Consider the following 72,089-nt stretch of genomic DNA (forward strand, 5'->3'; position numbering starts at 1 on the left):
AAACTTCTATGATGGCGAGGCAGAGTTGGAATGCAAAGAAGAAGCCACAGCAACCCAAAAAAGCTGGTGGCTGGGCTCTGTAACTTAGAGAGGTTTCCCATAGTTTAGAAAACTGGGAGCTGGCTGTAAAGCTTGAAGAAATTTCTAGAGTCTTGCAGGCTCTAGGATTGCAAGACACACTGAAAGAAAAGTCCTGATCCCACTCTCAAAACTCACCAAACCAGTCATAAACTGAATTTAAATACTTGCAACAAAGCTTGGAACCTGACCAACTGCAGATCAGGTTGACCAGCCCCTCAACCAGAGGACTGACAGAGTAGGGTCCATGCTGTATGATAGGAGTAAATATTATTTACTTCCATCCCTATTGACCAGAACCCAACAACAAAAGCATGAGCTACTAACAGTAATAGGACAACGTGACCAGTAGTCAAGAAAAAATAACGTTATTAGAAGTAGATCCACAGATGGCTCAGATTTTAACAATAGAGGAAACTGGCTGTGGAGTATCTGGGAACTATGTTATCTTTGCACTTTTTTTTTTTTTGTAATCTAAAACTATTCTCTTAAGAAAGCTTGTTTTAAAACACCTGCAAGATATTTGCAAATGACATATCTGATAAAGGGTTAGTATACAAAATATATAAAGAACTTATCAAACTCAACATCCAAAAGACAATCCAGTTAAGAAATGGGCAGAAGACATGTATAGACATTTTTCCAAAGAAGACATACAGATGGGCTTACAGACACATGAAAAGACGTTCAATATCACTCATCATCAGGGAAATACAAATCAAAACCACAATGAGGTATCACCTCATACCTGTCACAATGGCTAAACTCAACAACACAGGAAACAACAGATATTGACAAGGATGTGGAGAAAGGGGAACACTCTTACACTGTTGGTGGGAATGCAAACTGGTATAGCCACTGTGGAAAATAGTATGGAGGTTCCTCAAAAATTTAAAAGGAGAACTACTCTATGAACCAGTAATTGCACTACTAGGTATTTACCCAAAGGGTACAAAAATACTGATTCGAAGCACCCTGATGTTTATAACAGCATTATCAATAAAAGCCAAATTATGGAAATAACCCAATTGTTCATTGTCTGATGAATGGATAAAGAAGATGTGGTATATCTAAGTATATATAATGGAATATATAATGGAATATTATTCAGCCATAAGAAGAATGAAATCTTGCCATTTGCAACAACATGGATGGAGCTAGAGAGTATACTGCTAAGTGAAATAAGTCGGTCAGAGAAAGACAAATACCATATGATTTCACTCATATATGGAATTTAAAAAACAAAACAGAAAAACACAGGGGAAAAAAAAGACAGGCAAACCAGGAAACAGACTCTTAACTACAGAGAACAGAGGCTTGATGGAGGGGAGGTGGGTGGGGAATGGGTTAAAGAGGTGATGGGAATTAAAGAGGGCACTTTTGAGGAGCACTGGGTGATGTATGTGATGAATCACTAAATTCTACACCTGAAACTAATATCACACTGTATGTTAACTAACTGGAATTTAAATAAAAACATGAAACTAAAACAAACAAACAAACAAAAAAACATGTAATCAGTGGTCCACAAAGAGAGGTAAGAGGAAATGGAGCAGAAGAAATTTTTTTTAAATGGTCAAGAATTATCAAAATTGTTAAAAAAAAAAAAAAAACCAAAAACCCACCAAGCCACACTTTTAATAGTTCAGTGCATACCAAGCAGGATTAATACAAAAGACACATCCAGGCATATCATAGTCAAACTGTTGAAAACCAAAAGTAAAAAGGAAATCCTAAAGATATCCCAAGAAAAAAATACATGTTACATTTAGAATATCAATAAGAATGATGACTGCTTTTTTTTTAAATTTTATTTATTTATTTGACAGAGAGAGACAGAAAGAGAGGGAGAGGGAACACAAGCAGGGGGAGTGTGAGAGGGAGAAGCAGACTTCCCGCGGAGCAGGGAGCCTGATGTGGGGCTCGATCCCAGAACCCTGGGATCATGACCTGAGCCGAAGGCAGACGCTTAATGGCTGAGCCACCCAGGCGCCCCAATGACTTCTCTTCTTTAGAAAGAAAAATGGAGGACAGAAAACAATCGAATAACATTTTTAAAAAGTGGAAAGAAAAGAAAAACATCAACATAAAATTTGCTATATATCTCAGCAGTGTCTAGTAGTTTTAACAATGTGTGTGTACCCCCTGCTGATATATACATATAAATTTATCTATATATTATTTACATATTAGGTATTTGTATATTTATCATATCATATATATATTTATGTTTATCGATAAATCATATATAAAATTTATTATATATATTTCTCTATGTAGATATATATTACATATCATTATTTGATAGTTTTAACAAAGTTTAAGATAGACATATACTGAGACCATGTTCACAGATGAAAGATTTACTATTAAGATGCCATTGTCTCCTAAAGGGGATCCCTCCTACATTGTTGGTGGGAATGCAAGTTGGTACAGCCACTCTGGAAAACAGTGTGGAGGTCCCTTAAAAAGTTAAAAATTGAACTACCCTATGACCCAGCCATTGCACTACTGGGTGTTTACCCCAAAGATACAGACGTAGTAAAGAGAAGGGCCATATGCACCCCAATGTTCATAGCTGCATTGTCCACAATAGCCAAATCATGGAAGGAGCCGAGATGCCCTTCAACAGATGACTGGATTAAGAAGCTGTGGTCCATATATACAATGGAATATTACTCAGCTATCAGAAAGAACGAATTCTCAACATTTGCTGCAACATGGACGGCACTGGAGGAGATAATGCTAAGTGAAATAAGTCAAGCAGAGAAAGACAATTATCATATGATTTCTCTCATCTATGGAACATAAGAACTAGGATGATCGGTAGGGGAAGAAAGGGATAAAGAAAAGGGGGGTAATCAGAAGGGGGAATGAAACATGAGAGACTATGGACTATGAGAAACAAACTGAAGACTTCAGAGGGGAGGGGGTGGGGGAATGGGATAGACTGGTGATGGGTAGTAAGGAGGGCACGTATTGCATGGTGCACTGGGTGTTATACGCAACTAATGAAGCATCGAACTTTACATCGGAATCCGGGGATGTACTGTATGGTGATTAACATAATATAATAAAAAAATCATTAATAAAAAAAAAAGATGCCATTGTCTCCAAACCGATCTATAGATGCATCACAATTCCAATTGAAATCCCAAAAGGCTCTTTTGTAGGAAATCACAAGCCAATTCTAAAGTGCGTATAGGAAAAAAAATAATAAAGTGCATATAGGAATGCAAAAAGGCTAAAATAGCCAAATTAACGTTGAAAAAGAAGAAAAAGTTGGAGAATTAGCACTACTTTATTTCAAAGCTGAGTATGAAGCTGCATTAATCAAGACAGTAGTTCTGGCATAAAGATAGACAAAGAGATAACAACACAGATCACTTTATTATGTATTATATGTACACAAATTATGTATATATGTATTATACATATATACATGTTATGTATTATACCTATATGTATGTGTATATGTATAATGTATGTGTAATACATATATGTATATATGATAAGAGATAAATAAATTCATCCATAGAAGTATCTATCTATTGAGGTATCTAGCTAACCAATTGTTTCCTTTTTCTCTGGAGAACTCAGACTAATACATACTCCTGGGTGTGTACCCAAGGGAAATAAAAACATAGGTCTACACAAATACACACAAATGATAATAGCAGAGCTTTTCATATTGGTCAAAAACTAGAAATAACCCCAATATTCAGCAGGTGAATATATAAACAGAATGAAGTGTATCTACGTGATTAGATACCACTCAGCAATAAAAAAGCACTGCTTATATTTACAACCACACAGATGAATCTTGAAACCATAATGACGAATAAAATCAACTAAATGAGAAGAACTATATACTGTATAGTTTCTTTTATATAAAGTTCTAGAAAAAGAAAATTAATCTATGGTAACAAAAAAATTATTAGTGGATGGACCATTGGGTCGCAAAGGGACATGAACAAACCTTTGGGTATGATAGGAATGTTTTATGTTTCGACGACGGTGCCAGTTTAATAGGGATACACATCTGTCACATTCATTAAACTGTACAGTTCAAATAGATGCAGTTTATTGTATGTAACTTACACCTCAACGAAGTCATTTTTTAAACATGGATAGACACCTTTATTTGCAGTACACATGTACAAGTACACAGAAAATGGTTTGGATAGTCACCTCTGCAGGGGTACATAGGGTGGAAACTTTAACTTTTTACTGTTTATTGTTCCGGGTTTTTAAAATGTACTGTAAAATGTATAGATTCATAACAAAGATTGGTGAAGTATAGAAATTTATAAGAAAAATTACAGATTACCCATAATCTCATCACTCAGAAAAAGCCTTCTTAACATTTTGGTTCAATTTAAAATAGTATCATGTGTGTATATTCCTTGGGAACATGATTGCACAGATGCACATAAAATTGAGATCATTCTGTATGTGATTTTTGCATCCTGCTTTTTTATTGAATATTATATCCTAAGCATTTCCAAATGTCTTTAGCTGTTGTTTGAAAACATGATTTTTATGGAAGTGTAGCATTCCACTATATGGAAGCAGCATAATTTATCTAACCAATTCCTTATTGTTAGATTATTGTGGATTATTTCCCATTTTTTTATTATAAATACTGCCTCAATAAATGTACTTATAATTAACTTGCCATGCATCCCCATTTAATATCTCAAAATGGATTGTTGGGAGTTGGGACTTTTGTATCTAAAGCAATACAGACACTCTTTATATGGTTCTCATAGGATTGAGTTTCAGTTAAGCATGACAACATGAAAAAGAGAGGCCATCTGCATCTGTACGGCTAGATACATAGGCCACATTGCCCCTCAAAAACTGTACCACTTTATGTTCCACCAGCAGCCTACGGTACATCCCAGCAAATCCGGATAATGTCACTTTTTAAAATGTGATAATTTGAGAGGCAAAGACACAGTATCTAATTTACAATTTATTTTTCTCTTATTATTAGAATACTTTAACTTCCATCGTATGTTTATTAGTCCTTTGTATTTCTTCTTTTGGGAACTGCTTTAAATGTTGAAGCAAAATGCTTTGCAAGGGCAAAATGGAATTTTTAAGTAAACTTTATATCTCTATAATAATCCCTCTAGTCTCTATCAAATTTTCAAATCTTTACAATCACCGCAATATAATTTTAAAAACCTCTTGGATGGTATCAGCAAGGGTGGGAGCTGTAAGTAAATAATCTATGGCAGACAACTTGCTGGAGTAAAAATAGGCGAAAAGGGAATATAAATCTCATTATCTTTCTTCACTTTAACCTCAAAGCTTTCAAACCCATGAGGTTTGGTTGGACTCAGAATTCTAAATCAAATCCTTTCTCAGATACACAATTTCTATTTCCCATGAAAATAAACTGCATCTTGTTTCATACTGTAGTTGTTGGGAAATACAAATGCTTCAGGTTAATAGTATATTAATAACATGTAACTTCCCACTATTGATGTAATAAAGACCTGTTTGAAATTATAAAATTTGTCATTAAGGAAAGGAATATGTCTGGTTTGAAGCACATCTGTCAGGTAACAGGACAGAGAATATCAAAACAAAATGGTCTTCCAGTGTGAAGGCTCAGCATAGGGCTGGACAAATAGTAGGTACTCAGTGAATTACATTGAGAGTAACTGCTGACTAAATAAATACTATCCCTGCTTCCTTAGGATTTTTTTTTTCATTTTTAATGAGATACAATTGCCATATAATATAATGCACAGAACTTAAGTACCCAGTCTAATAATTCTGGTGGTGTTATTCATTTCAGCATGGTTAACACACAATGTTACATTAGTTTCAGGTGCACAATTTAGTGATTTGACAAGTTTATACATTATGCTATTAGTCTAATAATTGCTAATTACTTACTCCTGTGTCATCATCACCCAAAACAAAATATAGAATACTTCTATCACCCAGACGTTTCTTCCTGGTCCTTTCCAATTCATTACCCATCTCCCAAACCCAGAGGCAACCATTCTCTGATTTTTATCACCATAGCTAGTCTTTACTGCTTGTGGACTTCAAAAAAATTGAATCAACCATATTCATTCTTTTGTGCAGAAATTATTTTGCTCAATCTATCATTTTAAAGATTCATCCATGTTGCCATATCACTCTTTTTTTTTTTTTTTTTTTTTGCTGCTGAGTATACATTGTATTCACAGTATGGGTATGCCACCGTTTGTTTTTCCATTGTCCCACGAGTGAACATGAGGTACTTTTTTCAATTTGGGGCCATTATGAATAAGACTGCTTTGAACACTGTTACACAAGCCTTTTTGTGGACATAGCTTTCAATTTTCTTCGATAAATTCCTGTGAGTGGAATTGCTGGGTTATGGGGAGAATGTATCTTTAACTTTATGAGATGTTGCCAAACATTCTCCAAATTGGTTGTACCATTTTATACTCTCGCCAGCAATGCTCTGCATTCTTGTCAACACAAGATTTTTGTTTGTTTGTTTGTTTGTTTTAGCCATTCTAATGGGCATTCATTATGTTTCTTTGTTGTTGATGGAGATATAAAGTTTAATGAGTTTTGATGACTTAATTACATGCAATCACCATGGAAAACAACATATAGAACATTTCTATTACCCCAGAAATTTGCCTTGTGCCCCTTTGAGTCTTCCCTCTCTTTTAACGGGCAACTATTTTGTGACTTTTATTATTGTAGATTAGTTTTGCTGTTCTAGTAATAAAATAAATGAAATCATACAATGTGTATTAGTTACCTATTTCTGCATAAAACTTTGCCACAAACTTAGCAGCCTAAAGCAGCAGACATCTATCATCTCACAGTTTCTATAGGTAAGAAATCTGTCACTGCATGGCTCAATTCTCTGCTCAGGGTCTCACAAGGCCAAAATCAAGGTGTTGGCTAAGGGGAGTTCTCATCTGGGGTCAGGGTCCTCTTCCAAGCACTGGTTGTTGGCAGAATCCATTTCCTTCTCACACTTTCCACATGGACTCCTCCACCTTTAATCCAGTCTGAGTTCCTCTCTAGATTTAAATCGGTCTGACATCCCCTTCGGCCTCTATTTCTATGGGCTCATGTGATTAACTGGGCCTCCCAGGATAATCCTGAATAATCTCCCTATTTTAAAGTCAACTGATGAGTGACCTCAATTGCACCTGCAAAATCCCTTTGCCAACTCATGTAACATATTCACAAGCATAACAATATGACCAAAGTCATGGAGCAAAAATTTTCTCACCTATAGTAAGTGTTCTTTTTTTGTTCATTTGCTGCAATCAGATTAATATCTGTAAGATTTAGGCATATTTTGCAATTATCAATAGTTTCAAACTTTTTTTTTTCTTGAGAAGTATTCCGTTCCATGAATACACCATAGTTTGTTTATCCACTCTCCTAATTGATTGACATGTGTGTTTTATTAGTTTTTGGCTATTGTGAATAAGAATGCTGTGAATATTCTTTTACAAGTCCTTTAGTTAACATGTGTTTGCATTTCTCTTGGTAAGTACCTAGGAATGTAACTGCTGAGTCATAGGGGACGTGTATGTTTAATTTTATAAGAAGCTGCCAAACAGTTCTCCAAGTTGCTTGTACAATTTTTTACACTTCCACTAGCAATGTATGAGAGTTTCAGCTGCTCCATATGCTCCCTACATTTGTTATTGCCAGTCTTTCTTTTTTTTTTTTTAAGGCATTCTAGTGAGTGTGAAATTGTAGCACGTTGTGGTTTTAATTTGCCTTTTCCAGATGACTAACGATGTTCAGCTACTTTTCTTGTGGTTGTCAGCTATTAATGTCTTCTTTTGTGAAATGTCTGTTCAAATTTTGTGTCGATTTTCAAAACAGGATTTTCTCAATTGTTCATATGTGTATATCAGGATACAAGTCCTTTGTCAGATATTAATTGTAAATATTTTCTCCAGTCTGTGACTTGCCTATTCATTTTCTCAATAATATCTCTTAAATAGCAGAAAATTTAATTTTCATGAAGTCTGACTTATCAATATTTTTGCTATTATTGTTGGTGCTTTTGTAGCCCTCTCAAAGAATATCTATTTTTTTCTAGAAGCTGTATAATTATATATTGTTTATATTTAAGGCTATGATTCATCTTAAGTTAATTCTCTTCTACAGAGTGACACGGGGGTTGAAGTTTATTTTTAAAATATAGATATTAGTTTTTTCTAGCACTTTCCTTTATTAAAAAGACTTTCTTGGGGCACCTGGGTGGCTCAGGTGGTTGAGTGTCCAACTCTTGGTTTCAGCTCAGGTCATGATATCAGGGTCATGGGATTGAGGCTTGCTTCAGGCTCTGTGCTCAGCTGGGAGTCTGTAGGGATTCTGTCTCCCTCTCCTGCTTCCTCTGCCCTTCCCCCTCTTCACATATGCATGAGGGTGTGCTCTCTCTAAAATAAATAAATCAATCTTTTTTTTTAAAGACTTCCCTTTCCCCATTGATTGATTTTTGAAAAAAAAATCACCTGAAATATATATATAGAAGTTCTCTAGTTTCATTCTTCTTTTTCAGAATTAATTCTCACTATTTTAAATCCTTTGCAAGTATCCCAGCACCATTTGTTAAAATGATTTTCTTTTCCCACTTAATTACTTTAGCAATTTTGTCAAAAACCAACTGATCATATGTGTGAGTCTATTTCTGTACTCTACTGTTTCATTGATCTATTTGCCTAATTTATTCCAACATCACACCATCTTGACTACTGTGACTTATAAAAAGTCTTGAAATCAATTTTATTCTTCTTCAAAGTTGCTTTGACTATTTTAGGCTTTTGCATTTCCATATAAATTTCAGTGTCAGTTTTTCAATTTATACAAAAAAATCCTGCTGAAATTCTGAATGAAATTGTGTTGAATCTGTATATCCATTTAGGATGAGTTGATATCTTAATAATATTTAATGCTTTCAATCAATGAACATAGTATGTCTCTCCATTTATTTGTATCTTCTTTAATTTCCTTGAGCAATGCTTTATCATTTTCAGCATACAAGTAATGCACATATTTTGTTAATGTGCATTTTGTTAATTATTCCTAATTATTTCTTACTTTTTGTTGTATTATAAATGACACTTCTTTTAAAGTTTCAATTTCTAATTATTTGTTGCTAATGTATAGTAATACAATCGATTTTGAATATTGACCCTTCTCCTGTAAACATGCTATATTCATGTTCTAGTGATTTTTTTTTTATAGGCTCCCGATGGATTTTCTACATAGATGGTCGTGTTGAATGCAAAAAGAAGGATAGTTTTACTTTTTCCTTTCCAATCTAGATGCATAATTTATGTTTCTTGCCTTGTTAACACTGGCCAGAATCTCTTAGAACAATATAAAATAGAAGTGGTAATAGTGAATATCCTTTCCTTATCTCAAATCTTAGTGAGAAAACCTTTAGTCTCTTACCATTAGTAAGATGTCGCTGTAATTTTTTCCAGGATGTACTTTTTCAGATTGAAGAAGTTCCTTTCCACTCTCAGTTTGCTACAAGTTTTATCAAGAATGGAGGTTGGATACTGTCAAATGCCTTTTCTGTATCTATTGATACAATCATATAGTTTTCCTTTTTTAGACTGGTAACATGGTGTGTTTCACTGAATGGTTTTTAAATATTCAATCAACCTTGCATTCCTGAATAAACATCAATTGACTATGATGTGTTACAATTTTTATAGATTGTTGGATTCAATTGCTAAAATAATTTTTTAAAAAGATTTTATTTATTTATTTGACAGAGAGAGACACAGCGAGAGAGGGAACACCAGCAGGGGGAGTGGGAGAGGGAGAAGCAGGCTTCCTGCTGAGCAGCGAGCTGCATGTGGGGCTGGATCCCAGGGCCCTGGGATCAAGACCTGAGCTGAAGGCAGATGCTTAACCGTCTGAGGTGCCCCTCAACTGCTAAAATTTTTATTAGAATTATGAGGTATGTTTATGAAAGATATGATCTGCAGTTTTCCTGTAATATCTTTGCCAGGTTTTGTTATCAGGATAATACTTGGCTCATAGAATGTATTAGAAAGTATGCTGTACTTTTTGATTTTCTGGAAGAATTTGTATAGAATTGATACTGTATCTTCCTTCAGTGCTTGGTGGACTATGCCACCTGAACAAGGAGTTTTGTTTATGGATATGTTTTTAATTATACATTAATTTTCTGTAGTAAATATATATTAATTTCTTAATGCTTTTCTCTAATTGGGCTAAATGTTCTTTCTTATGCACTTTGGTAGCTTGTGTCTTTCAAGGATTTAACCATTTTATCTAAGTTGTTAAAATTGTTGGCATAAAGTTGTTCATAATAATTTCTTAATATACTTTTAATATTTGTAGAGTTTGCAGTGGTATAGTGGTTGTATTTAGGGCTGCCATTTTTTTTAATGATTTTTTATTATATTATGTTAGCCACCATACAGTACATCCCCGGATTCCGATGTAAAGTTTGATGCTCCATTAGTTGCGTATAACACCCAGTGTACCATGCAATATGTGTTTAGGGCTGCCATTTTGATATTTATTCTTTTGCCTCATCTGTGTTTTTGTTTCTCTATTCTTTCTTCATTTTTATTTTAAAATAAGATATTTTATAGTATTCCACTGTTATTCTTTGTTTCCTAGCTATAACCTTTTGCTTTATTTTTATATTTTACTTATGCATTACAATATTTAACATAATCCTGGCTGCTTAGAGTCAATATTGACTGGCTTCAGGTACANCCTTGCATTCCTGAATAAACATCAATTGACTATGATGTGTTACAATTTTTATAGATTGTTGGATTCAATTGCTAAAATAATTTTTTAAAAAGATTTTATTTATTTATTTGACAGAGAGAGATTGAGGGAGAGTACAAGCAGGGAGAGTGGGAGAGGGAGCCATAGAAACTTGGATTGGGCAGCGCCCTTGGACCAGAAAACCACAACCTCATAATTCTTACCTTTCCTAACTGAAATTTTATTTTATTTTATTTTTTTAAGATTTTATTTATTTATTGGAGAGAGAGAGCAAGTGCACAAGCAGGGGAAGCGGCAGAGGGAGCAGGAGAATCAGGTGTTCAGGGAAGGAGCTCTCTGAGGAGATGTTGTACTATTGGAGCCAAGAGACAAGGAGACTGAGGACTGAACCCAGAGGAAGACTGACATTTAAGGGCCAAAGAGACAAAGGATCCCACAAAGAAGACTGGAAAGGCCTGGCCTGAGATTTGGGAGAGCATCCATAGACAAGGTAGCAAAAGCCACAAGAAGAGAGCTTTCCAAGAACGGAAAGGTTAAGAGACTGACAAGTGGCCACGGGATTGACAACAGGAGGATGACCGGACCTTGGGGAGGGCCCATTTCTGGAGTGGAGGAAGGCTGACAGGTAGATTCCTGCAGCGTGGGGATGGAGTTCAAAGTGAGGAGGCAAGCACAGGGAGAACAGGCAGGTCTTTCAAGGCGTGAAGGAAGGAAGGAAGCTGGACTGAGGGAAGATGGAATTTTTAAGCTGTGAAAAATAATAAGCATATTTGATTGAAAGAAGACACTATAAAGAGTGCAGTTAGAAACTTACGAGGGGAAAAAAAGACAACAAAATAAAAAAGAATTCAGAATTGCTTTGTGTACTGTTTTATGTATTTTTTTCTTATTTAATTCATACAATACTAATATTACTCCCAGCTTGCAGATGAGGAATTTATATCACAGAGAATAAATAAATCCTTCAATTTACACAACTAGTAAGAGATGTTTTGGGCCTAAAACCATATCTGTCTGACTTCAGACCTTGCTGATGTTTTTTAAAAATTGTCTTTATGGTATGGAGTTCACTCAAAAATTTAAAAATAGAAACACCAAGGTATCCGAATTAGTAAGGAAGAAGTAAAACTTCCACGATTTGCAGATGACATGATACTAAATATAGAAAACCCTAGCGACTCCACCAGAAAAACTACTAGAACTGATTAATGAATTCAGTAAAGTCACAGGATACAAAACCGATGTGCAGAAATCTGTTGCATTTTATATGCTAACAATGACGCAGCAGAAGGAGAAATTAAGAAAACAATCCCATTTACAACTGCACCAAAAATAATAACATGCCTAAGAATAAATCTAGCCAAAGAGGAGAAACATTACTGTACTCTGAAAACTATAAAATACTGATGAAAGAAATTGAAGATGACACAATGAAAAGATATTCCATGCTTATGGATTGGAAGAGCAGATATTGTTAAAATGTTCATACTACCTAAAGCAATCTACACATTTAATGTAATCCCTATCAAAATACCAACAGCATTTTTCAGCAGAACTAGAACAAACAATCCTAAAATTTATATGGAACCACAAAAGACCTGAATAGCCAAAGCAATTTTGAAAGAGAAAAGCAAAGCTGGAGACATCACAATTCCAGATTTCAGGTTATACTACAAAGCTGTAGTAATCAAATCAAAACAGTATCGTACTGGCACAAAAATAGACACATAGATCAATAGAACAGAATAGAAAACCCAGAAATAAATCCACAATTATATCATCAATTTATCTTTGACAAAGCAGGAAAGAATATGCAATGGGAAAAAAGGCAGTCTCTTCAACAAATGGTGTTGGGAAAACTGGACAGTTACATGCAGAAGAATGAAACTGGACCTCTTTCTTACACCATATATAAAAAAGAAACTCAAAATGGATTAAGGACCTAAATGTGAGATCTGAAACCATAAAAATCCCAGCAATAATTTTTCTGACATTGGCTGTAGTAACATTTTTCTAGATAGGTCTCCTGGGGCAAGGGAAATAAAAACAAAAATAAATTATTGGGACTACATCAAAATAAAAAAACTTTTGCAAGGCAAAGGAAACAATCAACAAAAATAAAAGGCAACCTACAGAATGCGAGAAGATATTTGTAAATGACATATCCAATAAAGGTTATTATCCAAAATATATAAAGAACTTATACAACTCAGTACCGGAAAAACAAAATGATCCAATTTTAAAATGAACAGACATTTCTCCAAAGAAGACATACAGATGGCCAACAGACACACGAAAAGATGCTTACCATCAGTCATCATCCGGGAAATGAAAGTCAAAACTACAATGGGATAACACCTCACAGCTGTCAGAGTGGCTAAAATCAAAAACACAAGAAAGAACGAGTGTTGGCGAGGATGTGGAGAAAAAGGAACCCTCTTGCACCATTGGGAATGCAAACTGGTGCAGCCACTGTAGAAAACAGTATGGAGGTTCCTCAAAAAATTAAAAGTGGAATTATCCTATGATCCAGTAATCACGCTATTGGGATTTACCCCCAAAATGCAAAAAAAAAAAAAAAAAAACAAAAAAAACATGAATTCAAAGGGATACATGCATCCCTATGTTTATAGCAGCATTATTTACAATAGCCAAATTATGGAAGCAGCCCAGTGTACATTGATAGATGAATGGATAAAGAAGATTTATACATATAATGGAATATAATTCAGCCATAAATAGAATGAATCTTGCTATTTTCAACAACATGGATGGAGCTAGGAAGTAGAATGCTAACTGAAATAAGTTAGAGGAAGACAAATACTATATGATTTCACCCATATTCATTTCCATGGGAATGATTCTTGATCTCAGGTTAAAGGATTCAAGTCCCATGTTGGGTGCAGAGCTTACTAAAAAAAGAAAAATGGTCCCCAGCCTGGAACGCTGACCTAGCGTGACCAGTAGCCTTTTTGTAACCAAGAGGACAAAAACCACATATACTGAGGATGGCAGAGAGAAACCCGAAAGGAGCTTCGTTCTTTGGAAAGCTACCCCCAGCTTCCCTCTCCCTCTCCTGAATTTCTGTTACATGTGATAAATAAATCCTTATTTATGTAAGCCTCGGCTAATTGGGTTTTCTCCCACAGCTGAACGCAGTAAAAAATGACACAGCATGCTTTATTTTTCTTCACAGCATTTACTGAGCATTATCAGCTACATTCATTTGTTGATTTGTTTACTGTCAAACTGACATTAGAATATATGCTGCTCAAGGGAGGAATTCGATCTGTTTTACTTACGTCTGTATCCCCAAATCTACAACAGTGCCTGACCAGTTGAGATACTCAATCAGTATTAATATTTGTGAGGTGAAGGCTTTGTGACTTGGTCCTTTCTGTGTTAATGACTAGAGCTCTACCTATTTTTTGTATCAGCTTTCTTTGTAACAGGGGTATATACTATTTTGGTGTCCCATGATTTTATTTATCCATTCCCCTACAGATAGGCATGTTAGTTCTTTGCATTTTTCCTGTACATACAACTGTGCTCACATGTGACTATTTCTGTAGGATAAAAGTTGTCCTCCAAAAGGATGGACTTAGTATACTCCTACGAATGGTGTATGAAACTAGCCATTATCTGACATTGTTGGTCACGTGTATATTAATCGGCTTTTATTTCTGCCTGTCTGAGGGGTTGAGGAGTGGGAAGCCCTACCTCAATGTTGATTTCAGCTGCATTTTCCTGAGAACCGGTGAGGTTGACTATCTTCTCATAGGTTTATTAGACCACGGATTTTCTCTATATCTTTTGCTTATATTTGATCAAAATCTGTATCATTACAAAATTGTATAGTTGCTTTCTGTATGTTCATATACTGATCCTTTGCTTTTTTTAATGCTGCAAATATATTTTCTCAGACTGCACTAGTTTTTAAATGTTATTTATGGTCTTTCATCAAATAAAAGTTTTATAATTTTATATAATAAAATCTATCCAGGTTCTCCTTTGTGATGTATACATCCTGTATCTTGTATATATTTATGGGCACTCAGCACTTGGGGTAAAGAACTTGGAGCCCACACGGGGCCCACCTGACAGCAGAGCAGAGCTCCGGGAAGGCCATGCCAAAACCTTCCTCTGGAAGTCCTTCCTCTCTCACATAAATCAGTTTCCTGCTGCTGAAGGCCCTTTCCACATGGGCAGCCCTGCTTCTGACTCAAACTATTTGTCCATTTGAGTACCATTATCACACTTTTTAAAAACATTTTTTAATTTAAATTCAATTAATTAACATATAACGTATTATTGGTTTCAGAGGTACAGGCCTGTGATTCATCAGACTTATATAACATCCAGCACTCATTACGTCAGGAGCCCTCCTTATTGCCCATCACCCAGTTACCCCATCCCTCCCCCCAACACACCTCCAGCAACCTTCAGTTTGTTTCCTATGATTAAGAGTCTCTTATGGTTTGTCTCCCTCTCTGATTTCATCTTGTTTTATTTTTTCCTCTCTTCCCCTATGATCCCGTTTTGTTTCTTACATTATCACACTTTTAAAATTAGTATAGCTTATAAGCACATTTTGATACACAGTAGAGAAAGTCCTTCCTAATTGTTCTTTTTTAAAAAAGATTTTATTTATTTATTTGAGAGAGAATGAGAGAGAGAGAGAGAGAAAACGAGTGGGGGGAAGGGCAGAGGAAGAGGGAGAAGCAGACTTCCCGCTGAGCAGGGAGCCCCAAGCGGGACTTAATCCCAGGACCCTGAGCTGAAGGCAGACGCTTAACTGTCTGAGCCACCCACGCACCCCCTAATTGTTCTTATTTCAACATTTCCTTAGCTATTTGATGCTTTCTCTTCTAGATGAACTTGAGAATGAGTTTACTTAGTTTCATAAAGATCTTATTGCGGTTTTATTGGGATTGTATTGAGAAATTTAGAGAAAATTTAGAGAAAATTTATAGCTTTATATATTTGAATGTTCAATCAGAAAGGGAGTATTTTGCTCCATTTGTTTAGATCTGCTTTTACAGTTTTTTTTAAAAAAGATTTATTTATTTTATTTGAGAGAGAGAGATTGGGAAGGGTCAGAGGGAGAGGGAGAATCCTCAAGCAGACGCTCCTCTGAGCGTGGAGCAGGACTCAGAGCTTGATCCCCTGAGATCATGACCTGAGCTGAAATCAAGGGTAGGACGCTTAACCGACTGAGCCACCCAGGTGCCCCTTCTTTTACAGATTTTAATAATTTTGTTTTATATGTATGGTTTTTATCATAAGTCTTGAAAATGTTCATGTTACTATATTTCCAGCTCTTTTGTACGTTTGTAGTTATTATGAACTGGACCATCTCCCCCCTGACATTTCTAATGTTACTGTGGTATACGGGAAAGCTAATCCGTTCTTGTATGTTGACTACACACACCTGAAGTTAACTTTCATTTGTTCTTACAGTTTTTAAGTTGATTTTTTGGATTCCCCAGGCAGATGTTTCTATCATCCATAAGAGCCCAATCTGTTAGCTTCCATGCTACATTGTTGCCCTGTGAATGTTAAATTTGGGAATTTAAATATTAGCATGGAAATTTAAGAAAGCTAACACAAGTTTTATTTTAAAGCATAGTGTAAATTGTGATAAATAAATAAAATATTTTAAGGTATATTTTTTGCCTATCATATGCATTTTAAGTAAGCTTTATGCCCATGGGCCTTGAACTCATGACCCTGAGATCAAGAGGCACATGCTGTCCTGACTGAGCCAGCCAGGTAACCCATCACATACATTTTATTTCTTGTGCTGACTTTTAAAACTAAGCCTTTGTAAAATAGAATCATATATTAAAATTAACATTTACCTGGAAAGCATTAGATTTTTTTCTTAGCTGAAATGAATAGGATATTAAGAAGTCCTTCACTGCTTTAACAGATTATCTACAATAATCTATGAACCATCCATCAAAGACCGCAGTTTAAGCCTGAGTAAGCTTAGATATTTGAACAGAGGCATTAAAGTTCCTATTGAAAGTGGTTTCAATTTTCAAATGGGGAGTACAGACCAAATAAACTTTACATGTGATATTTTTTGAACAAATCCTTGAAATTTGACCACATCTATGGACCATTGGCGTTTTATGGTCAGATTAGCATCTGTAAGACCCCACTTTGCTAATGAACAGTGAACAGTCAAAAAACAAAACAAAACAAAACAAAACCAAATGATGAGAATTAAAATGCAGACATTCTTTATGCTAAAATATGCAATGTCATATTTTTATGTACACATAAGTTTTAAAGTAGTTTATATCTTTTTCCTCCAAGGGGAAAAAAAATGGATCACTTCAATCATGTTCAACAAATCTTTATTTTTAAAATCTTTTACCTTATTTCAACTCTTTTGACTATTCTCAATAATATTTTGAAACAAAAGGATTGAAATGACCAAACAAATAAAACAAGCAGATCTGCAGTCCTCTCTTGTTTTCCTAACGCAGAGAGCCAATGTGGGAAGGCACTAATCCAGTTCCCAAAACTGCAGGAGCTCCCCCTTGCCACACTCAGGGTTTAAGAGTTGGAAACTGGACCAAAACTCCCAGTAAGAAGTTTTGACTTCACAAAAACATAAGCATAGCGATCTTGCTACACAGAAGAACCATGTGCCTCCAAAATCCCTCGTTCCTGCCCCCTTTTCTCACTTTTCTTAGGAAAGAAAGGTCTGGAAAAATAGAAGGGAGAGAGGAGGAAATGAGAGGATGCATAAAACCCCAAGGTCTGTTCCACCATAAAGCCTGACAGAAGAGAAACTGGGGAATAAGAGAAGAAAATTCCTTAGAGGAAAAACATGCATATGGAAATGAGGATAAATAGAAGGAAAGGAATCAAGGAGGGTTTTGTTTTGTTTTGTTTTAAGTATATTAACCCAAGTCAAGCATTTCTTTCAATCATATTGAGAGTGCCTACTAGAACTTGAAAATATGAGGGCGGTCATGGGAAGTGATGAGGGTGGTCAGACTTTCTTCCCCCCACTAAGATTAAAGAACCTGCAAATAGTTCAGGAAATTAAGCAGCTTTTAAATTCTCCCCTCCAAGGGAAAGGATAGTCTTCAGGGGTTACTTTTTATAATCAGAAATTGAGGGGAAAATCCAGCAAGCTCGTCTTGTTGAAATTACGTGCAGGCAGCAGGAAAATCCCTGGCCACTGCATCACTCTTCAACAGAAAATCATCCACCAAAGCTACAAGAATTAGGAAAAATCATATCTGCTCTTTTAGAATCTGCTTTTGATTTTTTTCTGCCAACGTCAGGAATTCCTCCTGAAAAAGGTTAGTTACTTACTATTAGTAAGAACAGAACCAAGTAAACCAATTTATACGTCCGGAAAGAATTGCATTTTGTGTTAAGGAGGTGAACTGTACCTCCCATTATGTTGGCACAGGCACGTGAGCTTCAACATTTTGAACTTCTCTTTCCCTCCCTTTACTACACTTACCTATCTTTCTACACTTAGTTGTACTAAACCGCACTTAGCTTCACCAGTTTAATAGGGTCTGGGCAGACAGCGATTCTATGACGTCCTGAAAACACATTGCCCTATGTAAACAATTGTTTTTGGCAATTCAGAGGTTTCATGGCAGGATTGCATTTTTTTTTTCTGAAAATCAAATGTTTAGGCCAAAGCTGGAATTGCATGTGCATTTTGATGACCTGGCATATTCAAACATCACAATTGTATGTTTCAAAAGGAATTTGATCTTTTTTGCTCTTTCTTCTTTGGGCTTCCATCTTTTCCGGTGCCATTGTTTTCTTTTTTTACAGTCCATTTTCAGATTTTGCTATATCTCTTCGGCATCTGTTTCTCCTCAACCATAATTTTCATTCAAAAATAATAACTCTTTGGTCTCTTTGGACATGTTTTGTTTTGCTCCCGCCTGTGAACTTTGCCAGGTTGTGTTGAAGGTTAACAGCTCCATTTCTGGAATTCTCTTGGATCCCTTTTGGAGAAAAGTGCCAAAGTATATAAGGAGGGCTCAAATGTATCTGGGCTCTGCTGAGTCCTTTGAGGAAGGCTTCACATGGCTGCACCCTCTTCCATCTCCCTTCTGTTCTCGCTGGGCTGGGCTTCTTCAGGATTCTGTGCCCAAGTTCATATCTTGCTACACTTATGGTGAGCACAGTACAATGTGTAGAGGTGTTGAATCCCTACATTGTACACCTGAAACTAATGTAATGTGGTGCATCAACTACACTCAAACGAAAGAAATAATAAAAGAAGAAAGAAAGAAAGAATCCTGTGGAAGAGAACCTTTAGATTCACAGAAGGGCCAGAATGCTCATTTCTCTAACCACACTCTACCATGTTTATTAACAGGTAGAACACTGCTCACTTCACTGAGTTTTCATCCCACATTACCCAGGCTCATGAGTATTTCCATTGCTCATTTAGTAATGCTCCCATCAATTGTCAGGAATGATCAGAGTTGCTCAGAGAGGTTTTCCCACAATTGCTAGAATAGTAGAAAGTTTAGGTGAATGACAGAAGTGTTGCTGGAAATGGCCAGAGGCACCTTTAGGGGTGTTTTGCCTGAGAGGCACTGGGTCACAGATCACTCCATTAACATCATATCTGCACTACAATATACGTCAAGCAGTTCCCTTTAGTTGCGGATTTTCTGTTTCAAGAGGCCATACACTCAACCCAAAGTGGCTCAAAGAAAAAGAGATTTTAGTGGCCTACATAACTGAAAAGCTCAGCAGTGGGGCTGTCTCCTTGTACTGCTAATTGTAGGGCTTGGATGGCATAGTAAGGCCAATGGCTTCTCTCTATAGATCTCTTGCTTTTCTCTCTTTAGTAAGTTGGCTCATTCATAGGCAAGTTCTCCCCTCGGACTCACAAAAGAGCTGCAGAAGCTCCGGAACTTACATCTTCTTAGTTTCACATCCAGAAGAGGCCATTGCAGTCAGCCTCTTGAGAGTGGAAGAGTGAGCTGCATGAAACTGGATTTCCAGGGTATCTGGAAAGAGGAGCATGCCTGGAGATCTGACACTCCTAGAGATTAACCAGCCCGGAAGCCATCCTATCTTAAAACTTGTGATCAGAGACAAAAACTTATTCTTATTGATTAAATGACTTTATATTAAGTTTCCTTGTTAGAAAGGAATTCATGTTTGTTGCTATTTCCTCTTTTGGCCTACACTTTCTTCTAGTACCACTATTTTATTTTATCCAGTACATTCAGCTGAAAGCATTCTAAATATTATTGTCATACTGGCTCCAGGTGCATCACATGCCCCTTCCTGACCATTCACAATGAGAATGTGATGTGTGATTGGCCCCAGCCTAAGATGCCCCAGTCGACTTTTGCAGTGGGACTGCTTCCTCCTACCTGACTATATGGACTGAACATAGAGGAGGAGGAATATCTACTGGCAAATGAAGGTATGTTTCCATAAAGTAGTGAAATAGACACTGTGAAGCAGAAATATCGGGTGTCTGGGACTTCATCCTTTTGAGTGTGACTTTTATTACACTGTGGCCTTGACCTCTCAGTATAGAGAGTAGGGAGTGTGTAATTCAATACTTGGTCTGGTAGCCCAGCATATACAACTTTGGAGGTGTTCAGATCAAAGGCAGATCTGCTGGGCTACTAACCCGTCTCAACAGCCTATGAATACTTTCCCTCACTTACAGCCTCATATCTCCAGCTTTGGGACATCAGCCATTTTAAGGTCACAGCAAAGAGAAATGTGGTCCATGGTTGAGACAGACAACCCTTGAGACGCTGGATAATCCCGGGCTCTCTAAAAGACATGAGGAAACCCAGACAGTGATTAAAGCAGCATGTACCATCCCATAGGCCCCATGGTTCTCTGGCCCCTTCTCTCATATTCCCTGAAGTTCAGCTGGTCTCATGGGTCTTGGAGTCAGCGTGGGATGTAGAACAGTGAGGCCTCAGGTCAGGCTGTGTCTAGTGATTTCAATTCTGCTGTTGGCTGGAATTCCATCTGTCAAGAAGGTTTTGCAGTCAGCCATTTGATAGTGGAAGAGTTAGCCCATGAAACTGGATTTCCTGCCTATCTGGAAAGAGGAGCACCCCTGGAGATCTGACATGCTCTGAAAACTAGGGGTTAGTTTTGCTATTCCTGGTTAGTCTCTGCTAAAGCTAATGCATTTCAATATTTGAGGATTAAAACACACGCACACACACACTCAAAGGAGAATTTTTCTATTTTTTTTATCATGCACTTCAGTAACTTCATCAAGAGAATCTAATCAACATCAAACTATTTACTTCCCTCCAAAGTAATTTCCTGTCAATGCACAGACATGCATTTTTACTTCGTTATAATTAGTGTGAACATACTCGTTTTTGTTTAAGAAAGGTTTTCTTTACCTTGGCATTCAGATTTGTTTTCATAGGCGAAGAAAGCACTGAGAACTAGAAGGAACCTTCGCTGGAGAGTTGGAAGGATTATACGGGGTCATGTTATCCTAGAGTTGAAGAAACCTTAAAGACCCCGAATTCCCCCCATATCTCTGATGACCGCCCTTTAGACTAGTAGGCTCACTGGAGCAGCTTTCCCACGCAAAGGCCTCTCCAGTTCTTACTCCACCACACCAAGGGGGGGACTCCCCCTTCGAAAAGACGACTGAAATCCCACCCTCCAGGGCGGGAGGGTACAGTGTCTGCCATGTGCTTGCACCCCGGTTCCCTGCGTTGTGAAGTTATGTAAATGGTTTCCCATGCAGAAAGAAAGCAGTGCTACTCTGTAACACTCTTCCACTCCGTTCTCCTCAAACGTGTGCTGCTTTTTCCCCTAAAATGTAATCACACACCAATAGTTTCCAATCTATCAAAGCGTAAATTTCCCAGTCTTTTCTCCTAAGTCAAGGAAGCAGAGAAGTTAGGTTTAATTAAAAGCAGCAACTATTTGTACAGCTGTCCCTGGGTTCATGCCTTGTAAAAGGATTTAGCTTCAAACCCCGCTGCCCACGTCCCTGGGGAGTTTCACACAAAGCCATTTCAGCTCCTCGTCTGGGCAGTGCCAAACCCGCGCTTCCCGAGTTCAGCCGTCAGCTTCCCCCAGCGCATGTGGCATGCGCGAAGCAGAGAAGAGCAGAACTTCCACAGACACAAGTCTTCTTTTGTTTGGGGGACACGAGGCCTTGAAGGTTACTCCAAGAAGTTGCTGAAAATTGTCCTAGGGTTGGAAAAGGGAGGAGGAGGCTCGGGCACGGTCTTCCTTTTGTGAGCTTTCTCTGGCTCTAGGCACTTTTGATCAGGGCTAGTCTTTTACCTACCAGCCCCAGCACCCAAGGCAGGAATGGTCACTGACAGGCATCCTTCAGAGGAGAGGGGGGCGGGGTATCCCTGCCGATAGATGCATCTGCAATGAGCGGTACCTTTTCACAGCGAAGCCTGGAGAAGAGGAAGAACCAGTGCTCAGCATTTGGCTGATTTTCAAGCGCACAAGGAGCAGTGCCTTAGGCAGCCGCGGGTCCGGACACGCCCATTCGGACTAAGAATTCCAGGGCCAGCGCAGGTCACCTTCTGCGGGCCTGGGGCGGGCCCTGCCCCACCCTCGAGAGGCAAGAAGGCGGATAAGCGGGCTGGGAAATGTGACCCTGGCGACCCCACACGCCCCCGCCTCTCTCGCTCACTGCTGCACCTGCCCGCCTAGCGCGGAGAGCCGCCGGCAGAGGCGATGGCTAGCCCTGCGCCCTTAGTGGCCTCCATCAGCCACCAAATGGTGGCTCTGCAGACTCTGCAGCTGCTGCAGCAGGAGTGGGGCTGGGGGGACGGTCCGGGCGACCCCGGGATCCCGCGCGATCCAGACCACGTGTCTGCCGCCCCAGCGCGTCGCAGAGGCCCGCGGCGGGCCCGGCCGGGGCCGGGGCGAGAAGAGGAGGGCGGGAGGCGGGGGGCCAGGGATGGCGAGTCTGGGGCACGAGCAAGCTCCCCAGAAGTGGAAGTGGTGCGAGGGGCCGAGGGGGGCGCGGAGCTGCTGCCCTTCCCCAGGGGCCGGGGGCCCTGCACTCTGGCCCAGATGGCGATGCGCAGCGCGCTGGCCCGCGTGGTGGACTCGACCTCGGAGCTGGTCAGCGTGGAGCAGACGCTGCTGGGCCCCCTCCAGGAGGAACGGTCCTTCCCCATCCATCTGAAGGTGAGTCTGGCCTCCAGCACCCGCCTCGGGCGCAGGATCCCGAGGCAGGGCGGGGCTGCGGGGCCGGGATGAAGCCGGGAGGGGCCACCCATTGAAAAGCTGAGCGGTCCACTGGGATTCAGCCTTTGTGAGAGGGAAGGGGGGAGGTGACACCCCTGGGACTTGAGTCCAGGAACTCGGGGCCCACCTGGGGCCCACCTGACTGCGGAACTGAGACTCGGGGAGGCCTGGCCAAAACCTTCCTCTGGAACTCCTTTCTCTTTCTCACATAAATCAGCTTCCTGCTGCAGCTAAGGCCCTTTCCTCAAGTGCAGCTCCTAGGGTTGGAGGACAGCTGCCCCTGCTCCCCCCTCCAAATTAATAACCCTTTCTCCAGAGCCTTAAATACACGCATTAAGTCCCCTCTGCCTTTTGCATGACAAAATCTCCTAGATTTATTTAAAGTTCCTTCACACTTAAGAATCAAAATTATTTTTGCATAAACCCAATTCCCTTCAGAGTTCAGAGGCCTTACAGACTCAGCCTAAGTTCTCATAAAGTGGGGTGAGAGCCGGGTGGGTCCCGGGTGTTGAAGCGTGAATACTAATGCTAAACTCCTGCTAAGTCACGCAGCTCATATTTGTAGGGCACGTTTCCTCTCACGGTACCAAACTGCGTTAGTCAGTCTAGCCAGGGAGCAGCGCAGCGGCGGCCTCTCAGGCTGAGTGGGACTGTGGAAATCTGGAAGTCTGGCCATCCAGTCTCTGCCTTGTCATTAACTAACCTAATTGGTTTAAGGTCACAAATCTCTTTGAGATCTTCTGGCTTTCCAATTTTGCTTCCTTCCTTCCCCTTGGGAGCCTAGCAGAAGGAAATGAGGGGAGGAATGATGAAGAAAGCTTAGAGCAGTTCTCAAGAGTTGCTATTCCTGCTCTACAAGCCAAGGTTTGGAAAAAATTGCTATGTTTTAGGTTACCATACACTGTAAAAGATTGATTTGAAATTAAATATAATTAAGCATAGGATACACCCAAGTAAGTATTGTTACTTTAACACGATGGCTTCTCCATCTCCCGCTAGTGACATTTTGGGTTGGATAATTGTGGGGCTGTCCTGTGCATTATAGGATGTTTAGCACCGTCCTTGGCCTCAACCCAGGAGATGCCAGCAGCATTACCCACCCACCCACAAACTGATACAACCAAATATTCCCAAATGTGTGTTGGGGGAAGGGAAATAAGATCGCCTCCAAATGCAAAGCACTGCCCCACTCATGTTAGGAAGTTAAAACATGAAGCTGCATTTCACTAATGCTCTCGTATAGAATGCACCTTTTTTTGGTACCACAAAGAAATAAAAAATCCTGCCAATTAAACTATGATGCACCATCTATTGTAAGATCACGTCAGGGATTTTTGAAACGTGCAAAAGGGTGCATCTTAGAATTGCTGAGATAGGAAGTGCTGTGTGATGTTAGGGGCATATACAGGGCACAGATAGGGTGGCAAAAGGAGGGACTGAGTGATCAGTTTTACCTCAGATGATCTCAGAAGGCTTCTTGGAGGAAGTAGTCTTTTAAAAAAAATATGAATGTTTGCCCCACAGGCATGAAAGGGAAAAAACATTTCAGGGGAGCTGTGTGATCCAAGGGCCAGAAGCAATGAAAAGGCAAGGGCCTTTGGGGGAACTAAAATTAGTTCACTATGGCAGAAGGTATACAGGATGCGGGACAGGTAAGCAGGGTCAGATGGCAAGAAAGGCCTGCATGTCATGCAGAGGACCTTGGCTTGTCTTGCAGGCAACATTGAAATGACTGAGGTGTGGATCTAACCCTAGGTAAGCTAACCCTAGATAAGTCACAGCAGTGAGGTTGCAACCGGGCGGTCAGGCTGGAGACCATTGTCCGAGGGCCGGGCCCAGCTCCGATGTGCTGGAGCTCTCTGCTGTGGCCTACAGATCATGCCACTTGCAGCCGTCACTTCTACTTGGTAACCCTCCTAACGCTTTTTATTTGACTTTTTGTCGTCAACATTTTCCAACCTTCTCAAGCTTTCTTTATCCAAACCTCAACCTGCTCACTCCTCTTTTGAGAAAATTGAGGCCATCGGACACAAATATCTTCCTTTCTACCTAAAAAATCTCACTTCTACTTTTCTTCTTTCTTCTCTCTAATAGGGAAATGCTGTTTGGTCCCCTCAACCCCCAACCTAAAGGAGTCTGCTGATCACCTGTAGGGGAGTAATGAGTTCTGAGGGCTCCTGAGAACAGCCAGTGCTTTCAGAGGGGAGAGAAATAGGGAGAAGTTTCTCTGGATGATTTGCCTCCTGGCCAATATCTTGGAATTTTGCTTGGTTTTCCTTTTGGAGAAAAGGTAGTATTTCTATTTGGTTGTAGAGTAGTGATTACAAAGAACTGAGACTTAAAGATACAGTAGTCTGTCTTTCTAGGGGGCTGGTTATGCTGACTTGGCTTCATTATTACTAGTGTTAATTTGACATCTGCATACACTACAAAGGGATCACCACCGTAAGTCTAGTTACCTTCCATCAGCATACAGCTGACCACCTTCACCCATTTCACCCACCCCTCAGCCCCCTTCCCCTCTGGGAACCACTAGTCCACTCTCTGTATCTATGACTTTGTCTTTATTTTGTTTTTCATTTGTTTCATCTTTTAGATTTCATATATGAGTGAAATAATATAGTATTTGCCTTTCTCTGTAAGACTTATGTCACTTAGCATAATACCCTCGAGGTCCATCCATGCTGTTGCAAATAGCAAGATTTTATTCTTTTTTCTGGCTAAGTCATATTCCACTCGTGTGTGTGTGTGTGTGTGTGTGTGTGTGTACCACCTTTTATTCATTTATCTATCACTGGACATTTAGGTTGCTTCCATATCTTGGCTATTGTAAATAATGCTGCAATAAACACAGGGGTTCATATATCTTTTCAAATTAGTGTTTTCATATTTTTTGGATAAATACCCAGCTGGGTCATGTGGTAGTTCTGTTCTTAATTTTTTGAGGAATCTTCATACTGTTTTCCATAGTGGCTGCACTGATTTACAATCCCACTAACAGTGTACAACGGTTCCCTTTTCTCCACAGCCTCACCAACACTTGTTCTTTCTTGTTTTTTTGATAGTAGCCATTATAATAGGTATTAGGAGGTGTCTCACTGTGGTTTTGATTTGCATTTCTCTCATAATTAGTGATGTTGAGCATCTTTTCTTGTGCCTGTTAGTGATCCGTATGTTTTCTTAAAGAAATATCTACTCACATGCTCTGCACATTTTTCAACCAGTAGTGTATTTATTTTTTTGTTGTTGAGTTGTAGGAGTTCTTTATATATATTTGGATATGAACGCCTTGTCAGATATTTGGTTTACAAATATCTTCTCCCATTCAATAGGTTGCTCGTTCATTCTGGTGACGGTTTCCTGTGCTGTGCGGAATCTCATTAGTTTGATGTAGTCGTATTTGTTTATTTTTGTTTTTCTTTCCATTGCCTTTAGAGTCAGATCCACAAAGATGTTCCTAAGACTGATGTTGAGGAATTTACTGCCTATGTTTTCCCCACCTAGGAATTTTATGGTTTCAGGTCTTACATTCAAGTCTTTAATACATTTTGAGTTAATTTTTGTGTGTAGTGTAGTGTAAGATGGTGGTCCAGTTTCATTTTTTGCCTGTGGCTGGTCAGTGTTCTCATTACCATTTATTGAAGAGACTGTCCTTTCTCCATTGTATGGTCTTGGCTCCTTTGAGGTAGATTAATTGTCCATATCTCTGTGGATTTATTTCTGGGCTTTTAATTCTGTTCCAGTGATGTGTGTGTCTGTTTTTGTACCAATATCATCCCGTTTCAGTTACTGTCGCTTTGTAGTATATCTTGAAACCAGGGAGCATGCTACCTCCAGCTTTGTTCTTTTTCAATATTGCTTTGGCTATTTGGGGTCTTTTGTAATTCCACACAAATTTTTAGAATTACTTGTTCTAGTTCTGTGAAGAATGCTATTGGAATTTTGATAAGTATTGCACTGAACTGAGTAGTATGGACATTTCAACAATATTAAAAATATATATTAATTCTTTCAATCCAAAAATATGGAATATCTTTCCATTTATGTGTGTCTTCTCCAATTCCTTTCATGTTTTCTATATTTTTAAATTAAGAACATGTGGATTGATTTTATACACAGAATGATTTCAGGAGAATCTGTGCTAATGGAAATAACACCTGTGTGTTACTTGGAAGTGTGTGGAAACATCCCTCTAACATCAGTTCTCTCCCACAGTGTTACTTGCCACAGAGAGGAGGAGGACTCACTTGAACTAAAGCCCATGGCCCAGATGAAAGGCATTAGGGACCCAAAGTAGACTGAGTGCAGCCCAGCTCAGGCATCCGGTCCTGTGGAGCCTTTCAACCCCACTATGCCACTTCCTGTTGTAGGATCCAGGGAAAATTATATAGCCTTCCTGTGCCTCGGTCTCCTCGCCTTAAAGTGGGGATAGAGGTATCTAACCTTACAGGGTTATTAGGATAAGGAACATGAAGTCTTAGCTAGTGGCTGCCCATATAAACTCTTAATACCTTTGAACTTTCATTATTATTATTATTATTAAACAGGTTGATGCCTCATGTTCTCATTGACTATTATTGTTGTGAGTTCCAGTCCTGATATTGATGGATCTGACCCATGGACTCTATTTACTTTTCTGAGAGTGTTGACAAAAGCAGAGTTAGGATGACCTAAGGAGAGTTCCAAGAAGCCTCCACTATCCAGAGGTCGGCTTTAGCCTATGCCTGATGACTGACTCAGAGATGTTGCCACTGAATGACTTGCTGATCAAACTGAGGCTTAAGGAAGTGAAATTTTCAGGCATGAAGGCAGAGAAACTCTCAGCACAATACTAATGGACATTTTTATAGTATTTTACTCTTTTTTTAAAGAAACCAACACTTAATCTCCTTTTTGAATAATTAGAGATTATCACACATGTGCAAAAAATACGTGAAGTGAGTTTCTTTATAGGGGATAAAAAATGCTTCACAGTACTGAGTCTTGTTAAATTTGCTGAGAGTTAAGCAGCTAGACAAACATTTATTACAGGAGGAAACAGACTCAGAGGAATTTAGGATTTTGCTAAAGATCTCACAGCTGGGAAGTGATGGCCCATGATTCAAACATGGTTTTATCTGGCTTTTTCTACCAAATCACAGTGCTGGATTAGAGAGGTGTGATGAACATCATGCAGAAATAAAGTCCATGAGCATGTATGGTTGGTTGATGGGGCAGGGTTGGACGTGCTGTGCACTGCACACTGCTTGGGCTGCAACAGTCACCTTGCAGACTGGGTATCATGATCAGCTTGGGCTGCCATAACAAGATGCCATAGAGTGGGTGACTTAAACCTAAGACATTTATTTTCTCATTGTTTTGAAGGCTGGAAAGCTGAAGATCAAAAATTTGCTTTCTGGTAAGGTCTTTCTTCCTGACTCGCAGACTGCCACCTTCCTGCTCTGTCTTGAATGGCTTTTCCTCTGTGCATGCAGAGAGAGAGAGAGAGATCTTGGATGTCTCTTCCTTTTCTTACAAGGACATCAATCCTATTGGATTAGGGTCCCACCCTTATGACCTCATATAACCTTAATTACCTCCCTAAAGGTCCTATTTCCAATGTAGTCACACTGGAGGTGATGTTTCAACACATGCACTTTTTCGTGGGGTGGGACACCATTTAATCCATTATACTGGGTGATTTGTGTGTCTCTTTATATGATGGCCACTTTACCTAGTGACCCAAAGCACTAGGTGAATGTAGGAAATCATTATCAAGCTAGTAATAACTGTCAAGAATGTCTTGGGGCGCCTGGGTAGCACAGTCGTTAAGCGTCTGCCTTCAGCTCAGGGCGTGATCCCGGTGTTCCGGGATCGAGCCCCACATCAGGCTCCTCTGCTAGGAGCCTGCTTCTTCCTCTCCCACTCCCCCTGCTTGTGTTCCCTCTCTCGCTGGCTGTCTCTCTGTCACATAAATAAATAAAAAAAATCTTAAAAAAAAAAAAAAGAATGTCTTAGGCACTCACCACTCAAAGGGAGCATAGAAATGTGCAGAGGACCAGAGGGAAGCCAGTCTAGGATTTTAAGAACTGCTGAAAATGACCAACTCACATAGACACCATCAACAAAGCCAATTATGAAGTCACTCTGATTGAGTTTTTCTGTCTTCCTTTGAGAGTCAAAAGCATTTATAGTTTCCAAGAGTTCTGCTCTGATGCAAGTTTCATGGAAACTATGGCTGATGCCAACTCTGAGAGGCAGGAGAACTTTCCTGCTATTACAGATTAAACTTGCCTGGGAGTTCTCCCATTCCAATTAGCTGATTCTGGTATGGGTTATTCCATCACGTTCAGTCGTCCTTGCTGGTTTTCTCATTTTACATACCAAGCATGGCAGTTATAAAACCACTGGTTTTGGCTTCACGGTCACTGCTAATGCTCATTGCAAGCTGCAAGTGTGAACATTGGGTCACTCAGAGGAAGACATTGGTGATAAGTGCTTTTTTCCCCCATTAGCATGAGTGTGAAGCCAGTTTCTGCAAATCTGGGAATCGTGTCCATAAAAATTACTAACAAACTATTGAAGAAATAAATGCTCAGGGTTATACGATTAGTCGTATAGCCAGGGAATTGCTCTTCATTCGGGATAAAATGGTGGTTTTCTGTGACAAAAAGGCCCAGTGACTACAAGTAGCTTAATTATAGCCTTGTCCTTGCTCATAATGTGAATGATAGGAAAATCAGGACATTTACAATTGCCAAAATGAAAATTTTGGGAAAGATATTGCAGGAAGGCCCTAAAACAAAGCTACTTGTGTTTAACATCTTGGTGGAAATGCTGCCATGCTTTGTTTTATTATTTTGGGGTTTGCCTTGTGAACATACCTGAATCAAGTGCTTGTATCCATCACAAAGTGCTTTTAAGTGGACATTTCTAATGAAAATGGTACCAAAGCAAATGCGTAAGGAACCTTCGTTACTTGTGAGCATTTACACTGGGTACGCCACAAGTAAAAATGTTTAATTTCCTGTGGACGATAGACTTTTTATGGTGACTGGCAGATACTTTGGTTCTTCATTGAGTGTTTTATTAACACACAGTTACATATCTATTTGAGACTGACCGTGGCTTCAGGCAACTGGTGGCTCCCCTGGGCCCCGTGAGCTTGTAGTTCAAAGCCAGATGTTGATGAACCAAGGGGGCAATTTGTAGTATACTGTTTCTGATAGCGTGGTTTTCACAACACCCCTCTAAATAGAGAAATGGTATTCCCATTTTATGTACACATCCAGTATGGAAGATCGTGATGGGCCTGGGGAAAGGATTTGTGCTCCTTTGTACGGCCCAGCACCAGCACCGGGCACCTTTAGTGGAGAGTCGTTTCCTGAAGTTCATTAAGGTCAGGAGGCCCAGGAAAAGCTCTCTCTTCAATGCTCTCCATAGGGGGCATTAGGCATTCAGGGGGAGCACGAGAAAGGAAAATGTGAGAAGAAACAAATTTGTGGAGGCCAGTGTAAGACAATATAGCTCAAGACTGTCTTGAAAAGAACCAACTTATTTTAAAGCCAGTGGTGAAGGAGATATGAGCTGATTTATAGTTTATGTAGATCGAGAAGTGATTTTGAAGGTGATGAGGTAGGAAAAAAACCAAAAATCTTCCTTGTGGATTGTTTAAAAGTTATCTGCATTGTAGAGCCTATAAAGTCATATTGTATTTTTGACTTTATTATCCATTGGTGTTGGTTTCAGAAAATAAGCTTTGAAACTGACTGTTGATGCCAGATTCTTTTTGCCTTCAAGACTTCAGTTTTGTTGGGAGTGTTTATTTTCAGTACAAAGCTAAAAAAAAAGTCTTAGCTTTTCTTCCCTTTTGGACTCTGCAGGTGCATTTGCAGTTGCTCAAGGATTCCAGATGTGTGCATCCCTAATAAACACAATGCATAATGCAGAAAAGTGCAAGTGTGGCGGTTTTTCTAAGAGACTCCCTTATACCGGGCAGGAGAGGAGGGAGCAGAAGAAGGGAGAGCTCCAGCTAGGGGATCTCTCATTAGTTACAGATTGGCTTAACACGGGCAGTAGACGGCTCCACGCCTTGAATATCTTCCAGACAGCCAAACCCTCTCAATTATGTTGCAGGGAAGAGGGATGGGCCAACAGACCACCTTCAATTTGGATGTGACCAATGCCAATTGGAGCTTTGTAACACTCTGTTAACCTTAAGAAAAATAGTGTGAATATGGCCAAAAAAGAAACATTCACTTGTAGACATTTTTGTTCCATCTCAAAGCTAGTTTGGTGACTCCCTTGCTTGCTTTCATGGTATCCTTGCCCATCCCACTGGGGCATCTGAGGCTCTTAGTTCCAGTTCCTCAGTCTGTCTCCCACCCTGGGTAGTGAGCTCTGCTCTCAGAGTCATCACTGTACCTAGCCCAGTTTCTAATTTGGGGCAAGTCTTTGATGAACATTTGTGTTTGGGAAAAGAGGATATTTCAAACTCTGCCCCTCATTTGCTGTGCGACTTGGGTATGTTGTTTTATCTCTCTAAGACACATTTCTTCATCTGTCTTTCTGGACTGTTGTGAGGCTTGAGTGAGACAGGGTAGACCAGGAGCCTGGCTTTGGGTCCTGCACCTAGCAGGTTAGGCCAGACCACTGTTTTTAAAATGCTGGTTTGCCATGTCATTCCTATACTTGGAAGTACCCAAGGACTTTACTGTGGCATTCAAGGCTCCTGCACTAGTTTGTGTCCTGGTTCCCAGCACAAAGCTCTGTTCCTTTCAGACTGGCCTCCTCCCAGTCCCAGCCCCTACTTGACTTCAGACCTTTGCTTGTGTTATTCATTCTAATTGTGAGGGCCATCTCTTCCCTGAGAGGCAAAGACTGCATTCCCTAGCACCAGCTGTCTTGTAACATCTGTGCAGCCTTACCTGATGCCTCATCCTAACCTCCATTCCCTTCTCCATTCCCTCCATTCCCTTTGCTGCAAAGGTCGGCAGCACTCTGATGGTCTTGACAACTTAAAAAAATATATATTGTGGTTATGTTTTAATAACATAAAATTGGCCATTTTTAGTGTATAATTCAGCAGTATCAAGAGCATTCAGATTATTGTGCAACCAATCTTCATAATTTTTTCATCTTGTAAATCTGAAACTCTGTACACATTAAACAACAAATCCCCATTTCTCCTCCCCTCGCCTCTAGCATTCACTATTCTTCTCTGTTTCTGTGAGTTTGACTACTCTAAGTACTGCATGTAAGTGGAATCATGTGGTATTTATCTTGTCCTGTCTGGTTTATTTCAGTGAGCATAATGTCCTCAAGGTCATTCGTGTGGAGCACGTATCAGAATTTCCTTCCTTTTTAAAGCTAAATAGGATTTCATTCTATGTGTATACCATAGTTTGTTCATCCATTCATTTGTCAATGAACCCTTGAGTTGCTTTCACCTCTTGGCTATTGTGAATAGTGCTGCTATGAACAGGGGTGTGCAAATATCTCTTTAAGATCCTGATTTCGATCCTTTTGAATATATATTCCAGAAGTGGAATTGCTGGATCATATGTGGTAATTCCATTTTTAATTTCTTTGAGGAGCCTCCATGCTGTTTTCCTGGCTGCATGATTTTGCATTCCCACCAGCAGTGCACGAGAGCCCCAGTTTCTCCACATGCTCGCCAACACTGGTTATTTCCAGGGTTTTTTCGATAGTAGTCATCCTAATGGATATGAGGTGAACTTGACCAATCTTTTTGAGCCTTATTCTGTGTGACATCCCTACTGAATGGCTTAAATAGTTTCATCTCACCGATTAGATTCCTAGCTTCCATAGAGCTTATTGTTCCTTTCTTTTCGGTCCTTCCTTCCCCTTCTCTCCTTCTTGCTGACCTTCCATTTAGTGGAGTACTTTATGCCCAACCTTAGGTGGATGGAGTGCCTTATTAATTCGGAGTTCGCATGACCATGAGCTTATTTGACCTTCACAGTCTCCCCATGTGGTGGCTATTTGTTTCCATTTAACCCATTAGAAAACTGAAGATTCCATAGGTAAAATGTCTTGTCCACAGGTGGCCTGTCAAAGGGGCAGAACCAAGGCTTTGATGGTAAGTCCAGTGCTCATGAAGGAATAATCCCAGCATCCCAGGGATTTTGTAGGTGCCTGGAGGGCTGCCATCCTAACTAACATCTGGAAAGTCCCTTTACCATACAGGGTAACATGCATATAGGTTTTGGGGATTAGGACATGGACGTCTTTGGGAAGCCATTATTCTGTCTATTACAGGGCAGATTTTGGCTAAGAATTAAGAAAAAATGTTCTGAAAACTAGAACCAAGTGTTGAGTTTCTCCTGCCTGGCAAACAGTGACCGCAGTATGCTCTAGAAAGGATTCACACATCAGAAAGAGCTTTGTATGAACCCTCTACGGCACTTGGATTATGAGTCTATAAATGTCTGTTCTTCTGTAGGATTGGGTTTTTGCATTTTCCCCATAGCCCCCATTTCATTTCACTGGGCATTTGGATATATGCTCTATGTGTCTCAATCCTCCTACTAGGTTATAAGCTTTTTAGAGACTAGGTACCCAAGTCTTATTGCTTTTTACTCAGTGTGGTCAATAATGTAGGGGAGACTTCACATGTTTGAAATAAATTTAACTGTTTCATTAACTGAGTCCAACAGGCTGAGGCCATTACCCCAGTAGATTAGTTGAGTCATTATAAAATGTAAATGCTGCCTGTCAGTTTGGACCACTGGAGCAACCAAGACATTTCATATCCAGAATCTGAAATTACACAAGGCTTTAGAAGTTCCAAAACCTGTCTTTAGATTGCTCAGTCATAGTGTTCTAATGTTGGCAATGTCCACAGACATTCAAAACCCCACGTAGGATATTACATCATTTCTGGAAGCATTTGGGACTTGCTAAATAAAAGCTGCTGGGAGGATGTGTTCTGTCATTGAATGGAAAGCACCATACATGAAATCATCATGAATATCGATCATGTGATTTTCTACTGAAAGCCCATGAGCCATTCAATATGTCACTGACTCAACGCTGTGAATTTTTGGCCCCCGCCTATGCAACAGAATCAATAGAGGTTTGGTTGGAGGCCATGATCATTGGATCCACAGTTGGCCTTCAGACCCTTCAGAAAGGAGGAAAAGCAACCACCTGTTTTATTTTTCCATCCCTAGGCTTAAGAGTACCATGGAAAGCCTATGCCTATTAATTTGTTTTCTTTGACTGTTAATATATTTGAGAAAGGATTAAAAAGAAATACTGTACTAAAAGAGTAAAATAAAGAGACTTTGCAAAGCTTGCCAGAGATTTGAAGTTTACCCAGGGCCTCAGGGACCAGTACAGCCCAGCAGTGGAATTTTATTATATGTATACTTTCCCCAAACGATGCCTTCTTTGATTCTTTACAGTAAACGTGAAATTGACTTCAGATTTTAGGCCCACAACATATTTTTAAAGGCATTTTAATCTTATTTGGGTGATGAATGCCTTTGCAGACTGGCTGATAGGCACACGTCAGCACACATTTCAGTGGTTCCTTCAATTTTGAATTTCCCTTTGCATGTTGTCTTTGATCCTTCCACTTTGTACTTAGAGTTGGATTACTTCTATAAAGCAAGCAGACAATTTCCCTTGATGTGGATTTAGGGGAAGTAGTCCAGAGACATTTTTTCCCCCTCAACTTTCCCATTCCCAACCAATATGCTCCAGTAACATAGGTTACTCCATAAACTATGGGACGGATTATCTAAGTAGCCCCTTGATACCTTCTGAGCAGAAATGAGCAACACGCAAAGGCAGGGAAGCAAGAATGCTTTAAAGAGGAAGAAAAAACAAGAAGCATGGTAGCCTGTGAATACTTGAGTAAAGGAACTGTGGTGTGTTGTGTTGATCTTTCTGTCCCAGCACCTCACTCACACTGGGGTCCTGCTGCCATTGTTGGCCCAACTCTATAGATGAACGTTTGTTTTGTTTCCCAGAAGATCTTCTCTACTAAACACTTTGCCAGAGACCCAGGTCCTTCTAACCCAAAACACAGGGCTTTTGTTAGGAAGAACAGCTTCTCTTTCTATACAGAATTAGGAAGAAAATTCTAGTCCAAACTTCAGTTTAGCTCTTAGTTCTTTCTTTCATTTTCTTTTGGATTATCTGTTTTTTCTTTTCCTAAGTTCTTGAGTTGAATTCTTAGCTCATGCTTTTTCAGTGATTATTCTTTACTTATATAGCATTAAGTGTATGGATTTCTCAATGCAGGTGAATTCTACAAATTTGTGATATACTGTTTCCATAATTGTTCAGTATAAAGTATTTTTAAAATTTCAATTATTTTTTCACTGATCCATGAATTATCTGGAAGTAGATTTTTAAGTCATGTATGTATTGGGAAGGTTATGTTATTGATTTCTCATTTATTTGCATGGTGATTTGTATGATACAGACTTCTGGATATGCATTGAGAATTTGTTTTTGGCATATTATAATATAGTCAGCTTTCATAAATATTCCATATATCTTTAGGAATAATTTTTATTTGCTTATTTTTATTGGGTCAAGCTTGTGATTAGTGTTTCAGTCTTTTCTCTCTAGGCTAATCATTTTGTTGTTTGATTTATCAGTGTCTGAGGAAGCTGGGTAAAAATCAGTTTTTATGTTTGTGGATTGAATGTAAGATTATCATTTTAGGCACACACGGAGTACAAAATTATTATACCTTCTTGGAGAATAATTCCTTTTATTAATTATACTTTATTTATCCCTAATAATGATTTTCCTGGCTTTGTTTTGGCTTCTCTTTGGTTTGTATATGTTTTAGCATCCATTTACTTTAAGCCTTTAGGTATTTTTAGTTTNCCTCCCCCTCTGAATGTGTTTCTTGTGAAGAACTTATCAATAGATTTTTAAAAATCCAATCTGGTAACCACTATATTTCAAAAGGTGTCTTATTTGATGCTTCCTATTCACCTTGATTTACGTTTGTATCTTTCTTCATTTTTATCTTCTAAAAATAGGATCAGTTAAGTTTTAATATAACTTTTGTCCATTGATTTTGAAGTTTTACATATTATTTCTGTACTTTAATGAACACCCTTACATTTCTCACATGCATACTTAATAAGTCTGAAATGTATCAACTTTGCCACCTTTCTGAATATGTACAATGCCTTAGAATGCCACTCCATCCCATATATTACTACTATTCAGCGTTTTGGAACCATCTTGCTTTTTTAAGTCCCAAGTTAATTTTTATAATTTTGGTTTTGAACAATCAATTCTTTAGATTTACATCAAGTTTTTAAGTTTCTTTGTTCATTGTTTCTTCTTATATCTTATTCTTTCCTTTTGATTTGAATTTCCCCCATCTTGAATTATATCTCTAGGAAAATATGACAGTGAGGGTAGTAACTCCTGTTGTCCTTTTAGATGAAGGCATATTTATTTTGCCCTGATGGTTTAAATAATAGTTTTGTTGGATTAAAAAAAATTCTATGTCGACAGTTATTTGAAAAATTATCCCATTCTTTTCTGTCTTTGGTCGTTGTAGCTTAGTAGCTGTCTGTCTTATCATCCCTTGAAAACCATCAGTTTTTTTCCCCTCTGGTTGCTTTTATGAGTAGTTTTGCCTTAATAAGTTTAGATTTGAATCTCATTTAACTTATTCTGTTCTAGGCTCATTTTACTTCCTGAATCTATGTTCATAAACCTGAATTCATGTTTTGGATCAATTCTGAATAATTCTTATCCATTATTCTCTTTGAATATTGTCTCTCCTCTTCTGCACCAGCCCCTCTCTTCTCCTGGAAGTGTTATCTGTTGGGCTTCATCATTCTATCATCTATGTTGTTTAACTTCCCAAAATTCATATTTCTCATGTCTGGCTTTTTATCTTGCATTCTGAGTAATTTTCTCATATTCATCATCCAGTTTACTATTCCTCACTTCGAATGTATTTATTCAGGTGTTTAAATTGTCTATTGAGTTTTTAATTCGTCACAATAGTTGTCATTTCTAGAAATGGTATTTTGTTCTTTTCCAAGCCTGTTTTTACTTAAAATGTTTTTTATTCCTTCTTTTATATTTTTAATCACTTTAAAAGTATTTTATAGTTTCTAGCTGAAATACTTGGAGTTTAATCCTGCCCTGTATTGGTATCTGTCTTATCATGGTGGATTATATTTTAAATTTCATATTCTGAGTTTGTCTTTGACAGAGTGTTATGGGAATACTACTGTGGGGCATGGGTTGTGGACATGACCCCATGAAATAGGCTTTTATTTGCTTTCACCATGCGTCCATGGATATTTCAGTCCAGTTCCAATTTTTAAGTTAATTTCTTCGCACATGTGTATGATATAGAGGGCAGCTCCCAGCTTCAGCTGCTGAATAGTATAGGTCAACAGTTATGCATTCTTGGGCCAACTTTATCCTCTACCCCAAACCCAGCTCTAGACTAACTTTCTTTTTTTGATGAATGTTGGTGGGCAGCTAAAATAATCTACTTTTCCTTTATCTCTTGCTCTTAGGGATTTCCATTGTTTTCTTGCAATATCAGAAAGGATGTTTGCTCTATTTTATTTAGAATTCAGTTTCCCCAAAGGGTTTTGGGGGAAACTAAGTGTGCCATGTTACCAGAACCAGAAGTCTGTGGAGAATCATTTACATGTATTTAAAATAAATTATATATTCAACATTATCTCTGATATGGAATAATTTTATTTGTTTGTTTTCGTATTGGAATGATTTTAATGTACCATTTCTATACAATGGATTTTAGAATGTGAAACTTTTGGGAATTAAACCATGGACGGGACTGGAGGAGATAATGCTAAGCGAAATAAGTCAAGCAGAGAAAGACAATTATCATATGGTTTCACTCATTTATGGAACATAAGAAGTAGGAAGATCGGTAGGAGAAGAAAGGGAAGAAGAAAGGGGGGTAAACAGAAGGGGAAAGAACCATGAGAGACTATGGGAAACAAACTGAGGGCTTCAGAGGGGAGGGGGGTGGGCGGAATGGTATAGGCTGGTGATGGGTAGTAAGGAGGGCACGTATTGCATGGTGCCCTGGGTGTTATACGCAAGTAATGAATCATGGAACTTTATATCAAAAACTAGGGATGTACTGTATGGTGACTAACAATATAATAAAAAAAATTATTATAAAAAAATAAAAATAAATAAAATATAAAAAATCTATTTAGTTATTTTGTTCTTTTAAACTACCTGGGAACTGTTCCTTCTAAATTTGCATTGGAAAGTTCTTGACACTATGTTAATTAAATACCAAATCCTGTGTTGGAATTTTGAAGACTATGAGTATGGAATAATAGGAACAGAGGCTATTTGTGTATTCTTCAAAGCTCTGTTAGGAACAAATAACAAAAGTCAACTCCAAATGGCTTAAGTAAAAAGGCATATTTATTGACTCAGATAACCAAAAAATCCTGGGGTTTATTTTTCAAGTATAGCTGGATCAATATGCTCAGAGAATGTAATTAGAATCAATCTCTTTTAATCCCTTGGTTCTGCCTTTTTTTTTTTTTTTTCCCCTGTGCTGGCTTCATTTTCATTTGGATTCTCCCCTTATGGTGGCAGAATGCTTTCCAAAAGTCTCACTGAAAAAGAGCTTCTCTTTCCCAGTCTAACAGACATTCTAGAACTGTGGCTTATCAGTCTGTGTTAGATCACCTGTCCATTCCTGACCAATCCAAAGTGATTGAAGGGTGGTAGTCTCTGACTGGCGTGGCCCCTGGAGTTGTAGAGTGGGTGGGGTCAGCTTTGGTCAAGTCACAGAGGCTGAAAATGGAAAAGAGTAGTTCTCTCAGAGAAAAAATTGAGGTCCTGTGATGAGAAGAGATGGGAATAGAAGCTGGGTAGACAAAACAGAACAAATGTCCCCATAACTTATCTAATTGCTTATGTTTGCTGTTTATTTCAGGATAGTGTTGAGTTTAGAAACATCTGCAGTCATTTGGCTCTACAAATTCAAGGACAACAGTTTGACAGAGATTTGAATGCTGCCCACCAGTGTTTGAAGACAATAGTCAAGAAGCTGATTCAGTCACTTGCTAATCTTCCTTCAGATGCCCACGTGGTAGCCTGTGCTTCTTTAAGACAGATCTTACAGAATCTCCCAGACATATGAATGTTCAAGACACCAGAATTAAAACCACCGCTGGTACTGCCAGGAGAACTGGTGTCTTACGTTCCTAATTGAATCAGCAGACAATGGATGCTTTTATCCCCAGTAAGGAGAGACTTGATGACATATACAGCAGTCTGACCAATGTCATATGTACCTTTTAGAATTATAGCATGTTGGTGAAATTTTTTAAAGCAGTAGTTCACATTTTTAACTATGTTGATGTATTTGCTTACTTTTTGATTGAAATATATTCTACTTCATGGGGCTGATTGGCTTATATATGTATATATTTACTCATTCATATTAAGTATTAGTTTTGATCAAATGATACATTTATCTGTACTTACATTAATGTAGGCCTATGAGGTTTAATATGGTTATTTAATATGGTTATTTATATATGGTTATATGATTAAAGCTTCATGGTTCTTAAAATTATCTTGAATAAATAGGATATTTGATAATTGATATGTTCTACTCGCTGAGCACTTCATTTTATGTTATGAAAATGATCTTAAGATGTTGTAGGACCACATGTGTCAGTAATTATGAGTTCCAATCCTGGCATTAATAACTTACTGTTGGACAGGAAAAGAGTTGCTTCTAAGCCTTGTGCTTTCATATACTGATTTGTAAATTTACAATGATAATGAGCTATGAAGTATCAAGGATATATGATATGTAAATACAAAGTACAGTATTATTAAAGTCTCATGTGGAAACATGTAGCTCTTCTTACTGTTTCTAAATATTCCAATTGAAGTAGGAAATTCTTGTGAAAAACAGGAGGGAGTGGATACACTGGCAGGTTTCCCTAAATATTTAGAGCTGGGAAAAGAGAGGCTAACTTTTTTTTTTGCAACAATGATCTGAACATGCTTAGGAAAAATTAAATTTCCTGTTGTTTAATGATGACTGTATTGAGAACCAAAGTAAATTGAAATGCTGCCTTTCCCTTAAAAGTTTAATAGAAATGGCATCAGATTTAGAAAAAAAAAAAGAATATACTGTGTATGTGCAACTTATTTTCTGAAGGAACTAAAAACTAGGTCTGTATGGTGAGAGTAGATCTGCTTTTAAAAAATAAAGTGTTAGTAGTAGTCAAAGACTTTTTAATCCCACATATTCTAATCCTCGTTGGTTCCAAAACTTCATTCCAGGATATAACGATGAAAGGTAAATATATTGCTTCTCTTTAGATGTAACTGACCATTCCCTAGAAGCAAATTGCATTTATGAGAATGAATTCTAAATGAAAGATGAAGGGTGTGTGTTTGTGCATGTGTGTGTGCGTGTGTGTGTGTGTGTGTGTGTGTGTGTGTATAAGGGTGAGGTGGGCCAGGAAAGAAGGGCATTTATTTCTTGGAAACAGTCTTTGGTACTTAGTTCTCTCATTCCTAGGAAACATTGTATTCTGGGACTGTCACCGTATTTTATAGTGAAGTCTTTCTTTCCCCAGAGAAATTATCCCAGGACTGTTCTCTAAAGACCTATCATTATTTATAGGCTGCTTTCCCCGTTGTAATCAATAGCTCTTTCAATAAATAGTAACATTAAGACTTGTTTCTTTTTTTTTACTCTCATCCCCAAGAAATATTGAACATTTTTGCTTCTTTCTATCTATTCTTGTGTTTTTTCCCTCATTTTACAGTGTGTTTACCATAGACCAATTAAAACCCTATTCCATACTTCAAGTCCTGATTTACCCACCACCTCCTCCTTGCATTCTCTTGGATCATCTTAGGAGGACATGGTTTCTTCTTCCTCTGAACTCATAGTGGTGTAATTACATACCGTGTTATAGCAAAGCTATTGGTATACCTGCAACTAAGATCAGCTTGCTGAGGGCAGGGATTATTTTAAACATATTTATATATTGCATAACAACTACAATTCTAAAAGTTCTTTGGCTCTACTAGAACTTCTGTTGTCTCTACCAATTTTCACACTGCCCCCACCTCTTACTTCTGTGGCTTATGTTCTCTGCTCCATTTGTATAATCATTTGGTTGTACATGCCACCAATTCCATTCTTCTCTTTTCCTTTGGTTGAATACAGCTGACAAAACTCCATTCCTGATCAAGACCAACCCTCTGCTTATTCCACATTCTATATGAGTTCTGAAATGTCGCTTGACAACAACACACAGCCATGCAAATCTCACTTCAATCCATGGCTCCCAATCTCAAGGGACCCTCATATTATCCATTAGAACTACTTCATTTCCTAGGCCTGCAATATCCAATATGGTAGTCATTGGCTACATGTGGCTGTTGAGCACTTGAATATGGCTCGTCTGAACTGAGATACACTTGAAAATGTAAAATGCACACTGGCTTTTAAAATCTTAATACTAAAAAAAAGGAATGTAAAAGATCTCAGTTTTTTATACTGATATATGTGAAATGATACTATTTTGAATATATTTGGTTAAATAAAATATATTATTAAAATTAATTTTACCAGTTTTATTTTACCTTTTTAAGGTGGCTACTAGAAAGTTTGAAATTCCATACACAGCTTGCATTGTATTTCTATGGATAGTGATGTCTTAGAAAATTCACTAGACGATTCAGTGCTGTGCTTGATTTACTCTCTCAGGAAGGTTTTTCCACACCTTCTCACGTTTGTTCTTTCTCCATTCTCCTCATTCTCAGCTGATGACCTTGTTTTTCATTGCACAGGGAAAATAAAAGCCCTCAGAAGAACATGTTCATCTTCACACTAACAGATCAACTGTATACTCTGAGTTCCCCTTTGTTATATAAGAAAGATATGTTCTACTCCTACCCAAAGCTGACTGACCACTCAGGCACTGGACCCTGTTTCCTCTCTCTTATTTGAGCACTGCCCTCTTGCACTCATTCCTTTGCCTGCAGTATCACTTCTTGCCTCTCAATAGGAGCATTTCTATCAGCTGCTATTATCTTATAGAATCTCCTCCAATCTTTAAAAAACAATTCCCCTCAGCTACTACTTTATTTCTCTCCTCCTGTTAAGGGCGAAACTCATGGCAATTGTCCAAACTGGTTGTCTACAATTCTTCTTCTTCTTCTTTTTTTTCCCCCCAATTCTCTTCTGAACTCACTCTAAATGGATTTTGTGCCCACACTCCACCAAAAATTGTTCTGGTCATGACTCCCAGTGACTGCCCATTGATAAATTCAATGGTAAATTCTCAGTCTTCATCTTACTTGATCTATCAGCAGCTTTGACATGGTTGACCACTCCCTCCTTGAATCATCTTATTTTGGTTTTCAGGTCAGCCAACTCTCATGGTTTTACTTCATTAACTCACTCACAGAACTGTTTCTTACTTCCTCCACATTCCCCTGACTTCTTAATTTTAGAGTTCTTCAGTTTTGGTCTTGGTCCTTTTTCTATATTACACTTACTCCACAGTGATTTTATTTTTTTTTAATTTTTTTATTTTTTTAAAGATTTTATTTATTTAACAGATACAGAGACAGCCAGCGAGAAAGGGAACACAAGCAGGGGGAGTTGGAGAGGAAGAAGCAGGCTCATAGCAGAGGAGCCTGATGTGGTGTTTGATCCCATAACGCCGGGATCACGCCCTGAGCTGAAGGCAGACACTTAACGACTGCGCCACCCAGGCACCCCTCCACAGTGATTTTAAATACCAGCTATTCACTAATGATGCCAAGACATATGTCTTTTACCCTGAACTCCAGATTCCTGTAGCCAAATCACTACAGAGTATCTCTACTTGAATGTTTAAAAGGCCTTTTCAATTTCAAAACAGAATTCTTGATCCCTAAATCTGCTTCTCCTCCATATTCTAACTCTCACTTGGTGGTGGCTTATACCTTTCCAGCCACACAGGCAAAAAGAACATTGAAATCATCCTTTACTCTTCTATTACCCTCACATATAGGCACTCAATCAGCAAATCCTAATGACTCAACCTTCAAAATATATCCCAAATCATATCACTTCTCACCACTTCCATAGCCACTACCTTAGTCCTATTCCTGCCTGGAGTATCACAGTACTTTCCTAAATGGTTACACTACTTCAGTGCCCTGTCCCTGTTACTTATTTTCTTTATTATCTATCAGCCACAGTAGTATAAATCAGACTGATTACTCCTCTACTCTCAATCCACCAATGGCTTCCCTTTTTACTCAGATTAAAATTCAAATTCTGCCTCTGACACATTTCTTACTACATTTCTACTCCAACAACATCAGTCTCCTTGCTGTACTCACTTCTTCAAACACAACTAGTTTTAGGGCCTTTGTGTTACTCATTCCTCTGCCTGAAAGACTTCTCTCCCATCTACTTCAAGTAGTCTCATTAAAGAGGCCCTCTCTAACCCTTATCAAAAATAGCACCCCCTATCACTCTCTTATCCCTTCTCCCTGCTTTGTTCTCTTCATAAAGCCATCTTGTAATGGCCTAAATTTATGTGTATATTGACCGTTGTAGTGATTGAATGGTGGCCCCCAAAGGGTATGTCCATGTCCTAATCAGTAGAATGTGTGACTATTACCATATATCCCAAAAAAGTGAATATGACCTTAGATAGTAACAGGTGATTACATTACAGATAATGAGATTAGATTTTCTGAAATTATCAGAGTGAACCCTAAATGCCATCAGAAGTGGCATTTTACCAAGGAATTTGATTCCTCTAGTATTCTCCAAGTCTTACATCTTTCAGTAACTCTTTAAACACAAAGAAAAAAGTTAAAAGGACAATTTTAAGAATTAAATTATTCAGAACATTTTGATTAAGTGTTGGTTTAAAAACAGTCATGTAGTTACTATTCAGTAAATGGTTAATGATCATGGTGCTCATTGTAACAATGATGGGGCCAGTCTAAGTCTCTCTGAAGAGTAGTTCTTTTCTCCTCAGCTTTTCTTTGCAGTCTTTTTCCTCTCCCCCTTTATCTCAAATGTTACATAAGTGTCTGATTAGAAAGGTACATTTTAAACTTTATTATTGTGGGCTATTTTCTTCCATAGCCATATCATCATCATTATCATCTTTATCACCACCAACAACAATAACAACCATCTTAATAAAAATTACCACATTTTTGTGGCTCCAGCAACGTTTGGAGAGATTTGCTCATCTTGGTGTCAGGCTTTAGTTTTTTTGTTTGTTGGGTTAAGACCATACAGTGCCTTGAGCAGTATGTGATGCTTGCATAAGGACAGGTTCTGGATGTCTCTTCATAATGCTGAGAAAAAGTTGAGTCATCTGATATTTTCTCTGTTGGATCTCCTTGGATACTTCATGCTTCTATTCCTCTAGACTCTTACGTTTCAATGCTCCATAATGGTAGGTTTCTGGATGGTGGAAACACATTTGCTTACAGAGTAAAAAGAGGGGCCATACTGGGAACTTCCTAAGCAAGGGTGGGCAAAAAATGACAAGATGGTACCTACATACCTTCTTTTTTCCTTAGATGGTCTTCTCACTGCTTTCTCTACTTCTCTGGAAGTCCCACAGGCTTCCAGATCAACCCCCTCCTACATCTTTTGATGACATGCCTTATGTTGACATAGAAACTATCTTCAGGTTCCTTTGGCTGTGTTTCATATTCTTTTGCCTCCTCTGAATCAGTTCTCTTCCCCCATATAAGTGTTCTCTCACTCTTTTATCTGGCACAGTTTCTCTCCAAAGTAGATTCGTTTTCTTGGTTTAAATGAAGGACTTGGGAGAGGAGAAAACTGTAAGATACTTTTTTCATACAGAGCATAGGACTGTGAGAATCAAGTCTTTCACATCCAAAACTTCCCTCCAACAATCAGCACCATTTTCCATTGTTCTTCATGCTCCAGTGCCAGATACTTATGTAGTAAACCTATCTGAGAGGAGTATAAATTCTTTGGACCCATGAGTTTCAAGACACATTTAATTTAGCAGAACTTCAAGTAAGTGTTCCATAGAATCTGGGTATCCTCATCAGGGATCCCAGTATTCCATTCTACAGCCAAAAAATTTACCACAGTCCTGGTTGTGCTTAAATATACATAAGAACCAGGGGCACCTGGGTCGCTCAGTCGTTGAGCGTCTGCCTTTGGCTCAGGGCGTGATCCAGCGTTCTGGGATCCAGCCCCATATCAGATTCCTCCACTGGGAGCCTGCCTCTTCCTCTCCCACTCCCCCTGCTTGTGTTGCCTCACTCGCTGGCTGTCTCTCTATGTCAAACGAATAAATAAAATCTTAAAAAAAAAAATATATATATATATATATACACACACACACATATATAAAAGAACCAAAGGTCTGGGCTGTCACAGCTCTGGCATGTGTTACCAGAGAGTTTACCTTTGTCTGATGCGACTTGTTTTCTGCTATACTCAATAGAAGTGATATTTAAAACTTAGCCATAGTTTCTAAAGTTTCTCTTCTTATAGACAAACTTGTATCTGAGCTTATAGTCCTAAATCAGGAGATACTTTCAAAATTGCAGAAATTTTTCTGGCATAGAAGTAACACTAATTGTTCCCCTTGCCTTGGTGAAGACTTTGATAATCATTATGGCTTCATTTTCTTTTTCCTTAGAAAAGCATTGTGAAATGTCTGGAGCTTAAGAGTATCTGGTATAGAAGTAAATTCACAGTGATCCTAGATACAAGTCACAGAAAACCATGTTGACTTAAGTTTGATACAAAGAGAAGAAAAGAGGTTCTACAAAATCCCCTTCTTTTTCCTGCATGTGTCACTGTAGCTCTGAATGTAGTTTAAGAGTACAGGATATACTTGGGACAATCTGGTGTGTGCGTGTGTGTGTGTGTGTGTATGTGGGGGGGCTAGTGAGAAGGCAAGGAAGTACACTTGAGGTGAGGTGCTGTAATCCCACACATGAAGAAAGCAGAATAATTTGGAAAGTTAATGTCCTTGGGGATATCCACTGACTCACCTTGAAGAGTTCATCAAATGAGTTTGGTTCATTTGTTGATTTGCTCAAATAAAAAATATAGTGATTCTCACACATGAAGCTGTTCATGTCACCTTTATAATCTGGGTAGTGCTGATGTGACAGGTATTTTATACACAATCTCATTCAATTCTCTGTCTTCAGCATCTTGTCATCTCTCAGTCTCAATCTTCTCCATGTCTTGGACCATATTCCATAGAATTTGAGGGCAAAGACATTCATAAGGCTATTAATTGCATTATGGTTTTTGTATCTAAACATTATCTTATGCATAAATAAATGGATATTGGTTTCTTGTTCTTTTTCTCAATTTTTCATATTTTCTCTTGCCTTTCATACAGTCTCAGACTATATGATATTTGTTAGTCACCCATTTCCCGCGTGACTCAGAATCGAACTATATGTGTGTATAGCAGGAAATTATTTATACTCACATTGAATGAATAGTTACCTAGAATAATATGAATAAGGCTCTTCTAACCATTTTCGCCTTGAGGCAATGTTGCTGGAAAGACCAAAAAAAAAAAAAAAAAAAAAAGGAGAGAATGAGATAAACCTTGTAGAGCTTTTAAAACTCTTGGAATTTTCTAAGTTTTGAGAACTGTAAACGTGTTTTTTGTTATGTTAATGAGGTGACTTTTTGAAAGCGCCTAAGGATGGAGGCTAACTGCCAGTGGAATCAACCTTGTGTTTGGAGAGCTGGAATTTTCAGTGCCACCCAAACTTCTGGGAGGAGACGGGCTGGAGGTTAAATCGAATGCCAGTGGCCAACAAAATATCCAATCACGCCTATGTCATGAAGCCTCCGTAAGAACCCAAAACATGACAGAGTTCACATTTTGAACGTGTCTCAGAATTGAACTGTACGTGTATGGAATACAGGAATTCCTGCTACATACATGTATAGTTCAATTCTGAGACAGTGTTCTGAGACCTACCAGGTTGGCAAACCAGAATACTTCTGTGTGCCATTGTGCCAGGCCTCAAACTTCATGAGGGCACAGCTCCCTTCCTTGGGACCTTGCCCTGTGTAACTCTTCATTGGGCTATTAATTCATATCCCTTAATATCCTTTGTAAGAAACTGATAATCTAGTGAGTGTTAGTTTCCTGAGTTCTGGGAGAAAACTAATAGAACCCAAGAAGGAGCTGATGGCAACGTCTGATTCACAGCCAGTCAGTCAGAAGCACAGGTATCAACTGGGGGTTGGGATTGGCATGTGAAGTGGGGAAGGCATTTTGTGGGACTGAGCCCTTAATCTGTGGGTTAACTTGATGTATTCTCTGGTGGGTAGTATCAGAATCCAGTTGAACTGTAGGACACCCAACTGGTGTCAAAGAATTGCTTGGTGGCGTGGGGAACCCCTCCCCCCCCCAAACATACATACACATTGGAATTGGTGCTCGGAATTGATGTAATTTCCCTCACACTTTTGTTTAATTAAATGGAAATGTGGGAATGTGTATGTATGTGGTTATGTGTAATTTTCTATATCAATATACACATACTTTTTAGGTGTCCCTTCTCATTTTTCTTCACTCATTTCAGTAGTCTCAAAAAAACTTTTGAGTGGAGAGATTTCTTTATTAGCAATGGTTATGGGTAAAAATAAGAAATACCAGGGTGACGTCTAGTTCTAAGCAAAGATTACATATCTAACATGTTTCCAAGTGGGTTTTTTGAGCAGTAATTATTACATCACAATTTCCCAGGGGTGCTTTAGCTACAGGTTTTAAGACTGTTTATTGCAAATAAAGTGAGTTCTGGGAAAATGAGAGGCCCTTAGCAAAATCAATATCACTTGCAAAGAAAAGAATTTGCCAAATAAATAACTCAGGTGCTTTTATATGTATCCAGGTAACTCTTTGTCATGCATCTATTTACTTGTTAATCTTTTACTTTAAAATAATCCTAGATCTATAGATTATATTAATAGATTATCCAGGGACTATAGATTCATAGGAAGTTGCAAAATACAGCACATGAGTTTTGTGAACTTCACCCAACTTTCTGCCATGATGTCATCTTATATGACTGTGGAACAACAGCAAAACTAGAAAGCTGCCATTGGTACAATAGTGCTAACCAGATTACAGACCTCACTCAGTTTTCATCAGTTTTTACTTGTCCTCATGTGTGTGTTTGTGTGTGTGTGTGTAGTTCTATGAAATTTGATTCCATTATAAATTTCTGTCATCACCACCACGATCAAGATACAAAGCTGTTCCATCACTCCAAGGAACTCTCTTGTGCTACCCTCTTCCAGTTGAATCCACCCTCTCCGCCCACCATATCTCTGACAATCACTAATCTGTTCTCCAGCTCTATAATTTTGCCTTTCAAGCATTTTATAAAAATGGAATCATACCGTATGTCACCTTTTGAGATTGGACTTTTATACTAAACATAATGTCCTTGAGACCTATACAAACTGTTGCATGTATCAATAGTTTTTTCCTTTAAATTGTTAAGCAGCATTCTATTTCTATTTATTTTTAAAACTGATTCTTGCCACAGCACATTCCCAAAACAGGAATTAAGCAGCTCACTAAAATAGATGCAATATAGCAAAATAAAAATATGTAAGGAGAAAATCAGAATCAGGAATAAAAAATTAATATGCTCATGGATTGGAAGAATTAATATTATTAAAATGTCCATATTGCCCAAAACAATCTACAGATTCAATGTAATCCCTAGAGTAAATAATCCTAAAATCTGTATGGAACCATAAAAAACCCCAAATAGACAAAGCGATCTTGAGAAAGAAGCACAAAGCTGAAGGTATCACAATCCCAGATTGTGATACAAAGCTATAGAAATCAAAACAGTAAGGTACAAGCACAAAAATACACAGATCAATAAACACCCCAGAAATAAACCCATGCCTATATGGCCAATTAATCTATGACAAAGGAGGCAAGAATATACAATGGGGGAAAGAGAGTCTTTTCAATAAATGTTGGTGGGAAAACGGGACAGCTACATGCAAAAGAATGAAACTGGACCACTTTCTTATACCATACACAAAAGTAAACTCAAAATGGATTACAAATCTAAATGTGAGACATGAAACCACAAGACTCCTAAAAGAAAACATAGGCGGTAATCTTTGACATTAGCCTTAACAACATATTTAGAAATATGCCTCTTCAGGCAAGGGAAAAGAAAGCAAAAATAAACGATTTGGACTATACTAAAATAAAAAGCTTTTACACCAAAAAGGAAACCATAGCAAAACAAAAAGGCAATCTACTGAATTGGAGAAGATATTTGCAAATAATATATGTGTTAAGGGGTTAATATCCAAAATATATAAAGAACATACAACTCAAAAAAAAATCTGATTAAAAAGTGGGAAGAGAACCTGAATAGACATATTTCCAGAGAAGACATACAGATGGCCAACAGACATGAAAAGAGGCTCAACATCACTAATTATCAAGGAAATGCAAATCGAAACCATTGGACATCATCTGACACCTATCAGAATGGCTAGTACCAAAAAGATAAGAAATAACAAGTGTTGGCGAGAATATGGAGAAAAGGGAACCCTCATGCACTACTGATAAGAATATAAATTGTTGCAACCACTGTGGAAAACTATGGAGATTCCTCCAAGAATTAAAATAGAAATACCATATTGACCTAGTAATTCCACTACTGGGTATTTACTCAAAGAAAATGAAAAAAATTACTTCAAAAAGATAAATACATCCCTGTGTTTATTGCAACATAATTTACAATAGCCAAGATATGGAAGTAACCCAAGTATCTATCCATGGGTGAATGAATAAAGAAACTGTGGTATATATTTATGTATATATATGCAATGGGACAATATTTGGCCATAAAAAACAAGAAATCTTGCCATTTGTGACAACATGGATAGACCTAGGGGGTATTATGCTAAGTGAAATAAGTCAGTCAGAGAAAGACAAATACCATATGATTTTACTTATTTGTAAAATATAAAAAACAAAACAAATGAACATACATACAAACAAACAGACTCGAATACAGAGAATCAAGTGGTGGTTGCCAGATGGAGGCAGGATGAGTGAAATAGATAAAGGGCATTAAGAGGCACAAACTTCCAGTTATAAAATAAGTTTGCGGATGAAAAGTACAACATAGGAAATATAGTCAACAATATTGTAATAATTTTGAATGGTGACAGATGGTGATTATACTTATCTGAGTATCATGGTGAACACTGAGTAATGTACAGAATTGTTAAATCAATATGCTGTACACCTGAAACTACTATAACAATGTATATCAATTACACTTCAATAATAAATTTATGATTTTTAAAAAAATTTAATACGAAGGCAGGACTAAGGTAAGCACACAAAATACATGTAAAGAGTTGCTGGAAAATTTGGCTTTCAGCTTCCTGGCAGTCACTACAAGAGAAAAACAGCTGGTTATACAGCTCAGAGTCTAAAGATGTAGGCAAACATGTTTCTCAGGGTCAGATTTGCCACTTCCAGTGCTCCAGCTGGAAGGAAGATTCTTTCCCAGGGGTCCATCAGGAGACTGTGGCCAGCAGACACTTAATTTAGAAATAAGTTAAGACTCCATCAAAGGATGAGTGTTAATAGCACAAGGAATTTTCTTGCACAAATCAAGATTCTGATCACGAAACTTTCTCACTCTGCTACCTTGGGGCAATAAGAATGTAGATATTATGTTCTGTGTTCAGAAAAAGTCATTCATGTGATTTGATGTGAACAGAAGGGCAGACAAATATGAACTGAAAAGCCATTATGCTTTCCTTTGAAATCCAGTGAGTTCTTTCCCTTACCTGGAGGTGCAGAATAGAGTCCCAAATACTGGTCTGTGTGCCCAACTGGGATGTGGATGTGTTTTATGGGACCCAGAGAGAGTGATTTTGTCAGCCACATTTAGACACTGGGTGAGTTCACATAATCCGGACTTCCAGTTTCTCTTGAAACATTGAGGTGGAAACACTGCCCATGCATTCTGCTCTCCCTACCCCTTCCAGTGTCCTGGAGTTCAGTGTTGCTCCCTCCTTCCAAGAGAACGCATGCTTTCCATTTTCCCACGGTCAAACCTCAGTCTGCTTCTTTCATTTAATTTATGAGGCTGGCTCCAGAGCTTGCAACCTCTGGTCTAGACAGTGTTGAGTGTTCACCTTATGTTTCTGGGACAGCTATGGGCACCATATGCTGTGGGCCCTTAATTGGGTTGGCAGACTGGCTATTTATTGCTCAGCTTTACTGTGTGTCACCCAAGGGGTCTAGTGACCACAAGGCTGGGATTCTCATAGGACAATCAATAGAGACCAGTAAGCTGGGCTACTTTAAATCAATGTTTATAATATACTGTTTATTGTCTCGTTGGAAGCAGACTCAATCTTCCCCTTTATTAATGAAAAATGTCTCCCACTCATTCACTTGTTATTCACCATGTGCCAGAAACTATGTGTATGTATTTTTAAAAACTTTATTTATTTGAGAGGAGAGAGAGAGAGAGAGAGCGCATCAGCAGGGTGGGAGGAGAGGGGCAGAGGGAGAGGGAGAGGCAGACTCTCCGCAGAGCAGGGAGCCCGATGAGGGCTCAATTCTAGGACCCTGGGATCATGACCTGAGCTGAAGGCAGACACTTAAGTGACTGAACCACCCAGGCACCCTGAAACTATGTGTATGTTATAAGCACCTCATTTAATTATTACTTAGAAGTCTGTGAAAATAGTATTACTATCCTCATTTTAAAGATGGGGAAACTGAGGCTCAGAGAGGTGTAGGAACTTGCCCAAACTCCTGCTGAAATCAGTGTTGATACCAAGATACAAACCTTTTTCTGCCTGATTCCACTGCTTATGGTCGTCATACCATGTCACATTGTTTTACTCACTATGACTCATGGCTAGTTTTTTTCCCCTCCTCACAAGAGGACATGGAAGAGATGGTATGGCTTCTTTTGTCTCCTTGAAGTAAAGGTAGAACCAGGGAATCAAAGTAAGAAGTAGACAGCATCAGGTGTCAGAAAACATGCATTCTAGCTCTGGTTCTAGGGCTAACTTATAGAGTGACTGCAGATATGTCCCTTAGCTTTTGGCTTTTCAATCTTGTCTGCACAAGGGGATGATAATCACTCCATTTTAGACGCCACTGACAGACACCATGCATGGATTAGCTGACATGAGTAGGACAAAAGGACTTTGAAAAGTTGTGATTTATTTATAAATGTTAAGTATAATTGTTCATTATTATTAGTTTGTTATAGAGACAACATAACTTATAGGAATAAACAATAAATCAGTAAGTATTCATTTACCAAATATTAATGAATAAACCATATAATTTATATGAATTAATTAAAACTCAATTCAGTCACCATAGTTGTTCTCTCAAAAATATTAGTGGATGATTAGATGGATGGATGGATGTATGGATGGATAGATGGACAATCTGGGTTGCTCGGCGCTCCATCAATGTCAGGCCGGGCTTTTCCTAGACTGAGACTAAATTGGATTGCAGAGGAGAGCTAACGACTCATGGAGTCAACTTCTATTTGTCTCACTTTCTTGTTTCCAAAATTCATTTCTTAAATGAAAGAGCTTTGTAAAATCCATATAATGCTCATATCTGGAAATTCTGCTAAGCTGGTTAATTCTAGGTGACAAAAACAACTGCCATCACAATCCTCATCAAAGTCATTAGAGTGAAAGCATTTTCTTTTCTTGGGCTGGTAGAATGAATTTCCACATGTGGACTACTCTCCCAAAACCCTTATGACACATATCATGAACTAAATATTTCCAAGTGTGACTCTGTCCTTTTAAGTGATTTCCCACATTTTCACTTCACAAGAGACCTCTTAAAATATTATAGTGGTGACAATGACCTCGCTCAAATAGATGCAGAGCCAGCCTTTCACATTTCTAATGCATTTTTCTGGAGTTTAAATTCGATTGTAAAATATTGCCTGTTTGATCTTACCAGGTGTGGTTGGTAATACTTTGCTAATTTAAAAACTTTCCATGTTGAGGCTCCACTCAATTTAAAAATACATATTGTTTAAGATGCCATTTTTGTGTTTTTGTTATCCTAGCCATGAGATATAAAAGCTTAGTCTCTTTAATATAAATTGGTATTTCAAAGATCAAAATATGGCATTTGCTATTTCATTGTAAAATAGATGAGAAAGACTTTATAGACAGAAATATCTCTTAGAAAATGTATTTCAACCTAATCAGAGGGAACCTTGGTATAATTTAAATAAAGTAAGTATCTCATGTTAAATAAATAGAACTTATATAAAATAATGCATATTGTCTCCTAAGATGGTTGAGCCATAAAACACAGCACCTGTTTATTTTACCATAAAGTTCCAGAATCATCACTTCAATATTTAAACCAAAGATCTCTATTGTTTACGTTTTTTTTTTTTTGAGATTTTATTTATTTATTTGACAGAGGGAGCGGAGCGAGAGAGCATAGCAGGGGAAGCAGTAGAAGGAGAGGGAGAAGCAGGCTCCCCGCTGAGTAGGGAGCCGGGACACGAGGCTCCATCCCAGGACCCTGGGATCATGACGAAAGCTGAAGGCAGATGCTTAACTGACTGAGCCACCCAGGTGTCCCTATCTCTATTGTTTACCTTTAAGTGTTTACATATTGGATATTAAAAAATGACAAAAAAATTATGGAGATGTTTTAGTTATTCAAGAAAGAATATTTAAACTCTTAGTTATCCTTCTTCCCAAGGTTAACAGCATTTTCAATAAAACTCAGATGCATAAATTTAAGTGTGTATTTCACCTGACACAGCTATCATATCACCCCATTGAAGACTTCTGATATCTGTAGATTTCTCAGTGAAAAGGAGAATAATTTATTTCATTTTTATCTTTTCAGAGAATTTGCTTTTCATAGGCAACAACTCATATTCAACTTTGAACAGAAGTTTTAATTTTAAGACATATTATTTTTTCCATTCATTCTATAATTTTTACTACATCCAGATCAAGATTTTCTTCATTACTTTAAATATATTAATCTATGAAGTAGATTTCTGCACATAAAACTATATGTGATTATTCACATATATCAACAAAATACACTCTGAATTGTTTTTACTCAGTAGACTAAGGTTTATGCCTTTCTGCTGGTGTGACTTACATATCGGGTACCGGGTCTGTGCTGGACCTCAGGACCTTCATAACTGTTCTTCTCGTGCTCATTGAAGAGTAAGCTGTTTATCTTGCCATTTACCCTGTACCTGTATGTACAGACTAAAACTCATTTTTGAAACGTTAACCACACACACCCCCAAACAGATTTTCTAGGACCGGAGCACAGCATTAGCTGCTGTGGGGGCGGAAGGATGCCAGATCTCATCTACCCCACAACTTCCACAAGAGCTTCTCAGAGCAGATAAGATGGGCTAAGCCCACAGGGTGCCTCAGGTATGGCTTCCAGAGCCCATCCCCATGCCATTCTCCGCATTATCAGGTTGGCTTCATGGTTATTTAATTTAAATCCATTTTCAAAGAGCATTTCTAGGGAAAACAGGATTCTGCTATTGAAAAAGTACCAAGCAAATACTACAATCAGATTAATAAAAACAAAACCCAAACCACTGATAAACAGCAGTTTTCTTTGTCTTAGAGATTTTTAAATACAAAGCTAGAGAATTTAGGTGACTTTTTCAAGATCATAGAGACCCTCCAGTTCTTCTGAGTCCTGATCTAGTCTTCCCTCTGGTAGACCCTGAAACTCAAACACATCAGGCTGTCCAGGTAGCCAGTCTTTCCATACTCAGCTCAGCATTCCCAAGCCCCATGGCTCGTGGTGGAAAAGCTGGTGAGAGGCAGACGGGAGCATGAAGGCTAACCCTGTAGGAAGGGTCCATTTTCTCCCCGGGTCTAACCATAGAATCTTTGCCGGGGATTTTTGTAGATGAGCAGATTTCCCTCTCAGAAATGTCAATCATTACAATCCTTTCTCGGCCAGAAGGGTCCAACCCAGTATAAGCATTTCTGCTAAACAGATAGGAGTACTCCCTAAAAGACAACTCCTGAGGCCCCGCTCAGTGCAGCCACGCATCCGTGGAGGCCTGAGGACTCAGTATAAGCAGCTTGAGGTAGGCGCTACTTCCCCTCGGTGTGCTTCCTCCATGCACACCTCTGGTTACTTCCCCTGCTACCTGCTTTCTTCTCTGGGTCCTTAACATTCGGTTTCTGCCTACACTCCTCCATTCTGCCTCTCCTTTTTCTGTTTAGATGCTCCCCCCCGCCCCGCCCCCGGTAGCGGACCAAAAGCTCGGAGTTAGTCTATTAGGTCATGGCAACAAGTCTCTGGGGCCCTCACAAACAAAAGCAGGGTGCTCCCTGGCAGGTGCTTCCAGTGGCCACACACACGTGCACACGCACATGCACGCGCATACATGCATAGGGCGTGCGTACATGGGCGTGTGCACGTTCACATGCATATGGGCACACGCACATAGGCACACACGTTTGTGCACACACACACACACACGCACCCCTTCCTGCATGAAAGCACCAGGAAGTCTATGTGCTCTCACTGGTACCACAAGTTGTCCTAAAAATGTTCAGAACCCTTTTTACAGTAATACTACTTTTAAAATTCATTTTCTAGGTTCTAATCATTAAAAAGAAAACATCTTTATTTAAGCTCTTTGAAATTCCACTGGGCTTTAAAGATTTAAACTTTTGGGGTGTTAGATATAAATTTTGCCATATCTTTACACTAAAAAATTCACAACAGTTGAATCCCCCAAGGCCCCTTTAAACACTTTGAGATTGCTGAAATATGGGGTAGTGATGGATGACCATGAAAGGGCCAGGCATGGGCAGCATGCAAACAAACACCTCCCCTTTCTACAACGCTTGGCACTAGAAGTCCTCTGTGGCCTTTCCCTCTATAGTGAATCCCAAATGCCAGTCATGGCCAGGGGCCAATTGTTGACATGGTCTTCAACTTCCCATGGTGAAATGAGAAGGATCAGGAAAATAGATTGAATTGTCTCCTATGGTTAAATGTATTTGGCGAAATTTTATTTTGAGATTTTTATGCTTGCTTTTCTTGCCTTTCTCTTTTGGTATTAAAACGTTCATTTCTTCTAAAAAGTGAGGGTTATAGTAGACGATAGGAATATTCTGTTTTGTTTAAATGACCTTTCTTTATAAAATTAAAAGATGGAAACTCTGTATTGGTTTTAAAACAAATTTTAACTCTCCATGAAATTTACTCTGGAAAACATTGCTCTAAGTCTGAGTCAAAACACAAGAGCCGGAGCGAATGCCTACAACCACTGAAATTCTTGAGAATTTATCTTTTTTTTTTTTTTTAAGGAGAGGAAGTATAGAATGAGAATAGCAAAGGATCCATGACCCTACCCTACTCTCTTTTCCCAACATCCATAGAAGTATAGGTCTTCTTGAAATGCGAAACAGAAAATGGGTAAGGTAAAAACAAACAAAAAATGCTGCTTCAAAACATTATGAGAAAGTTGTCTCTGTTGTTGATCTGTTTCTTGTGTTGGCTGGCTCAAAGGACCACAAAGTGTGACACTGTCACCAACAGTCCCCAATGTGTTTATTTTTTCCTGACAAATACTATAAATTTTCTTCTTGTAGTGAACAAACATTGTTTATGCAGCTGTGATTTCTTAAGTGAAAACGGACTCTCTACCCCAATATATCTTTGTTTCAAAGACACTTAAAGAGAGCTCTCTCCTGGCATTTGGGGAGGACTTTTCAAGTAAGACCGCCTAATTAGGAACAATCACTGTGCATTAGATCCACCAGAAAGAAAGAAAGAAAAAAACCCAAAAAACTTGGCCTCGTTAAGTGTTTCCATCTTGGGTTACAGACCTCATCTAAAGCGGCTTCTCCCTCGGCCTGCGTAGTCTTTGCCGTGGAGACTGAAGGTAAGAGCCAATGCTGGCTGGCCGACAGAGATCTAGAACAAACCCACAGGAAATCTCAGCCCCACTCCTCTGAGACCAGCTGAGATTATTTTACTTCATTTAACTAACCAGATGATAGGTTGACTGATGGGGTCATTATGTCCAGTGCAAGTAATTTTAGAATGAAAATTATGCAACAGGATAGACCACAGCTCAATTTTTATCACCCCAAATGCATGCAATGTCCCTAATGTGATTGCCTTTGGGCCAAGACTGAAAGAAATGTTCAGTCTCAAGGTGCCTATATTTTCTGAAATAGATTGAGTGAAACTTCTTTCTTTTTTTTTCAACCTAAACACATGCAAGTGAATTTCTTAGATTTTACTTTAAAAATATCAGATACAAGATAAAAACTGCAGTGATTAATATTTCCTGTGGGGCCAGCGACTGGTTAGGAAAAGTCACCAAGCTTTATCGGTCTGTTAAGTTACTATCATTTTCATGGTTGGGTCAGTCAAGAAGGTAGGTAAGTTTCTGGATGTGGGGAATTACCTGGGAAACTGGAAATTGATCTTATTTTTTTTTAAATGTCCTCACAGAAAGGACATTTTGCTTAAGTGCCTTCCAATTTAAAATGGACCTCCAGATACCATAGTAGTTTCTCTTTGTGGCTTTTTTATTTCCCTTATTATTCCTTTTGACTTTTCTTTCTTTTTTTTTTTTTTTTTTGCTCTGAAATGAAGATAGAATTTTAATTTCATGATTTGATAGAAAAGGTCAGTTTGCAAAGAATATCAGCAATTTTTCGTTTGAATACCTTATGCTATTCCCAGTTGCTACAGCTTAACTTTTGACTTCTAAACCTGGTTTGTAAATCAGTCCTCATCTTCACTTCTACCCATCTCAAACTGACTCCTCTACCTGGAGATCTTATCTCGTCTTTTGGCATCACACCTACCCAAATGAAAAACCTTGTAGCCAGAGGCTTGCCTTTCTACCCCTTCACTCTGCACATGGATATTGGCTGTCTACTATGTGCCATACCCTGCTCTGGGTCCTGGAGATACAGTTGTGTACAAGACAGATGTGGAGCTCTGTCCTCATAGCAATTACATTCAGGTGACATTTCCTCCAGAAATATTCTCACCTTTCATGGACCGCCCCCACCCCTTGCCACAACCTTATATAAATGTATATATTTAAATACAAAATGATTATATCATAAAAAGCACTAAATTAATGAGAAAAAAGTCTACCTGTATCTAGGACAAAGACAGGACGCTGGGATCACTCTCCAATGACCAAAAACCAGCCAACCAAAGAATACAGAGTGAAATGAGCATTTTCTCATTCAGGCATCTCAGAAAAACCACTCAAAAGCAGAAAGGAAAACAAGAAAAACAGATAGCAAAGGCTATCTATCTTTTATAAATCTAGGAAACAACAGAAACCCCCAAACAAAAAATAAAATAAAAGACTTGCAAACTCAGTGAAAGGTCAAGCGGCAGCAAAGCCAGCTGCAGAGGGAGACTGTCTGCGGAAGTGAGCACAGAAAGAGTCGTAAGTGACACACATCGAAATGTAAACCCAGCTTTTTACAACAGGGACCAGCACACTTTTTCTTAAACAGCACAATGGTAGATATTTTAGGCTTTGTAGACATACGGTCTCTGTCTCGACCTCTCAACGCTGCCCCTGTAGAGCTCTAGCAGCTGTAGACAGTATGTGAACACATGGACGTGGCCGTGTTTCAATAAAACTTTATAAAAACAGGCCACTGGCCTGTGGGCTATTGTTTGTTGACCCTTGTTTTATAGTAATAACAGTATAGCAGCTCGAATGAGAGCTCTTCTGGTCTGGATCTCAGGCTGGTTAGATTTCTAGAAAAAGGAGAAGAGACGAAGCTGAATGAAAAGCTGTACAAAAAAGCCATACTTGCTGAAAGCCGTCTGTTGGTGTGTCAGTGAGGAGGAAAGTGACTTTGCTTTATGAATGGCCCAGATCTGCTGCTGTCAATTGGCGGGACAAAGTTAAAGGCTAACATAACCCACTTCCTCATAAGAAAAACTCTTGCTAGTTGGAATACGGTCTACACCTCTCTCTCACAGAAGCCCTTTGAAAATAGCTGATTTGGAAAAACTTGCCTTATTCTAATGTGATTAATCAAAAAGAATAAACTCAGGGTCTATAAAAAGATAATAAGAGAAGGAAAAAAGCAGAAAAGAAATGAAAACTAAATGATGATCAAGAAATATTTGCCAGAAAAGATGTCTAATGGGAGAAATGAAAATGGTAACCAAATATATTCCTCAATTTTTTAAAATCAATATGCAGTTTCACAGGAAAGAATGACAAAGCAACAGAAGTAGTGTATTCATGTACTGGCAGAATATGAAAAAAAAATCACAGAATGCAGGTCAAGTGCAGCTTGGAAGCTGCACAAAGGGTGGGAACTGATGAAAGACAGCTAGGGATGTGGAAGACAGGATCAGAAAAAAGGAGTATAAAGAATCAACACACAAGAAGTTAAAGGGATGATGTGATAGATATGGAATACGTACAAAATAAATTAAACATAATTGATTACATAATTGATGTTCCTAAAGAAGAAAACTGAAATAATAGACACCATTCTAAGGAATATTACACAAAAATAATCAATACAAAACATTATTAAAAAAGACCCAGTAGTGCATTAGAAAATTAACACACCATGACCAAGTGTGACTTATTCCAAGGATGCAAGGATGGTTCAATACTAGGAAGCCTATTAATTTATTTTCACCATACTAATAGATTAAAAGTCATTTTCCTAGATGCTGAGAGGCATTTGATAAAACCCAACATCTCTTCTTCTTTTTTAAAAAAACCCTATCAATAAAAATGTAATTGACACTTCCTTAACATAATTAAATGCATTTTTTCAATCCCAAATCTAGCATCATGTTAAGTGGTGAACCTCAGAACTATTCATATTAAAATCAGGAACAGGACAAGGATGTCTACTATCACTACTACTAGTAAACACTGACCTGGAGATCCTGGCCAACTCAATAACATAAAAGAAAGAAACAAAAGGTATGCAATTTAGAAAAGAAAAAGATAAATCATACTTGTTTGTGGATTAGAAGATTTAATATTGAATTACAATTGAAAGTAATCCAACTGAAAAAATATTAACAAAAAATAGTGGAATGTAGGTAAGCCCTTGATTACAAAATTAATATATAAAATCATCATCCTTCATATATTAAAATAAAAGAAGTATTAATAGAAGAAAAACCTTCATTTTTCATAACAACATGACTAGAAAATATTTAGAAATAAATATATCAGATGTGGAAGATCTATATGAAGAAATTTTTACAATGCTACTCATAGACACAGAAAAGCACCAGCATAAATGTAAAGATACACAATATTCTTGGAAGGGAAACTCAATATCATGCAGCTTTAATTTCTCTCCAAATTAATGTAAACATTTAATACAGTTACTATAACAATGGAATTTGAAATCTGTATATGGTTCTAAAGTTCATATAGAAAAATAAACAAGCAAGAATAACCAGGAAAATTCAGGGGGGAAAAAAGTGTGTAGTACTAGCCCCACCAGATATTAACATATATCAGATATAATAAGTGAGACATTTCACTTATTCTGTTGGGTTGCCTTCTGGACAAAAGTAATATTGGATTCTAACTTCACGCCTTGCATCAAAATAATTTTTTAAAAAGATTTTATTTATTTATTTGACAGAGAGAGAGCTAGAGAGCACAAGCAGGGGGAGTGGCAGAGGGAGATGCAGGCTCCCCGCTGAGCAGGGAGCCTGATGTGGGGCTTGATCCCAGGACCCTAGGATCATGACCTGAGGTGAGGGCAGTCGCTTAACCAACTGAGCCACCCAGGCACCCCCAAAATAATTTTCTGATGAATCAAAGATTTCTATGTAAATAATAAAAATATAAAAATACTAGGACACTCTATGGGAAAGTTACAAAAGGACTATAGTGGAGAAAATCTTTCAAAGTATACCACAAAACTCAGAAGCCATATAAGAAAAGACTGATAAATCTGACAACATAAAAATATAACTCTGCAAAACTTAACAACTCATAACTAGCATTGTCCAATCAAGATATAATGCAAAATACTTTCGTGATTCCAAATTTTCTAGTAGCTATGTCAAAAAAGTAAAAAGAAATGGATGAAATAATCTTAATAGTTTATTATATTTAACTTGACCCATCCAAAGTGTTTTCATTTTAATAGGTAACCAATAATAAAATGTTATAAATGAGACATTCCTAATCTTTTTCTTCTTCTACTTATATACGTGGTGTGTATTTTGTAATTCATTGTACATCACAGTGTGGATGAGCCACGTGTCAGGGGCTCAAGAGCCATATGTAGCTGTTGGCTATCATATTTGACAGTGCTTTAGTGAGTTCATTTCCTTAACATACAGTATCTTAACATGGAGTTCTCATAAATCTGTAAGAAAACCTCTAACAACCTAAAAAAAAAAGGACAAAACATTTTAATTCACGAAAAATTAGAGAATTTCAAGTTGAAATACGGTGAGAAAATAATAACCCAGGGGCACCTGGCTGACTCAGTCAGTAGAGCATGTGACTCTGGATCTGATCTCGGGGTCATAGCGGGAGCCCCACGTTGGGCCTAGAGTTTACATAAAAAAAAAGAAAAGAAAAGAATATTCCATTTTACCTCAGATTGGCAAAGATCAATAACTTTTAGAATATGCTGGGTCCATGAGGAAGAGGAGAGTCAGCCATCTTATATAATGATGATAAGAGGATAAGTTGGGTGGAAGGAGATTTGGAAGTAAGTATCAAAATGACCAGTACATATACCTTTGACCTATCAACTCCAATTCCAATAGATTTCCTACAGATATATTTGCAAATGTGGAAAAATTTTTATGTATCAATGATTTATTGAGATATTGTTTCTAAGTGGAAAAAATTGGAAAGTGCCTAGTAGAGTATAGGTTAAATAAATTATGGAATACTATAAATGAAATATGCAATCAAAACTAAGGAAGTGTTTTCATGTAATCATATAGGAGGTCATTCCAGCTGTATTGTTATGGGGGGGTGGGGAAGGAAGGCACAGACAAATATAAATACCAAGTCTAGTAACAACAGTGCAAAAATTATGTATATATATTATATACGTATATACAGACATATTGAATGTCTAGAAAGATCCATAAGTAATTAGGAATAGAGATTGCCTATGGGGAGAGGAACTGCTTCACTCTGGAACAGAGATAAGAAGGGGAGTTACTTTTTATTGTCCTTTTATGGCTTTTAATTTAGTACCACTAGTATGTATTTCCTATTCAAACTTTATATAAAATATTTAAATCTAATAAGAGGCATTGAAGCAATAAGAATATTTACTGAAGCTATTTCACTAAATGTTTTGTATCCGCTGCAAATGGATATTTTAAAATTTGTGGTTAAAGTTCACCTCAACATGGCAGTTTTAAGGCAACATCCTGTCCCAAATGCAGGTCCTAACCCGAATAACACAGGTTTACTCTCTGAGAGTTACAGTTTTTGGCTTGGTTTTCTCAGCAGTCAGGAACACCTGTTATATTGTTTACTTAGACCTTTCTGTTCAGTGGGACCAAATGGCAGTTATTTCCAAGTCAGAATCTCCTCCACCAATAGACCCTTCATTTTACTCTAAGCTCCTGAGTGGGGAGGTCACAGCTAGGCTCCCACTCTAGTCAGCAAGCACCCAAATTTCTGGAGGGCCATTCTGGATTGGAAAGGCATACAGTAAGTATTTCCTGACATATTTCCAGGCCCCCTTGTTGATTTTGACCTTTCATGTCTCCAGAAAATCCTGGCTGGTTCCCAGGAGGAGAATCACAACCCACCCTTGGTGGCACTGCTCCAAGGGGACCTTCCTCGCCCACCTGCCAGGGGACAGCAGAGGCATCTGCCACATTGCATCTAGCACATCTTGTGTTTTGCAGGTGAGGTTACTACACCAATTGGAAAGGGGGTTACAATTGCCAATTTGAGTTTAAGGTATTTAAAAGAAAAAAATACATGGGTTGGCAATTGAGTAGTCATTGATACCACCCTGGAAGCAGATTGGCCTAGATTTCTCAGATCACTGTGAATTCCACCTTGAGCATCCAAACCTGGTGTAGGCAAAATGGTGGCATGTCCTGTTTTGGTTTTGGCAGCATGGGGGGCCTGAAGCACTCCAAGGTCTGTGGTCCCATAGCTCAATGTTGTCGGACCAGAGTTTTGCAGAATCTGCATACACACCCCCAGCAGGTGAATTTATAATCATTTTAACTTTCAATCAACAGTGAAATGCTAGCTCTCCATGCTCAGTGCTGGCGGGCTCCCTGCTCAGCCAGTGGAAATGCGCAAGGTTTGGAGAGAAAGGGATTAAGGATTTCTATGCCAGCCAGTGGAGGTCAGTGTTGAGTCACCGATCTCTTGTGTTAATGGATGCAGAAGTTACTAAGGTGGACAGGTTCTTGCAACATAAAACAGAGACAGAGAAAGGACTCCCAAAGATGAATACCGTGGAGCTGTGACCCACTGCAAAGGGCACACGGCAGCTCCATGCTGCTGCAGAGTGACCGCAGGGACTAGCTGAGGACATCTGGGGCAACCTCATGGAGGGTGCTGTCTAGTGAGAAGGTGGAGGGAGGCCTGTATTGGCATGCAGCTCCAGCTACTGAGAGCAGGCCCTGTCTGTTCAGCTGTTTCCCCACATTCCTCTCTGCTGGGATCCAAAGGGGGCATGCCTGTGCCCTTACTATCTACACGAGTTTGTAAAAGTGAGGAGAGGCTGAACGGGACTTCCCAAGAATAAAGGTAACTTCTCGCAGGCTATATATTTCTCAAGGCCACAATCCTTCTTGCCATGAAGTTTAAAAGCCTCCTCAACAATCATTCCAAATGGAGAGCCCAGCCCCACTGCTAGCTTGCTAGGGGTCCCTTTCTGGGTGGGCCTGCCTTATTCATCTCTGGATACGGCACCGGCACCGGCACCCGTGGGCAAATTTAAAGGATGAGGGAGGAGCCTGGGACTGACATCAGGGAGGATGGGAGGAGACAGAAAACTCCAAGGGGCCGCTGACAGCTCTCACCTCTCCTCCTTAGGACCACAGTTTTCTCTCCATAATTTGGGAGTTTGATGTATAAAGAACTCGTTGGAGCATTTGCCCAAATCAAATACTCAAGCTGTCTCAGAGTTTCACTCAGCACTGTTCTTTTGGTTTTCATTATTGAAGTGATATGGCTGAAGCGGGGTGGGGAGGGTGGAGAGGGGGCTGGGCAGGGTACAGGAAAGCCCCACATTATATGGTTTTAACATCCTGGTTGATAGCGGTTACATTTTCAGATGCTGACATTCTTCATCAAAGGGCAGCTAAGGAGGGTCACTGGCAGCTGTGTGTGTGTGTTCATGCCTGGGGGTGTGGGTAGCAATTAGTCCCTTAACTTTGCACTTAGCAAAGTGCTCTTTATGCCTCAGAGCCTGTGATTCCCGTTCAAAACTCTGATAAGCAAAAGGCATTTCTTGAAATAGAAGGGAAAGGAGTGCTTTCTTCGTTTCTGGGTGTGGTGTTTTTTTTTTCTACACTTTGGTGTTTACTTTTTGAAGATTTTCAGTTTCTTTTCTACATAGAGTTGACCAGGGCTAAGCCTGAGATACTTCTCTTCTGACACAAGTACTCCACGCTTTGGTTACCAGAAACTGCCTCTGTTCTTTCCACTGCACAGCCTCTCCTGCTCCTATGCCTTCCCTCACACTCCTTTCCAAGTGACACCTCCTTTCCTGTGTTCTCCATGATTTGCCACCTCCAAGACACATACCTTCCCTGAATGGTGCCATTGTGTCCATTCTTCAAACCTAGTTCCAGTGTCATCTCCACCATAAAGCCTCCAGTGCCCCCAGCTGATATCCTTTCTTCCCCAGGCAGAATGAATCATTTCTCTTCTCCATCCCCACCCCCAGAGTGTTACACGCATTTTAATGGTGTTTATGCACATAGGCTTAGACTTCAAACAGTTAAGTAACAACACTACAGCAACACAGGACAGAGACCCTCACCTCCCCTCCGCCCCCGCCATTGCTGCCCTTGAGGAACGAAGACAGTGCAAGGCTGGCAGTAATCAGAGAGTAAATGACTCTAAATGAGTGGAGGAAAGAAGAGATGGCCTTTCTAAGTCATTTCTTTTTTTTTTTTTAATGATTTTTTTATTATATTATGTTAGTCACCATACAGTACATCCCCGGTTTCTGATGTAAAGTTCGATGATTCATTAGTTGCGTATAACACCCAGTGCACCATGCAATGCGTGCCCTCCTTACTACATCATTTCTAAACAGAAAAAATTTCAACTGTTGTCCCCAAGTCAGAGGAGCCAAGGATGCCATTCCCCCCCATAACAGTGCAGAGAGAGAAGACATTTTGTAGCAATTATTTCATAGACTCCGTTTTAGAGGAGACTCCAGCCTCCTCCAGTTTCCCCACTTGCTCATACCTGTGCAGGATAAACCAGGAAAGGAATTAGCTAAGTGCTATAGAAATGTGGTTGTTAAAGAATCTAACGTCTCAAGCCTATACTGTGATGTTACAACTTTGTACCATGGCGGAGAGGCAGAATTCTCTGTAGTTAACAAAATCACTCAGCCAGGTTAAGCTGAGACACGGACCAAAGCAGAACAGAGACAGTATCGGCAAATCATGCAAAACAGTAACACCGAATACAAGAATGCAGGCTGGGACAAGGCAAAGGTGTCATTTGTGGTCAATTGTGGTGCAGATTTTATCAGTGCATTTGTGATGAGGGGCATTCGGTGAATCCACAGGGCAGTTATCTCTGTGCAGTTTGGAGGCTGCAGTATAGACACCAGCACTAGTTTATAGTAGAATTACATTGTTACATCTTGACCCCTTTGCTGCCCTACCCCCAATCAGGCAAAGCTCACTGCTGTTTGTGGTTTACTGACTTAGGGAAAGAAGTTAACCGAAAGCAGAGAAAGGAGAGCCTCTTCTGGCTTTTGAGTTTCTGAAACCAAAGCCCAGAAAAAAAAAGCTGGGAAGATTAAAAGCAAAAAGCAAAGGTTCCAACTTCCAGAAGAAAGATAAAGCTTTCCCAGCTTGGGTGAAGAAGAGGAGTTGGAGGAGAAGCAAGGAGTGCTTAGAGAGGGGCATCTTTTCAGCAAGTGGGGTGAGACCCAAGAGCAAGGGGGTACCCAGGCCCCCAGTATGCAGGAAGACTCCAGAGAAGCAAAGGTCACATGGCACCCATGCTTTGACAGTTCCGTGGAGTTCCCAGCACTCCAAAGCAGACAGTGAGCAATAGAATTGTCCTGCTTCTAAGCCTTGCCGTGCCTGGAAGCAGAAATGGGACCTGGACATCCGCCAGGAGATTTTCATGCCTTGGTGTGGTTTGGGAGTAGCCAAATATTTCTCAGGAGCTCAAGAACAGCACAGACATAGCACGAAAAGATCCTGGGCTGGATGAGACCTTGTACATGTGCTTGATGGATGGTGACCATCTTAGTGGAAGCCAGCCCGTGTATGCGGTGATGAGGAACCAAATGCTCTGTGGGAGCCCTAGCATTGCACTGGACCCCCCGCCCCCACCCCATGCTGCCCTGAACTTACATGGAATCACGATCTGCGGAGGGTTCAGTTTATGTCCCACTAGCTGAAAGGGGACTTAAAGTATAAATTAAAGTGAGTAATTACAAATATAAAATGTTTTATTTTTTGCACAGTTGAGTTTGTGGTGAGGTTTGTGTGTGTGTGTGGTTTTTTTTTTTTTTTGTACAATTGCCTAATTCTTCATCTACCCAGCTGATAGACTGAGAACTTCTTAGTCATCTGTGTTTCCCTAAGGCCAGACAGTGTGTCCCCAGTAAGGGGCTTCATACAGTCACTGAATGAATTAAAGAATCTCCTAACGATAGGGGGGTGGTGATTCATCCTACAATTCATTTGCACCCCCTCAGATTCTGGCAGATTTGGGGACACAGAATCAGGGCTCAATATTTGTCAAGTGAATGAACAACTAAAAAAAAAAAAAAGAAAAAGAGAGAGAGAGATAACATATGTGGCAAGAAAGGGCAGTTTGGTGTCCTCAGCACTTTTCAAAAGAGACCGAATCCACATCTCTGTCCATTTTCCTTGGGTATATGTCTAAAGATCTTTTCTTGCCCTGAGAGTAAACGATTGCTATGAACTCAAGACCTCACAAAAGAAGAAACTACCACCTGATCTTTTTCCATCTCCCTACTTCGAAACCTTTGATTCTTTTATTAAAATACAAAAACTTGCAAAGAAAAAATGCCTATTTAAGAATTGCTCTGTGATTCAAGCCTTGAAAGCATGATACAAGGCCCCTGTGTCTGGAACCCTTATTATATTAGCATGTTTCAGAAAAGGATTAGATTTCTCTCAAGATTGACTTTGGCTGAGTTTCCTCCCTCATGTCCTACTCCCCCAGTGACCCAGCTTCCTGCCCTGGACTCCAGGCTGGGATTCTTACTACAAAGCCCCAGTTTCCGGGAGGATGAATCCTAGCATGCTTTTTAATGCCAACTGCTTCCCTTGGTTTGAATCCAGGTTCTAGGCCTACTGTCTGGGTCCTGCTTGGGTCCTGCGTGCTTGTCCCAGAGCAGGAGACTTCATCTAATGTGCTCTGTGTTCAGGCCTTACATCCTCTCAAACCTGATCATGCACTGCGTCTGGTTTAAAACCTCTAACAGATCCCATTTTCAATTGCAGAATTTTCCTTCTGCATGTTTGTAGCACATGTTGTTCAATGTATTAGCCAGGATGGGCTAAGCGTGTTAACAACACACCCCAAATTGATAGTGGCTGAACAGAAAAAAACTTACTTCTTGCTCACAACACAGTTCAGTGCAGGTCAGAAGGGGAGTTATGGCTCTGCTGCATGTGGTCTCCTAAGGACCCATTTCCCTTCCACCTGGTGGCTCGTCTCTGACCTTACTGTTCAGGTGGATGGTAGAAGAACAAGGAGTAGACATAGGAGGTTTGTATGAGCAAGACTAGTGGGTTCTCCTCACTTCTACTCATGTTCCATTGACCAGAACTTGGTTACGTACCTGCTCCCATATGGAATAAATATTAATCTGACCATATGCTGAGCAAGGAGAGGAGAGCCCATGTTGGTGATTACTAGTAAGCTCAGGGACGATTGTATAGCTTCCACTGCTAAAGTACATAGTTCCAAAACCTTTTAGGCCAGGTGTCTATTGTTGCAGAAGACAAAGCATACCCTAACTAGATATGGTCCAGTGACCTAACCTAATTCTTATTTGCAGCCCCATTTTTTTTAACTGCAAGAATAGAGAAATGAGTGAGCACAGATCAATGACAATAATCATACCTTCAATTTCCAGTTTAGATATTTGATCTAATTCTGTAACTTGCTTTAAAATAATTTCAGGGGCCCCTGGGTGGCTCAGTCGTTAAGTGTCTGCCTTTGGCTCAGGGTGTGATCCCAGAGTCCTGGGATTGAGCCCCACGTCAGGCTCCTCCGCTGGGAGACTGCTTCTTCCTCTTCCACTCCCCCTGCCTGTATTCCCTCTCTCGCTGGCTGTCTCTCTCTCTGTCAAGTAAATAAATAAAATCTTAAAAAAAAAAAAAAGGATTCTCTCTCTCCCTCTTCTTTAAAAAAAAAATAATTTCAATATGAGTTAACATTTTAGGTTGCTGATAAAAGCATAGGAGGTAACATTGGATATTTATTAATTAATGAATTTAATAGAAAACCAAATATGTGTAACATTCTTATAGCACTGAATGGTTCAAAATGGAGAATTTCAATATTTTAACTGTAATTTGAATTAAGAAATACTGAACAAAACCAGGATAAATGCTATGCTCCTTTCTAATCCAGCCTCATCCCACATTTCCACTCTTCCTTTACCATCAAACTGCATTTGTTGATAAGGAGATTAGGCACATTACTGGATACCAGTGGGGGGCTCATGGCATCATGGGCATGAGTTTCAGGTGAATTTGCTTCTTTCATCTCACTGTAGTCCCTACTTTCATGGTCAAGGATTCTTGGGAGAAGTCCACTGGCCCAAGAGGATCTTGTTCAAAAAATACATAACCCATTGACCAGAAGCTGATTTTCTGATATAAGCCCCCTTCTCTAGGAAGCACATATAGATTTCCCATAGGTGATAAGAGGTATATCTCTAACTTCTGGTTAATAATGGTAATTCACAAAGCAAGTCAAGCACACCACAGGTTGGGACCACTCTGTGTTTTTGTGAAGCCAGACCCATGGGTAATAAAATACTTCATTCTTAATTTGATGGCGATCATACGTCAGCCTAGCTTTCATCAAATAATTTAGTTGTATTTGATAACCATATATTTAATTCCCAACCCAGCCAGTCAGCTTGTAAATGTAGGCTTTTAATCTCAAAGGGTTTGTATGTAAGAGTCACTGGTAAGGGGTAAATCTGAGTTTGAATTCTCTGACTTTCATTGTGCCCTGCAGCAAATTCATCCATTTGAGTCTCAGTGAGATGAAACTACTAAATAATGTCTTCACCAAAGCTCATTGTGAGCTGGATGAGAACATGTAAGGGATACTTGCTCCTTCTTTTTGAGCACAAATCCACCACAATTTTCAATTCCTCCTGCAACTCCAAGTACAATTCCATCTGGTAGCAAGTTAATGACATGATCCTCAGATAAAAAGAGTTAAACATCTTTACCACATGCCAGTGGCAGTTGGACAGCCTGACATGGTAGATAAAATACAGGAGGAGGGGTCAGAAGCCCAGGGTTCTACACCCAACTTGGGTTCCACTCAGTTGTATGCATTTGGACAAGTCAACCCTTTGGCTCCTCATTTGTAAAATGTTGACTGTAATCCCTGCTCCAGTCACCTCCCAGTCACCTCCCAAGGCTTATATAAGACTCAGTGTTTGTACTTCTGTCATTATCGTTGATCACTTCATGTTAAATCGGGTCCTTTGATGCAGGCTTAAAAAATACCTACTCTCATGACAAGGACCCAGGGGGTGTGACATGTTCATTCAACAAATATTTACTTGTTTCTGCTGTGCTGGGCACCATTGAGGAGCTGGGACACAGTGGTGAATATGCAAGGTGGGTAGAAGTGCATAAACAATAAGCAAGTAAACGAACACATTGGATGATTTCAAATATTCTAAGTTAAAAATTAAGCAATGTGAAGAGTGATTAGGGAGAAGGGGCCTAGCTTAAACTGGTTGGTGAAGGAAGACCTTCCTAAGGAGGTGACATTTGAGCTGAGGTACAAAGGACATAGTTGGTTATTGGACTCTTATAAACAATAGAATGATGAAAAGTGATTGTGCAAGCACCATTCACAAATTTTAATTAAATTCTCTTCTTGGAAGTAGGCAGAGAAGCAGGATGGGCAAGCGAAAGGAAGAAATGGAGCCAGGGAAAGAAGGCAGAAGGGCACCAAGGAGAGATTTTTCTCATCTCACAATTTGACAATTTACTACCTGCTTCTCTGTGACTGAGTTGTAGTCCTTCTCTCTCTGTATCCAAATCTCCTGCTTCTTTTACTTATCCTTTTTCAATTTTTATCTATTATAGCAAGATTATAATGACATTAAAAGAATTTTTAAAAATCAGCCGTAATGCTCTCTCTCCAACACAGATGTTTCCATTTTTCTTACTCCCTGCTAGTCTTCGACCTGCCTCTGTACGTGCTACATGATCAGATGCAATCACGTAACCATGGCTTTGAGGGGGATGGTCATTACGCAGACTCTGATGAATCAGCCACCCCTCAGGGCAGATAGAGGCTACTGCTTGTGCCGTTCAGCAATCTCACCGAGCCCTCATGCTCAGGTGACATCGTCTCTGAGGGAGGCGCCATCTTTCTCATAGTGCCAACACAGGGCAGGGCAAGGCAAGCACTCCCTGCAGTCTCCCCTGCTCCCCCACAGGAGACTGGGCACCCCCAGTGGGGAAGCTGTGGGACAAAGTCTGTAACTAAAATCCCTGCCTCTTTCTGTAATCCAGAGGCTACCAGGATAGGTGAGATAATCTTCCCTCCAGAGAGCCACAGGCCATGTTTGGAATTTTAGAAGATGAGTATTGCCATTAAATTCTGCCAGTTGAAAAAATGACCTTCCATAGCTAGCCTCTGAATGCAACTTGTGCCCAAACAGGCTCTCCACAGCCAGTGAGCAGGGAGCCGTGGGAGCTGTGCTTCAGGAAGGCTTCCTCCACTCCTCCCTTCCTTCCTCTGGGTTGTCTGTATTGTTGAGGGGATGCTTGGCCCAGGAGGGCCTGCTCCATCATCCACGAGCTCCTCCTGTGCTAGCCAGGGCTGCACTCGCTATGAAGCTGGGGGGCTTGCCGCCCAGGGCCCTCACGGGCAAAGGGCACCTCCAAGGCCCTGGGAGGCGGCAATGTGTTCCCATGGTCATGTGTTTTAGTAAAATTTGCAAAGGACAGATATTTAAAATGTGATCCATTAAGACGGTTGTCTATTTTCAATCTGTCTTTCCTGACACACTTCTCCTGCATTGAGTGCTGTTGGAGTGGCTGAGGACATTTTTGGAAACAGCTAAAGGGATGTTGCACCGGGGATTCACTTAGCTTGGGTTTTGCGAGGTCTATTTACGTGACACACAGTCACTTCCCTGTGTAGTTACTGAGCTAATACATTTCCTGTGTAGAAATATCCTCCAGGATGGAATTTCAAACAGAAGTAATGGGCAGATGCGTGGATTATTCGATAATGCAGTTAATGAAGAGGAATAAATCATTCATAGGATTTCTCAAACACACTGAAAAGGTTTTCATTTCTTGCCTCTCTGACATAAAATATGGACACTGATGAAAAAAGCAGGAAACACATTCACCACCATGACAGGATGTGTGATACACTGGTTAATGAATGCTATATTTAAAGAATATTTAGGATTCGCCACTGCACAAGAAAACTTGAAATGACCTTAAATCCTGCAGCTCACATATGAAAGATACTTA

At 39.1% G+C, this 72,089-nt stretch overlaps 1 protein-coding gene across 2 annotated transcripts; it reads left to right on the plus strand.

Moving 5' to 3' along the window:
* The first annotated feature begins 21,854 nt into the window (after window positions 1-21,854).
* Window positions 21,855-39,942, plus strand: DLEU7 (deleted in lymphocytic leukemia 7). Of its 2 annotated transcripts, none has more exons than XM_019803460.2 (2): window positions 21,855-23,019; window positions 39,014-39,942. In XM_019803460.2, exons 1-2 carry the CDS (start codon window positions 22,561-22,563, stop codon window positions 39,218-39,220), a joined length of 666 nt encoding a protein of 221 aa, XP_019659019.2. In that variant the 5' UTR covers window positions 21,855-22,560; the 3' UTR covers window positions 39,221-39,942. The 2 variants fall into 2 exon arrangements, with proteins under 2 accessions (XP_019659019.2, XP_034521004.1); XM_034665113.1 differs by lacking the exon at window positions 39,014-39,942 and adding an exon at window positions 25,174-25,243.
* The last annotated feature ends 32,147 nt before the right edge of the window (window positions 39,943-72,089 follow it).

The sequence above is a fragment of the Ailuropoda melanoleuca genome, chromosome 7 (assembly GCF_002007445.2).
Source record: "Ailuropoda melanoleuca isolate Jingjing chromosome 7, ASM200744v2, whole genome shotgun sequence".
Taxonomy (NCBI): Eukaryota; Metazoa; Chordata; class Mammalia; order Carnivora; family Ursidae; genus Ailuropoda; species Ailuropoda melanoleuca.

What these genes read in the sequence shown, in the direction of transcription:
- DLEU7 (XM_019803460.2), top strand. Translation starts at nt 22,561, where the DNA reads ATGGCTAGCCCTGCGCCCTTAGTGGCCTCCATCAGCCACCAAATGGTG. An exon ending in CCTTCCCCATCCATCTGAAG is followed by an intron (nt 23,020 to 39,013) that starts GTGAGTCTGGCC and finishes TGTTTATTTCAG; the next exon opens with GATAGTGTTGAGTTTAGAAA.